Source organism: Vicia villosa, linkage group LG4 (genome assembly GCF_029867415.1).
Source record: "Vicia villosa cultivar HV-30 ecotype Madison, WI linkage group LG4, Vvil1.0, whole genome shotgun sequence".
Classification (NCBI taxonomy): Eukaryota; Viridiplantae; Streptophyta; class Magnoliopsida; order Fabales; family Fabaceae; genus Vicia; species Vicia villosa.
The window spans coordinates 195,696,469-195,762,186 of NC_081183.1; the positions used below are offsets into that span (position 1 = coordinate 195,696,469).

Genomic DNA, 65,718 nt, shown 5'->3' on the forward strand with positions numbered 1-65,718 from the left:
CATACATTACTGTACCAAAAAAAAGAGAGGATACATTGCATTTAAAAACCAAACAGCATTTAATGCATTGAAAAACCAAACATCATTTAAAAACTAAATAGCATGCATTGCAAGTAAATAATCAAACAGCACAGGTGGCTTAGTGGAAAGGAAAGAAAGCAATGAAGTAAAGTGAGTGGGTTCGAAACCCACTATATGCATTTTTGAAAATGTTATCATTTGACACTACAGGGACCTAAATCAAAAACAGAAAAACATAAGCTTATGTGGAATTATTAAATATTAAAAATATAAAAAAAACATAAAAAATGGCTGCCACGTCAGCGACGTTAGCCACATCATCATTTTTTTAACGGAAGTTGGACGTCAGGGACTAAAGTGAACACGAAATGAACATATGGGGACTTGGACCGAAAAAAAAAGATATAGGGACTAAAACCAAAAACACGCTAACTTACAGGGACGAACTAACTATTTAAGCCTATATATATATATATATATATATATATATATATATATATATATATATATATATATATATATATATATATATATATATATATATATCTTTTACAAATAATAAACTCTTTTGGTAAAACAATTTTCTTTTTCTTTTATATATATTTTTTACATTTTGAAAACAAAAGCGTGCATACTAGTATCGTGTGAACGCATAGGTAACTGTCACACCCTAAATCTACTTGCAAATATATAGGAAAATCAGAGTGTAAAAGTCTCAAAACATACATCATATTTGAGGCGTCATAATTACATCGTAAAATAAATCACACATATGCTCACACACACACACACACATATATAGCAAGTAATACGGAGGAAGCTCACATCCATTAAACATCAATACTCAAATAGTCATAATATCGCAGCGGAACAACATCAACAACAATATTCAAGTCATGCATGCCAAACATGGGCAACTGAAAATCCAACATATCTCTATAGGACATAACAACATAATCCAATGAGAGATAACAATATCCAAATATAATAACAAAAACGGCAAGGCAACATGACATAGTCAAAACAAGCTAGACGTCCTCCGAGTGCTACGTATCAGAGCATAGACACACCGACACGAGCTAAAAGGTAAATGGCTACTCCACGTCGTTACCTGCACGTTACCAACCCAGGGTAACAGTAAAACAGAAGGGGTGAGATATCATTCATTATAAAGAAACATATGATAATATTCAAAGCAAGAGAAAATATCATACATTGGTCACCACTTCTCAATATACATCATATACCACAATTCACATCACTTAAACAACTTGCAAATGGTAAATGATGTCAATAATTCATTTATGACAAATATAATCAATTACCACACATATTCAATAACGCAACTATCTCATCAACTCATCTTATCATCCACAACATAATCACAATCACTAAAATACAACTCATCATGCGACTTTACTTTATGCAACTCAAAGTATGAAAATGCATGTGGTACCATTGGAGTAAACTCCCGTCTCAAACAGTTTGCCATTGGGCCATCTCAAACATTTGCCACAAGGGCCGTCTCAAACAATTGCCACAAAGGCTGTCTCAAACAATGCAATGGATGCGACTCAATGATGTACACCCACATTCACACTTAAACAACTTAATCAACTCAAACGACATAATCAACTTGAACGACTTAATCAACTTCAACAACATAATCAATATTGAAATCCAACAACGACAACATCAACGTTATCATTCACGGCAATTCAATACACTTCCAACATATATTCACGACATTCCACACATTAATTGCTCAACTTCTCAAAACATCATCAAAATAGCAACATACAAGTTAAGGAAGACTTATTAAAAGATCCTCAAAGTTTTACAAAGCATATACAATAGATAGACATTGATTAAAGCTTCACGGAGGTTCAAACGACACTTAAAAAGGAGTTACGAATCAAAAGTTATGGTTTTTACAAAATCTGCCAAAAATGGAAATTCTCAGGTCGACGCAAGGAATTCATAGGTCGACGCATGTAAGTTTCTACCCCCCTCAGGTTTGCTCAGGTCGACCCATGAGTCGACTCATGCTGGTCTTTTAGGGATCTATAGGTCGACACATAAAATTCGTAGGTCGACGCATGTTGAAGAAAAATAGATTTTCGACCTTTTTGGTTTGCTCAAGTCGACCCAGGCTTCTGTGTACGTCGACCTACACTGCGTAAAAACCCAGAATCTTCCCTATTCCCCTCATACAACACCCATTAACCAATATATAAATTATACATCAATTGACAGCAATTTAGCACACATATAAGGTTCCTAAACATATTTCTAACCATGGGTTCACATACAAACATCATTAAACATACTTAGAACCACAATTTCATAGAAATCTAGCGTGAACCCTAACAATTTCAATCTCAATTTTCACACAATCAAGGATAACGACATACAATCAAAACCTCACCCTAAACATCATCATACATCCCTTTAGCATGAAAGGATTCCACCCTTACCCTGGGATTTGGATTGAAGCCAACTCTAATCTTCAATCTCTCTTTCTCTCTTTCTCGTCTCTCTTCTCTTCTTTCATAAAATTCCCAAATGAGCTTCTAATTCTATTTTCCTCTAAAACTCTTGTTTGGTTAAATCCTTACTATCTTCTAATTGCTAATGGGCCCTAATTAACACCTCTCTAATGCTAATCCTATCATAGGCCCAGGAACTAGTCTAATCACCAACTTATGTCATTTATTAGTAAAACTCAATAAATAACATAAAGCCACATAAGCACATATAAACACACTTAATCCACATAATTCACAAATAATAAAATAAAATACGAAATAATAAATACGGGTGTTACAGTAACCATATCGAAATCCGTGTGAATGCATCTGTTATTACATTTTTTTGTATAATGAAAGAAAATAAAAGTAAATATATTTAAAACAATGTATGAATTCAAACACAAGAAAATGTGTTGTTTTTAAATTATTTATGCATCTAATATTTTTATTTTAAAATTATTTTTCATTTAAGATATAATATTTTTTAAGATAATATATGAAAAATTAAAATATATATTATGGATGTAAATCAATTTATGCAAAACAATTTTGTTTTCCATTTAAAAATATGTGCGTTTTTAAATAATAAACTTTTTTTGTAAAACAAATTTGTTTTTCAAATTTACATTTTTATTGCATGTTAAAAACAAAAACGTGGGTACCATACTCTTTGATGCGTGTGAATGCACGTGTACTGATATGGTACGCGCATATGATACTCATATTAAGCTATTGATTTATATATTGAATAATAACGAGAACAAATTTAATATAGATTTAATTTTTTTGTAAATATTTCCAAAACAAAAATATCTATATATACTGTTGATTCAAATATTTTTATATACGAAAAAAATTATAGGAACTGATTTATTATCTCTTTTAAAAATAATAAATTATTTTGGTTAGGCAATTTTGTTTTTTTTCATTTCATTTTTGTTATATCTTTGAAAACAAATACGCGTAACACACCAGTACCCGTGCGAACGCACGGATAACACACAAGGGTCAAGTGAACGCACGAGTAACCATACCAAAATCCGTGGGAAAGCATGAGTTATTAATTTTTTTGTACAATTAAAGAAAATAAGAGTAAATATATTTAAAACAATGTATGAATCTAAACATAAGAAAAATGTATTATTTTTTAATTATTTATGTATCTAATATTTTTATTTTGAAATTATTTTTAATTTAAGATACAATATTTTTTAAGATAATATATAGAAAATTAAAATATATATTATTGAAGTAAACCAATTTCGATAAAACAATTATATTTTTATTTTAAGAATATTTCTTTCGTTTTTAAAAAATAAACTATTTTGGTAAAACTATTTTATTTTTGCTATTTACATTTTAAAAAATAAAAGTGTGCGTATCACAGCAGTTCCCGTGCGAACTCACGAGTATTCCACTAGTTATTAATAAATCTTAAATTAAGGGAGTGAGGCGATGTAAAAAAAAAGCTTCTGTGTGGGACATTCATCTCCATCATCGCAAGTGAACCAATGCGTTTTGGGAATCTTTCCTTCTAAGTCATTATAACCGAGGTTTAAAGATGCTAGATGTTGAAGTTCACAAACTGAAGAATCTAACTTGCCTCGCAATCTTCAGAAATACTTGAGATTCAAACTAGTTACATGAGTGTACAAATTATCACATGAACGTCTATTCCATAAGAGAGACATTTGCTCAGGCGTGTGAAAACTTTTCCATAGCATATAACGTTTTTCCATCTCCATCATGGCCAACAATACAACCTCCCTTTTGTCGTCGGGTAGGTACGTTCTCCCGGTGGATATAACGTTCTTCCTATCATGCACATTCCTGTTTGGGACTACTGTCGGAGCTTTTGCATACAAAGTATTGTACCCACGCCTGATGCAACATTGCATCCGACTCCAAAAATGTCGGCTCAAGCGAAGAAGGTAGCTCCAAGGGCATCGAGGGAGGTGCTTATAGGAGTGTCGTCGTCTGTGGAGGCTCAAGCGGAGGAGGTGGCTCCAAGAGTATCGGGGAAGGTGCTTATAGGAGTGTCGGAGGTGGCTCCCACAGAGGTTGCTCTAGGAGCATCGCAGGTGGCGGCGGCTCTAGGAGAGTCAGAGGTGGCTCTAGGAGCATCGGGGAAGGTGCTAAGATAACACACCAGTATCGTGTGAAGACACAGGTAACCATATACAAATTCGTGTTAACACATGTGTTATTACATTTTTTACAATTAAAGAAAAGAAAGGTAAATATATTTAAAACAATGTATGAATTTTTTTTTTTACCAAAAAACAATGTATGAATTAATCACAAGAAAAAATGTTATTTTTTATTTTTTTTTTGTTTCTAATTTTTTATTTTGAAATTATTTTTCATTTAAGATATAATTTTTTTAAAATAATATATGGAAAATTTAAATATATACTATTGATGTAAAACAATTTGGGTTTTCTTCTAAAAATATGTCTTTTTTTAAAATAATAAACTTTTTTGTAAAATAATTTTGTTTTTCAAATTTATATTTTTATTGCATTTTAGAAACAAAAGTGTGCGTACCACACCCTTTGATGCATTCGAATGAACGCATACTGATATTGTACGCGCATATAGTATTCATAATAAACTACTGATATATATATATATATATATATATATATATATATATATATATATATATATATATATATATATATATATATATTGAATAATACGGGGACAAATTTACTATAGATTTAATTTTTTTATAAATATTTCCAAAACAAAAATATTTATACAAAGGAATAGTTATACTGTTGATTCAAATCATTTTATATACGAAAGAAATTATAGAAACCGATTTATTATCTCTTTAAAAACAATAAACTATTTTGGTTAGGCAATTTTATTTTTCATTTTATTTTTGTTATATCTTTGAAAACAAATACGTGTAAAACACCAGTACCCGTGCGAACGCACAGGTAACACACAAGTGTCGTGTGAACGCACGAGTAACCATACCAAAATCCGTGCGAGCACACGAGTTATTACATTTTTTGTACAATTAAAAAAAATAAAAGTAAATATATTGAAAACAATGTATGAATCCAAACACAATAAAAATGTGTTGTTTTTTTAATTATTTATGTATCTACTATTTTTATTTTGATTTTTTTTAATTTAAGAGAAAATATTTTTTAAAGATAATATATGGAAAATTGAAATATATATTATTGAAGTAAAAAAAATTTATTTTTATTTTAAAAATGTGTCTTTCTTTTAAAAATCATAAACTATTTTGGTAAAACTATTTTGTTTTTGTTATTTAGATTTTGAAAACAAAAGTGTGCATATCGAATAATTACTTGTGCGAATGCACATGCATCCCACTTGTTATTACTAAATCCGAAATTAAGAGAGCGGGGCAGTTTAAAAGTAAAGCTTTTGTGTGAGACATTTATCTCCATCATCGCAAGTGAACCAATGCATTTGGAATCTTTCCTTCTAAGTCATTATAACCAATGTTTAAAGATGCTAGATGTTGAAGTTCACAAACTGAAGAATCTAACTTGCCTCGCAATCTTCAAAAAGATATGAGATTCAAACTAGTTACACGAGTGTACAAATTATCACATGAACGTCTATTCCATAAGAGAGATGTTCGCTAAGGCGTGTGAAAAATTTTCCATAGCATATAACACTTTTCCATCTCCATCATGGCCAACAATACAACCTCCCTTTTGTCGTCGGGTAGGTACGTTCTCCAGGTGGATCTTGACATTTAACCTTAGCGGAAACTAGTTCCGTTAGGGGTTATTCTTCCTATCACATTCCTGTTTGGGACTATTGTCGGAGCTTTTGCATACAAAGTATTGTACCCACGCTTGATGCAACGGTTGCATCCGACTCCAAGAATGTCGGCTCAAGCGAAGAAGGTAGCTCCAAGGGCATCGAAGGAGGTGCTTATAGGAGTGTCGTCGGCGACGGAAGCTCAAGCGGAAGAGGTGGCTCTAAGAGCATCAGGGAAGGTGCTTATAGGAGTGTCGGAGGTGGCTCCCGCAGAGGTTGCTCTAGGAGAGTCAGAGGTGGCTCTAGGAGCGTCGGTGGAGGTAGCTCCAAGAGCGTCGGCGGAGCTAGCTCTAGAAGCTTCTGAGGTGTTTATCTTGCTAGTTCAATACTGTGAATTTGTCGTGGCTTAACATTTGTTTGATTATGAATTTGAAAAACACACACACACACACACACACACACACACACACACACACACACACACACACACACACACACATATATATATATATATATATATATATATATATATATATATATATATATATATATATATATATATATATATATCTTTCTGTTAAAAATAATAAACTCTTTTGGTAAAACAATTTTATTTTTCTTTTATAAATTTTTTTAATATATTTTGAAAACAAAAGCGTGCATACCACATTAGTACTCGTGCGAACGCTAAGATAACACACCAGTATCGTGTGAAGACACAGGTAACCATATACAAATCCGTGTGAATGCATGTGTTATTACATTTTTTTTTACAATTAAAGAAAATAAAAGTAAATATATTTAAAACAATGTTTGAATTTTTTTTGACCAAAAAACAATGTATGAATTAATCACAAGAAAACATGTTGTTTTTTAATTTTTTATGTATCTAATGATTTAATTTTGAAATTATTTTTCATTTAAGATATAATTTTTTTAAAATAATATATGGAAAATTTAAATATATATTATGGATGTAAAACAATTTGGTTTTTCTTCTAAAAATATGAATTTTTTTAAAATAATAAACTTTTTTTGTAAAACAATTTTGTTTTTCAAATTTATATTTTTATTGCATTTTAGAAACAAAAGCGTGCGTACCACACCCTTTGATGCATGCGAATGAACGGATACTGATATTGTACGCGCATATAGTATTCATAATAAGCTACTGATTTATATATTGAATTATACGGGAACAAATTTACTATAGATTTAATTTTTTTATAAATATTTCCAAAACAAAAAAATTTATACAAAGGAATAGTTATACTGTTGATTCAAATAATTTTATATACGAAAGAAATTATAGAAACCGATTTATTATCTCTTTAAAAACAATGAAGTATTTTGGTTAGGCAATTTTTTTTTCATTTCATTTTTGTTATATCTTTGAAAACAAATACGCGTAACACACCAGTACCCGTGCGAACACACAGGTAACACACAAGTGTCGTGTGAAAGCACGAGTAACCATACCAAAATTCATGCGAGCGCACGAGTTATTACAGTTTTTGTACAATTAAAAAAATAAAAGTAAATATATTGAAAACAATGTATATATGAATCCAAACACAAGAAAAATGTGTTGTTTTTTAATTATTTATGTATCTACTATTTTTGTTTTGATTTTTTTTTTTAATTTAAGAGAAAATATTTTTTTAAGATAATATATGGAAAATTGAAATATATATTATTGAAGTAAAACAATTATATTTTTATTTTAAAAATGTGTCTATCTTTTTAAAATCATAAACTATTTTGGTAAAACTATTTTGTTTTTGTTATTTAGATTTTGAAAACAAAAGTGTGCATATCGAATCAGTATTCGTGCGAATGCACATGTATCCCACTTGTTATTACTAAATCTGAAATTAAGAGAGCGGGGCAATTTAAAAGTAAAGCTTTTGTGTGAGACATTTATGTCCATCATCGCAAGTGAACCAATGCATTTTTGGAATCTTTCCTTCTAAGTCGTTATAACCGAGGTTTAAAGATGTTAGATGATGGAGTTCACAAATTTAAGAATCTAACGTGTCATGCAATCTTTAGAAAGCTTTGAGATTCAAATTGGTTACATGAAGGTACAAATTATCACATAAACGTCCATTCCATATGTGAGAGAGCTCTCCTCTCAGTCGTGTGAAAACTTTTTTATAGCATATAACACTTTTCCATCTCCGCCATGGCCAACAATATGACCTCCCTTATGCCTCTGGTTAGCTACGTTCTCCCGGTGGATCCTGACATTCAACCTCAGCGGAAACTAGTTCTGTTTGGGGTTGTTCTTCCCATCACATTCCTCTTTAGGACTATTGTCGGAGCTTTTGCATACAAAGTATTGTCGGAGGTGGCTCTAGGAGCACCGATGGAGGTAGCTCTATAGGCTTCTGAGATGTTTATCTTACTACTTCAGTGCTACACACACACACACAAATATATGTGTATATATATATATATATATATATATATATATATATATATATATATATTTATATATATATATATATTAAAAATAATGAACTCTTTTGATTAAACAATTTTGTTTTTTCTTTTAATATAATTTTATTATATTTTGAAAACAAAAGCGTGCATACCACACGAGTACTCGTGCGAACGCACGAGTACTCGTGCGAACGCACGAGTAACACACCAGTATTGTATGAATGCATAGGTAACCAGTATTGTATGAATGCATAGGTAACCATATCAAAATCCGTGTGAACACATGTGTTATTTATTTATGTATCTAATATTTTTATTTTAAAATTATTTTTTCGTTTAAGATATAATATAATTTAAGATAATATATGGAAAATTAAAACATATATTATGGATGTAAAACAATTTATTTTTTCTTTTAAAAATATGTTTTTTTAAATAAAAAATTTTTTTGTAAGACAATTTTGTTTTTCAAATTTACATTTTTATTACATTTTAAAAACAAAAGTGTGCGTACCACACCCTTCGATGCGTGTGAATGCACAAATACTGATATGGTACGCACATAAGTACATATATTAAGCTATTGATTTATATATTCTATAATAATGGGAACAAATTTACTAAAGATTTAAGTTTTTTTTATAAATATTTCCAAAACAAAAATATTTATATATAAGAATAATTATACTGTTGATTCAAATATTCTTATACATGAAAGAAATTATAGAAACTAATTTATTATCTCTTTAAAAACAATAAACTTTTTTGGATACGAAATTTTGTATATTATTTTTTCATTTCATTTTTGTTATATCTTTGAAAACAAATAACAGTAACCGTGCGAACGCACGAGTAACACACAGGTGTCGTGTGAACGTGTATGGGTAATTAACCATAATCCGTGCGAACACACGGGTTATTACATTTTTTGTACAATTAAAAAAACAAAAGTAAATATATTTAAAACATGTATGAATCCAAACGCAAGAAAAATGTGTTGTTTTTTTAATTTAAGATACGATATTTCTTAAGATAATATATGGAAAATTGAAATATATATTATTGAAGTAAAACAATTTTGATAAAACAGTTATATTTTTATTTTAAAAATATGTCTTTCTTTTTAAAATAATAAACTATTTTGGTAAAATTATTTTGTTTTTGTAATTTACATTTTGAAAACAAAAGCGTGTGTATCACACCAGTACCCGTGCGAACCCACATGTATACAATTGATTATTACTAAATCCTAAATTAAGGGAGTGGGGCAATGTAAAAGTAAAGCATTTGTGTGGGACATTTATCTCCATCATGGCAAGTGAACCAATGCATTTTTGGAATCTTTCCTTCTAAGTCATTATAACCGAGGTTTAAAGAAGTTGCATGTTGAAGTTCACAAATTGAAGAATCTAACTTACTTCACAATCTTTCAAAAGCTTTGAGATTTAAATTGGTTACATGACTATATAAATTATCACATAAACGTCCATTCCATAAGTGGGAGAGCTCTCCTTTCAGTCGTGTGAAAACTTTTCCATGGCATAGAATGTTTTTCCATATCCACCATGGCCAACAATACGACCTCCCTTTTGCCGTCAAGTAGCTACTGTAACACCCCATTTCTACCCGACAAATATATATAAATCAGAGTTTTCAAAAATTTCTCAATAAACAAATGAGGCGTCACATAATAAAAACAAAACAAATCAACTCGTCGCATAAAGCAGATACATAGCACCTTTGAAACAGAATAACTTATTTTATTAAAACACAGTGGAATCACTTAAGAATGTATTCAATAAAATATCCTCAGTTAACTTATCATTTTGTTCAACCAAGATAACACAATTAAACAACGACATCATAAATGACATAAATCGTTCCCCCCAGAGTGCTACGTATCAGAGCGACAACCGATTCGAGTAACGACAACTAAATCTTCATACTTGAATACCTGCACGTTACCAATATAAAGGCAACGGCGAAACAAGAGAAAAGGGTGAGATATCAAATCATATAAGTGGGCATATGATAAATTGCATGCTAGGATTCAGACATATAAAATCATCACATCACAAGTATCAATAGCTACTATACACATCATACTTCTACAGTTCATTAATCTCACATACTTTTCATCACACAACAAGTCATGATCATGTAAATAGTATCATCTAATAAATTTCACATATTCAAGTAAGCACAAAATTCAATAGTATAATACTCAAAAGATTCAATACTATTATCCCAAATATATACACAATCCATCATTATCACATATTCACACGTTTAACCAATTATATATCAAAACATCACCAATTTCAATTATCACATCTCATGTACACATGACAATCACATAAATGCATATATTCAAACATCACTTAACCTCAATGTGACTCAATGCAAGACATGTGACTCTATGCATGTGGTACCCAATGTGGACCCAAAGTTCCACCGCTTCCGATTCATATAGAATCTAGCCACGCTTCAGATCCGGACAAGATCAAAGCCACCAAATGTAAACATATAGTTTACCGCTTCCGATTCACTTTAGAATCTAAGCCTCGCTTATGTTTCAAAGCAAACCACCTTTGTTTCAAGGCATCCATGATATGAATGTATGTACAATGTTAATCAAACATATGCAATTAAGATCATCTCTACCATCTTAATATTTAGCATATCACAATAATTCAACTCGATGAATTATCCACCAATTGTACACAACATTCACAACACATACATATCATTCACATATAAAAGGTCAATTAATCAATTACGATTCACAAAATCCAATTAACACTGGTAACCATACTATCTCATGTTAATTCTCATTTTGCCAAATATATATGAACATACACATTTAAAATCAAGCAATTAATCATTAAAATTAATGCTATCCAACTACCCACAGAGAATCAATATCAAAACAACATCATTGACATAATAATATATATTTCTCAACATACATATTCAAGTCAAAACACAATTACGGATGAATTCTCAAAATATCGTAATTTACCGACAAACCAAATAGTTAATTTAATTCCAATTTATATTCTAATCAATTAAACACATTGAAATTAATTCAACTATTAATTTAATCAACCAATTAATAATCACACTATATTAATTTAATTCACTTCTATTTCTACTCCATTTCCAATTTTTTAGCATTCTATTGCTCAAGACCATTTTTATTAAAAAGAATATCGCGTTAGCTTTCTAACGCTTCGAACGGGGACTCGAACGGAGTTACGGTTTAAAAGATATGAATTGTTAAAGTTCCAATGAAAAAGAAAACACTGACACTATACACTAACAACTCTAAACATGTCAAAATTACTCAAAACAAACAAAAGTATGACTCTTAGTAATTCAAAACAACTCTAACAACTTTATTGTCAACTCTAACAACTCTATTGACAACTCTTATTGTCAACTCTAACAACTCTATTGACAATTCTACTAAATTATTATAATTTATTTATAAAGAATATTTAAACCAAACACAATTTTAGTCCATTCGTAAAATATCACAATTTCAACAAAATAACACCACCATGTTAATCTACTAATTAAACTTATCTACCACGTAAATTTTCATCAAATTCCGGGCAACTAATTATACCGCTTAATTCGGCTATTTCGATCAAACGGGACTATTTTTCATTTCACTAGTCGTATAACTCACTGTTATCAATTCAATTATATTATATTAATTTTCATTACTAATTCATTATATAGTTATTGCTGTTTTCAAATGGTCTCATTACAAAATCTGTTTCATTCTTCTAATACTACATCATTATATATCTACTTAATTAATAGTGTGAAACAAACAAATAGAACTAGTAATATGTAAATCATACCTAGAACCAATCATACACAGTGAACTAGCGCCAGAAGAGAAACAAAATTATAACATATGGGTGCCGATTGGAAACCCTGCCATGGTTTCTTTTCTTTATTTTTTTTTTAATCATTTCCAATACGCATGTAAATTCAATTTCCAGACTCACAGTTAGTAACACAAATCTAGCATTTCCAGTGTACACGAATAGTAACAAACAGAAACAATAGCAATAAGTAGAATTTCTAAATTTTAGTATCAAATTAACACCACAAAACAATAACCTAAATCCCTAATCCCCAACATACAAGGTTTCATAGGCCCCATTATAGGAAGAGAACCCCACCCTTACCTTAAAAATAGAAGAAACTCAATGGGTCTTTAATTGCATCTTTACTTGACACCATGAATGAAAAATCTTCAAGCTTCTTCTTCTTCTTCTTCTTCTTCTCCATAGTCTTGCCTCTTTCTCCTCTATTCTTGTTTCTTTCATTATGACAACTCTCCTCTTTCTAAATCTCTAAAACCCTAATATAAAACCAATTGGGCTTAGTGTTTAAATCTTATCTTTATTTATATCCTCCAAAATCAATTTAGGCCCAATAAGAGATATAACTCAAATAATCAATTATATCACTTATAATAATAATTCCTTCAATGTAATAATTCCGACTTATAAATAATATTATTCTTAATATTATTTTCTGACTATCCGACTTCGATTTATATAATTCCAAATACGCCCTTAAATAACACCGACAATCCAATTTCGACTAAATCAAATATTTAAATCCTTCAATAATTTAATTAACCAATTTAATTAAATTCGGGGTGTTACAACTCTCCCCCACTTAGAATATTTTCGTCCTCGAAAATTGGCTCAACACCATCCAAACACAAACCTCGTATCCAAATATCAATCTCCAAATCGCGCTTGGTAACACTTCGATCACTACCTCTTCGTCACAACAATGATTCTCATGAACATAAACACATTACAGTTCTTACCAGTTTTGCAATAATCAACGACTCAATGCAGTATTTTGGCGCATCACACTTATTCCAACAGTCCATCAATCCAAATATCAAGATAACTCATCTTTACCGACTTCTGGCATATAGTTTCTTACTCCCTCAAGCCTTACAACAACAGTGTCACCTAAGGCTTCCGCTGATCAACTCTGATAATTCTCTTTTAAGTCACCATTCTTGATAAAATTCCGTCCACTTATATGGTTCACAAATTCTCGATCCAATACAAACTTTCTTCAATACTCATCCTCACATCGTTGTTTACTTGATAATTCCAATCTTTCACTTTGTGACACTCGCTTGCATAAAACGTACTACACCGATTGTTAATCTCATCTAATTCTAACTCAACCATCCCTCTTACCAAGCTACACAAGCTAATGGGCGACTATCTTCACGATAAAATATAGATATTCTTTCTACACTATTAAGACAACAAGACAAATCTATAACATCCAACACGAGTTTCGTCTACCATTAACAATAGATTGAGGGTGATCAGTTCCCCAATTTGCCAATTAGTATCCGACAACCTTAGTGGAGTATAAATCGTTGTTACATCAAAATAACGTCCTTTCCGAATTTCCACTTAAATCCATTAACACGACGTAATCCAATGATTCACTTTATGTTTTTACAATTCCTACAACATCTTACCTTATCAATCGATCTTTTCAATGAGACACCGACGTCCAAACATAATAAAAAAGTCTAATTCACAATCACTTAGCATCACACAATTTTTTTTCTGAACCGAAGTCATCCTCACGATAAACTGACGATAGAAATTCCATACAGTCCTTTTATACACACCGCCACTTTTGGCATCCCAAATACGACTTCTATCATCCCTAAGTCTGAATTTTTCTTCACTACTACTTCACTCTTCCTTAAAAGTCATCAGTACTCAAATCATCTTTAACACTTAACATCTCGTTCTCTCATCTTAATCATCAACAACAAGTTCTGCTTAACTTCGCTTCAGACATTTGCGGTTATAACCATTCTTATTCAACAGGATTACACATTTCCATAAGGTAGAATACAACTTCACCTCTTCGTAGGTTCAAAGGGTATGTTCAACTGATACTTGAAATCCAAGATACAAATCTATGACGTTATTCGAATTGTAAACATCAACGTCAAGCATCGACAATTTTTATGTTATCTCCCAAACTCCTCAAATAACTTCGACGACAAACTACACCCCATCCCAACATCATCACGTCAAAATCAACTCTATTACGGTTGCGGAAATCATTCTTATAATACACTTCATCTCGTTATCTTTCTGATGCTTCAAACGGAGTTCAAATCAGATATCCGAAACTCAAGCTATGCGCATTCTCGAGTTCCAACTCGGATTTGCGATTCACAACACTTCACACATCGACTACGTCCATTAATCACTTATGCGAGTCTAACATAAAGTCTACCGCAACTTTATCACTTAAACACTTGTCAAACACCGGCATCAGACGCAAAGGTTAAACACACCGACAAGTTCTCAGTCCTCAACCGTGCTGAACATCGCCACTCAACATACTTGACCATCCCTTACAACAGAAACATCTTCAAGAAGTAAAACTTCTCCCCCACTTGTAATCAAACCAATCCCTACAACAAAGCAAACAAGTACTGACAGTGTTTCACACACATGTCGCGTACTAAGGAATAAAACACTGACATCATTCAACTGTCACACAACTCAACTGACTCGACAACTTGGCCGGACGGACCGACCTGCTATGATACCACTATTGTAACACCCCATTTCTACCCGACAAATATATATAAATCAGAGTTTTCAAAAATTTCTCAATAAACAAATGAGGCGTCACATAATAAAAACAAAACAAATCAACTCGTCGCATAAAGCAGATACATAGCACCTTTGAAACAGAATAACTTATTTTATTAAAACACAGTGGAATCACTTAAGAATGTATTCAATAAAATATCCTCAGTTAACTTATCATTTTGTTCAACCAAGATAACACAATTAAACAACGACATCATAAATGACATAAATCGTTCCCCCCAGAGTGCTACGTATCAGAGCGACAACCGATTCGAGTAACGACAACTAAATCTTCATACTTGAATACCTGCACGTTACCAATATAAAGGCAACGGCGAAACAAGAGAAAAGGGTGAGATATCAAATCATATAAGTGGGCATATGATAAATTGCATGCTAGGATTCAGACATATAAAATCATCACATCACAAGTATCAATAGCTACTATACACATCATACTTCTACAGTTCATTAATCTCACATACTTTTCATCACACAACAAGTCATGATCATGTAAATAGTATCATCTAATAAATTTCACATATTCAAGTAAGCACAAAATTCAATAGTATAATACTCAAAAGATTCAATACTATTATCCCAAATATATACACAATCCATCATTATCACATATTCACACGTTTAACCAATTATATATCAAAACATCACCAATTTCAATTATCACATCTCATGTACACATGACAATCACATAAATGCATATATTCAAACATCACTTAACCTCAATGTGACTCAATGCAAGACATGTGACTCTATGCATGTGGTACCCAATGTGGACCCAAAGTTCCACCGCTTCCGATTCATATAGAATCTAGCCACGCTTCAGATCCGGACAAGATCAAAGCCACCAAATGTAAACATATAGTTTACCGCTTCCGATTCACTTTAGAATCTAAGCCTCGCTTATGTTTCAAAGCAAACCACCTTTGTTTCAAGGCATCCATGATATGAATGTATGTACAATGTTAATCAAACATATGCAATTAAGATCATCTCTACCATCTTAATATTTAGCATATCACAATAATTCAACTCGATGAATTATCCACCAATTGTACACAACATTCACAACACATACATATCATTCACATATAAAAGGTCAATTAATCAATTACGATTCACAAAATCCAATTAACACTGGTAACCATACTATCTCATGTTAATTCTCATTTTGCCAAATATATATGAACATACACATTTAAAATCAAGCAATTAATCATTAAAATTAATGCTATCCAACTACCCACAGAGAATCAATATCAAAACAACATCATTGACATAATAATATATATTTCTCAACATACATATTCAAGTCAAAACACAATTACGGATGAATTCTCAAAATATCGTAATTTACCGACAAACCAAATAGTTAATTTAATTCCAATTTATATTCTAATCAATTAAACACATTGAAATTAATTCAACTATTAATTTAATCAACCAATTAATAATCACACTATATTAATTTAATTCACTTCTATTTCTACTCCATTTCCAATTTTTTAGCATTCTATTGCTCAAGACCATTTTTATTAAAAAGAATATCGCGTTAGCTTTCTAACGCTTCGAACGGGGACTCGAACGGAGTTACGGTTTAAAAGATATGAATTGTTAAAGTTCCAATGAAAAAGAAAACACTGACACTATACACTAACAACTCTAAACATGTCAAAATTACTCAAAACAAACAAAAGTATGACTCTTAGTAATTCAAAACAACTCTAACAACTTTATTGTCAACTCTAACAACTCTATTGACAACTCTTATTGTCAACTCTAACAACTCTATTGACAATTCTACTAAATTATTATAATTTATTTATAAAGAATATTTAAACCAAACACAATTTTAGTCCATTCGTAAAATATCACAATTTCAACAAAATAACACCACCATGTTAATCTACTAATTAAACTTATCTACCACGTAAATTTTCATCAAATTCCGGGCAACTAATTATACCGCTTAATTCGGCTATTTCGATCAAACGGGACTATTTTTCATTTCACTAGTCGTATAACTCACTGTTATCAATTCAATTATATTATATTAATTTTCATTACTAATTCATTATATAGTTATTGCTGTTTTCAAATGGTCTCATTACAAAATCTGTTTCATTCTTCTAATACTACATCATTATATATCTACTTAATTAATAGTGTGAAACAAACAAATAGAACTAGTAATATGTAAATCATACCTAGAACCAATCATACACAGTGAACTAGCGCCAGAAGAGAAACAAAATTATAACATATGGGTGCCGATTGGAAACCCTGCCATGGTTTCTTTTCTTTATTTTTTTTTTAATCATTTCCAATACGCATGTAAATTCAATTTCCAGACTCACAGTTAGTAACACAAATCTAGCATTTCCAGTGTACACGAATAGTAACAAACAGAAACAATAGCAATAAGTAGAATTTCTAAATTTTAGTATCAAATTAACACCACAAAACAATAACCTAAATCCCTAATCCCCAACATACAAGGTTTCATAGGCCCCATTATAGGAAGAGAACCCCACCCTTACCTTAAAAATAGAAGAAACTCAATGGGTCTTTAATTGCATCTTTACTTGACACCATGAATGAAAAATCTTCAAGCTTCTTCTTCTTCTTCTTCTTCTTCTCCATAGTCTTGCCTCTTTCTCCTCTATTCTTGTTTCTTTCATTATGACAACTCTCCTCTTTCTAAATCTCTAAAACCCTAATATAAAACCAATTGGGCTTAGTGTTTAAATCTTATCTTTATTTATATCCTCCAAAATCAATTTAGGCCCAATAAGAGATATAACTCAAATAATCAATTATATCACTTATAATAATAATTCCTTCAATGTAATAATTCCGACTTATAAATAATATTATTCTTAATATTATTTTCTGACTATCCGACTTCGATTTATATAATTCCAAATACGCCCTTAAATAACACCGACAATCCAATTTCGACTAAATCAAATATTTAAATCCTTCAATAATTTAATTAACCAATTTAATTAAATTCGGGGTGTTACAACTCTCCCCCACTTAGAATATTTTCGTCCTCGAAAATTGGCTCAACACCATCCAAACACAAACCTCGTATCCAAATATCAATCTCCAAATCGCGCTTGGTAACACTTCGATCACTACCTCTTCGTCACAACAATGATTCTCATGAACATAAACACATTACAGTTCTTACCAGTTTTGCAATAATCAACGACTCAATGCAGTATTTTGGCGCATCACACTTATTCCAACAGTCCATCAATCCAAATATCAAGATAACTCATCTTTACCGACTTCTGGCATATAGTTTCTTACTCCCTCAAGCCTTACAACAACAGTGTCACCTAAGGCTTCCGCTGATCAACTCTGATAATTCTCTTTTAAGTCACCATTCTTGATAAAACTCCGTCCACTTATATGGTTCACAAATTCTCGATCCAATACAAACTTTCTTCAATACTCATCCTCACATCGTTGTTTACTTGATAATTCCAATCTTTCACTTTGTGACACTCGCTTGCATAAAACGTACTACACCGATTGTTAATCTCATCTAATTCTAACTCAACCATCCCTCTTACCAAGCTACACAAGCTAATGGGCGACTATCTTCACGATAAAATATAGATATTCTTTCTACACTATTAAGACAACAAGACAAATCTATAACATCCAACACGAGTTTCGTCTACCATTAACAATAGATTGAGGGTGATCAGTTCCCCAATTTGCCAATTAGTATCCGACAACCTTAGTGGAGTATAAATCGTTGTTACATCAAAATAACGTCCTTTCCGAATTTCCACTTAAATCCATTAACACGACGTAATCCAATGATTCACTTTATGTTTTTACAATTCCTACAACATCTTACCTTATCAATCGATCTTTTCAATGAGACACCGACGTCCAAACATAATAAAAAAGTCTAATTCACAATCACTTAGCATCACACAATTTTTTTTCTGAACCGAAGTCATCCTCACGATAAACTGACGATAGAAATTCCATACAGTCCTTTTATACACACCGCCACTTTTGGCATCCCAAATACGACTTCTATCATCCCTAAGTCTGAATTTTTCTTCACTACTACTTCACTCTTCCTTAAAAGTCATCAGTACTCAAATCATCTTTAACACTTAACATCTCGTTCTCTCATCTTAATCATCAACAACAAGTTCTGCTTAACTTCGCTTCAGACATTTGCGGTTATAACCATTCTTATTCAACAGGATTACACATTTCCATAAGGTAGAATACAACTTCACCTCTTCGTAGGTTCAAAGGGTATGTTCAACTGATACTTGAAATCCAAGATACAAATCTATGACGTTATTCGAATTGTAAACATCAACGTCAAGCATCGACAATTTTTATGTTATCTCCCAAACTCCTCAAATAACTTCGACGACAAACTACACCCCATCCCAACATCATCACGTCAAAATCAACTCTATTACGGTTGCGGAAATCATTCTTATAATACACTTCATCTCGTTATCTTTCTGATGCTTCAAACGGAGTTCAAATCAGATATCCGAAACTCAAGCTATGCGCATTCTCGAGTTCCAACTCGGATTTGCGATTCACAACACTTCACACATCGACTACGTCCATTAATCACTTATGCGAGTCTAACATAAAGTCTACCGCAACTTTATCACTTAAACACTTGTCAAACACCGGCATCAGACGCAAAGGTTAAACACACCGACAAGTTCTCAGTCCTCAACCGTGCTGAACATCGCCACTCAACATACTTGACCATCCCTTACAACAGAAACATCTTCAAGAAGTAAAACTTCTCCCCCACTTGTAATCAAACCAATCCCTACAACAAAGCAAACAAGTACTGACAGTGTTTCACACACATGTCGCGTACTAAGGAATAAAACACTGACATCATTCAACTGTCACACAACTCAACTGACTCGACAACTTGGCCGGACGGACCGACCTGCTCTGATACCACTATTGTAACACCCCATTTCTACCCGACAAATATATATAAATCAGAGTTTTCAAAAATTTCTCAATAAACAAATGAGGCGTCACATAATAAAAACAAAACAAATCAACTCGTCGCATAAAGCAGATACATAGCACCTTTGAAACAGAATAACTTATTTTATTAAAACACAGTGGAATCACTTAAGAATGTATTCAATAAAATATCCTCAGTTAACTTATCATTTTGTTCAACCAAGATAACACAATTAAACAACGACATCATAAATGACATAAATCGTTCCCCCCAGAGTGCTACGTATCAGAGCGACAACCGATTCGAGTAACGACAACTAAATCTTCATACTTGAATACCTGCACGTTACCAATATAAAGGCAACGGCGAAACAAGAGAAAAGGGTGAGATATCAAATCATATAAGTGGGCATATGATAAATTGCATGCTAGGATTCAGACATATAAAATCATCACATCACAAGTATCAATAGCTACTATACACATCATACTTCTACAGTTCATTAATCTCACATACTTTTCATCACACAACAAGTCATGATCATGTAAATAGTATCATCTAATAAATTTCACATATTCAAGTAAGCACAAAATTCAATAGTATAATACTCAAAAGATTCAATACTATTATCCCAAATATATACACAATCCATCATTATCACATATTCACACGTTTAACCAATTATATATCAAAACATCACCAATTTCAATTATCACATCTCATGTACACATGACAATCACATAAATGCATATATTCAAACATCACTTAACCTCAATGTGACTCAATGCAAGACATGTGACTCTATGCATGTGGTACCCAATGTGGACCCAAAGTTCCACCGCTTCCGATTCATATAGAATCTAGCCACGCTTCAGATCCGGACAAGATCAAAGCCACCAAATGTAAACATATAGTTTACCGCTTCCGATTCACTTTAGAATCTAAGCCTCGCTTATGTTTCAAAGCAAACCACCTTTGTTTCAAGGCATCCATGATATGAATGTATGTACAATGTTAATCAAACATATGCAATTAAGATCATCTCTACCATCTTAATATTTAGCATATCACAATAATTCAACTCGATGAATTATCCACCAATTGTACACAACATTCACAACACATACATATCATTCACATATAAAAGGTCAATTAATCAATTACGATTCACAAAATCCAATTAACACTGGTAACCATACTATCTCATGTTAATTCTCATTTTGCCAAATATATATGAACATACACATTTAAAATCAAGCAATTAATCATTAAAATTAATGCTATCCAACTACCCACAGAGAATCAATATCAAAACAACATCATTGACATAATAATATATATTTCTCAACATACATATTCAAGTCAAAACACAATTACGGATGAATTCTCAAAATATCGTAATTTACCGACAAACCAAATAGTTAATTTAATTCCAATTTATATTCTAATCAATTAAACACATTGAAATTAATTCAACTATTAATTTAATCAACCAATTAATAATCACACTATATTAATTTAATTCACTTCTATTTCTACTCCATTTCCAATTTTTTAGCATTCTATTGCTCAAGACCATTTTTATTAAAAAGAATATCGCGTTAGCTTTCTAACGCTTCGAACGGGGACTCGAACGGAGTTACGGTTTAAAAGATATGAATTGTTAAAGTTCCAATGAAAAAGAAAACACTGACACTATACACTAACAACTCTAAACATGTCAAAATTACTCAAAACAAACAAAAGTATGACTCTTAGTAATTCAAAACAACTCTAACAACTTTATTGTCAACTCTAACAACTCTATTGACAACTCTTATTGTCAACTCTAACAACTCTATTGACAATTCTACTAAATTATTATAATTTATTTATAAAGAATATTTAAACCAAACACAATTTTAGTCCATTCGTAAAATATCACAATTTCAACAAAATAACACCACCATGTTAATCTACTAATTAAACTTATCTACCACGTAAATTTTCATCAAATTCCGGGCAACTAATTATACCGCTTAATTCGGCTATTTCGATCAAACGGGACTATTTTTCATTTCACTAGTCGTATAACTCACTGTTATCAATTCAATTATATTATATTAATTTTCATTACTAATTCATTATATAGTTATTGCTGTTTTCAAATGGTCTCATTACAAAATCTGTTTCATTCTTCTAATACTACATCATTATATATCTACTTAATTAATAGTGTGAAACAAACAAATAGAACTAGTAATATGTAAATCATACCTAGAACCAATCATACACAGTGAACTAGCGCCAGAAGAGAAACAAAATTATAACATATGGGTGCCGATTGGAAACCCTGCCATGGTTTCTTTTCTTTATTTATTTTTAATCATTTCCAATACGCATGTAAATTCAATTTCCAGACTCACAGTTAGTAACACAAATCTAGCATTTCCAGTGTACACGAATAGTAACAAACAGAAACAATAGCAATAAGTAGAATTTCTAAATTTTAGTATCAAATTAACACCACAAAACAATAACCTAAATCCCTAATCCCCAACATACAAGGTTTCATAGGCCCCATTATAGGAAGAGAACCCCACCCTTACCTTAAAAATAGAAGAAACTCAATGGGTCTTTAATTGCATCTTTACTTGACACCATGAATGAAAAATCTTCAAGCTTCTTCTTCTTCTTCTTCTTCTTCTTCTCCATAGTCTTGCCTCTTTCTCCTCTATTCTTGTTTCTTTCATTATGACAACTCTCCTCTTTCTAAATCTCTAAAACCTTAATATAAAACCAATTGGGCTTAGTGTTTAAATCTTATCTTTATTTATATCCTCCAAAATCAATTTAGGCCCAATAAGAGATATAACTCAAATAATCAATTATATCACTTATAATAATAATTCCTTCAATGTAATAATTCCGACTTATAAATAATATTATTCTTAATATTATTTTCTGACTATCCGACTTCGATTTATATAATTCCAAATACGCCCTTAAATAACACCGACAATCCAATTTCGACTAAATCAAATATTTAAATCCTTCAATAATTTAATTAACCAATTTAATTAAATTCGGGGTGTTACAGCTACGTTCTCCCGGTGGATCCTAACATTCAAACTCAGTAGAAACTAGTTTCGTAAGGGGTTGTTCTTCCTGTCACATTCCTGTTTGGGACTATTGTCGGAGCTCTTGCATATAGAGTTTTGTACCATGCCTGATGCAATGGTTGCATCCGACTCCAAGAAGGTCGGATCAAGTGAAGAAGGTTCGGTGGCAGCGGCTCAAACGAAGAAGGTAGCTCCAAGGGCGTCGAGGGAGGTGCTTATAGGACTGCCGGCGGCGGCGACTCAAAGGGGGGGAGGTGGCTCCAAGAGTTTCGAGGGAGGTGCTTACAGGAGTGTTGGAGGCAGCTCCCACGGAGGTTGCTCTAGGGGCATCGCGGGAGGTGGCGTCTCTAGGAGCTTCGGAGGTGGCTCCAGGAGCGTCGGTGGAGGTGGCTCCAGGAGCATCGACTGAGGTAGATCTAGAAGCTTCTGAGGTGTTAATCTTCCTATTTAAGTACTGTGAATTTATCGTGGCTTAACATTTGTTTGATTATGAATTTAAACCTATGAAAATATGAATCTGTTTGATTATGAAATTGTTGTGGTTATATTTTAACAGTTGTTTGATTATTATTTTGAATCTATGAAAATCTGAATTTTTTTGATTATGAATTTGTTGTGGTTATATTTTAACAGTTGTTTGATTATGACTTTCAATCTATGAAAATTTGAACCTGTTTGATCATGAATTTGTTATGGTTATATTTTAAAATTTGTTTGATTATGAATTTGTGTGGTTATATTTTAACATTTATTAGATTATGAATTTGAATCTATGGAAATCTGAACCTGTTGTTCAAAACTTAGCTCTCTTCATGTTTTGCACGCTTATGCATATGAATGTGACCTTATGTTTATTTGTATGGATTTGGAATGTTTGACAACTTGTGTGTCTTGTTTCTCAAATTTGTTTTTTGTTTGAATGTGCATATGATGTTGAAACATGAATGGTGAGAGGTTGTTATGTATTGGTATTTGAATTAGAATTGTACGTCGGCTTGTTTTTTAAATGCTTGAGTTGAATTGAACATGAACATGTTATGTAGGTTTGGGATGAATGGTATGATTGTTGGATTAATTAGGTATTGAGGTTGCTTTTGGAAATGATTTGAACGTTTGCATGGTTTGGATAGGTTCATTTGATGATATGTGAATTGAATTTGAATACGGATTAGACTGTATGGTGTATATATGCATTTGATTTTGCATTGACGTGTGGTAGAATGAACAAGTGTAAGGAACCTATTAAAAGAGATGATAAATGCAATTCATATAGAGGAAAATGAGACAGATATCTTAGCTAAAACACTCACAAGGCAGGTCTCCTTTGTCAAGTGAATTTCTATAGCCTCAAAGTAATAGAAATATGACCATCATCACCTGCCAATAGAAATGATTTTCTTCATTTAGTGCTCTAAGTTGAATTTACAACTGTACTATTATCCATAATATTTTGTAAGAGTGAAGTCATTTTTAAAAGCAATTTAGATTCACTCTCTCTTTAGATATGCTGAAAAGAATACTCTGATATTGTTAACAACTTATGTTTTCCACTTCTTTAGAGTGAAAAAGAATATGAAATGAGAGGTTGGACCAAAAATCAAGGTAAACAAGCACAAGATCTTAAGTAGGATCGGACGACCTGTGAAAGATCATAAAACTAGGATCATAGCATAACACTTAAGATCTTACTGAAGGGCAAAATGGTAATTTCGCATGGAGTAGGATCAGAATCACCATTTTCAACCGCTGATGAAGCATTTTGTGACCCTTTATTTGAAGCCATTACAGAGGGGGGAACAGTGGTAAGAAGAAGATGAACATGAAATGGGAATGACAACAGAGAGAGAAGAACAAAGATGATAGCTGAGGGAGAAGAATGGCGATGATGATGGTGGAAAGTTGCAGATTTTCGTTCTAACAAGGAGGAGAGTGTCGAGTAAGGAATGGGTGCAACCGTTTTGTGTTTTAGGGTTATGATTTAAGAGAGAACTTAAGTAAAACAAAAAAACTTAGTTCACTTAAAAAATGATCCGGTTAGAAAGCCCGACAAAACAGGCCCAACACAATTTTTTTTTTAGGATCTTACCTTGAAAAGCTCAATTGTGCTATTAAATACAAGAAAAAGTTTTTTCTAAGATCTTAGCACTAAAAGTCAATTTCAAATCGTAAGATCTTAGGATCTCAAGACCCAAATCTCAATCTTGACTACATTGCCAAAAAGTGCTTTCTAAGTGTGACTTTTGACTATTATAAATGGACGAATAAATAAGCATGTTTCAAAAGTGTGTCAATAAAAAACAACTGTTTTGGATATCCATAGTATAACCCTTGTGTATATCTTGTGTATATGCCATCAATTTTACAAGGCCATAAATAACCAAAGAAACGATAGGGCACCTCTCTCTTCTCTTTGAAACTAAAAAGTGTACATATCTTACTATTTTAGTTACTTTGAGGTCACATTAGCTGAATCTCCCTAGAATCTAACAGAATATAAATTTTGTATTCTAATAACTTTGGAATAAAAGTAATACAAGGAAAAACTAGAGCAAGGATGCACGTTATCACCCCAACAAAAGAACATAAAAGGAAATATAATAATTTTTTGTAATAAAAAAAAGTGAAGACTCATTTAATCTCTCTAAAAAATTACACAATTTCAATTAGTCCTTTACAATAAATTGGATTCGATTTAATCACTTACAAAATTTAATCAGATCATATTAATCCTTCTGTTAATATTTTTTTCAAACAATTTTTTGCTGGCTTTAAACTGTGACAGACTATCACGTTGGATTTTATTTATTTTTAATTTTTAAATACTAAACCGATATCATTAAATTGTTTTTAGTTTTCGCATTTCCACTTTTGTCATTTTCTAGACAATATCGGGTGGTGACGTTGAAAATATTGAAAATATGTTAGAGCATTTTCAATAGAGATTGTTTAGTGTTTAGGTGGAGGCCTTAGTTCCATAACCATTGGAAGAGATTTAGGTGGAGTTCTTGTTGCTTAGAGCATCTCCAATGGTGTAACCCATTTTTGGGTTTTTTATGGGTCCCACTAGCCACATCATCTTAAAATAATTTTTATAATTCTTATTTTAATTGTATAATTCTAAAAAGTTATTATTGGGCCCACAACTTTACCTCATAAACTAATTTGATTGGGTACCACAATTTTTTCATAGTTGCATTGCAATGCAATGGTACTATGATGTGGCATGTCTAGGTGGAGAATTCAAAAGAAAATACCACCATTGAAGATGCTCTTATATATTAGTGTCAATTGTCTATTAAAGTAACACAAAAAAACATGTTGCTTATGAATAAAAAATAATAAAACTTAAATGTCATGAGAAGAATTGAAAAAGCAAAAAACAAACTATGTGGAGTCATTTAAGAGATCTAATTTTAGGGATAAGCATTAGAGTAAAACTATTCTAAATTACTAAAAAATAATGTGGCACATGAGATCACTTAAAATATGCTAAGAGACCAATTTTAAAAATGGTGCATTGGATATGCTCTTAAAGTGCAAGTTCGAAGATGTTTGGTCTTGTGTAACTAACTATAGCTTATGGAGTCTCAACTTCGAAATTTGAAATGAAGACATGACAAGGTGATTAGCAAAATCCATAAAGATTTTGTTCTGTAAATCAACCATATGATTTGTATATCAAATCAGAGCCCTTGAAATAGTCTCACACCATTTTAGATGAAGAGAATTTTACTATTTATATAGATTAAACAAACTCATTATGAAAACTCTTGTGGGCTGGACTAGAGAAGCTTTGTAATCAATTGAGCTAAAGGCCCAAAATAATTATTTTAAAATTTGTCTTAAATAATATTATGTTCAAAATATATTTGGTTTAGCTGCAACTTTGGTCTCCCTATTTTGTTTTTTTTCTTCTGATTTTGATCCCTTTATTTTCTAAAACTACAATTTTGGTTCCCTTGTGAGTTTTCTATTGAAAAAGAGAAAAAAAAAGGACTAATTTTACAGAAAATAGCAAAGTAGGAGGACAAAAATTGCACAAAAAACTTAAAAAAAAACTAAAATAATAGTTTTTAAAATAGAGGAATTAAAATCAAGAAAAATAAAAAAAATAGGGGGACTAAAGTTGTAATTAAGCTTATAAAAAAATTAAATTATATCCAAAATATATTGTAAAAAAACTTAATTAAAAAGATTATATTAATTTTGGAATTAAATAATAAAATAATAAATTATCCTACTAATCTATGACACGTCATTAAAAATAAAATTTTATTCTTAATTATCAATGCCACGTATGTGAAATAGGAGGAGGACTAATAAAATCGCAAGTGATGTAATGTTCAAAGATAAAAAATCTGAGTATGGGAGGACTAAATATTTGTAATTAATATAATTCAATTTAAATTGAAAAAAGTTTATCCTGACAACTAGACACATGAATTCAAACCTAAATATTGTATAATCATGCTATTCAATTACTTAAAAGATATATAGTTATTCCATATAATTTTTTAAAATTTTTTTATATTTATTTTCAATTGAGTTGAACCATATATAAAAATTTTAAGTTAATCAAATTATTATAACAATTCGGTGTATTAAATGGATGTCACTTGTTAGTCTAAAGTTTAAATTCTGACGACATCATTTATTTATTTTTATATTTATTTTTATGCATTAATGTAATTAAATTATTAATATTTATAAATCAATCATTATTTTAAGAAAATATTATAAAAATTTATTTATTTTTAATTTAGTTATATTATAACAAACATGTACGGAAACACGGGTATTTACTAATTTCTCCGAAACAGAAACTATTATGATGCAATCGATTTACATTAGCGTTTTTCAAAATAATAATCAATCGTAATATTCAGGTCAATATTTTTTTGATTAAAGACTTAATCATCCACTTAACTACAAGATATTTTATATATATCCTACAAGTAACTAGCTAGGGATATCTCAAGTATTGCTACAATAAACAGTGAATCTTTTTTTTATAAATTTTTTTAACACAGATGTATTCAAATCCAAACAAGCCCAACTCTATGATAATTTGTAACAATGATCTCTATGAGAGTCTCTACAATAACAAGTGTGTAAGTGAAGACCAAATTGAGTTGTTATTCTTAATTATAATAAAATCATTCAACAGTTTTCCTAACCAATAATGAAACACATAGTTACATTATTTGTGTTCATTCCCCCCAATCCAAAAGTTAGTTATGATTTGAGCATATTTGCTACTCTGTGTCTCTGACTAAACCGTAACTTGGATTTGTTATTTTAGTGTGCCATGCAAACATATCTTGATTCATAAATGCAACTCACCCACCCAGGTCTTCAGATTTTCATAAAATCTGATGATCTGTTCCTCAATCATTTTACACAAAGATTTGTGACATCCTCATAGAGATTTGCCTTATAACTTAACCACCATCTCCACCTATCTATCATTGTCTCATTAATCATATATTTTTCACAGACTGATTCATCGAATTAACTAACAAAATTTATAACATTATTGCATTCAGTGATTTATGATAATATGAATATAAGGCGTACTCGTCCCATATACAACAAATTCAACACAACCTTAGTGAGTTCAAATGTCCCTTCAACAATTATAGTAGTTCAATAAAAAATGTGATTAAAATTGCGGTGTTTCGAAAAGGTTTTCAATTTGATCGATACGAATGATCAAGTTTTTTTTTTAATTCTTAAATATATTAGATAAAAATTTAATTGGATTTGATTGTATGAGTGGTTTAGATTTGGTTTTAATGAAGAAAGATTAATGTCAAAATTCTACTAGCTTTTCGGCTAAATCATGATTGTTATTTAAAAAGATGATTTTCTTTGTTTGAAGATTCGCTTCTTAAAACTTTTAGTGTGCCGTATTCTCTTTCCGTTAAGTTTTTGTATCACTACACCGTACAAGGGCTACGACAGCGCTTATTTTGGGCTTTAAGAGCGCTTAAAAGCGCTGTGAAAGCCAGCGCTGGCGTAGGTAACAAAAGCGCTTCAGAAAGCGCTCTGGTAGGCCCCCCCTTTAAGAGCGCTTTTTCAAGAAAAGCGCTCTGATACCCCCCCTATGAGAGCGCTTTTTCTGGAAAAAGCGCTCTGATAGCCACCCCTATAAGAGCGCTTTTCCAAAAGCGCTTTCGTATGTTGCGTTTTTTTTTTTTATGCTTTTTATTATTTCTAAACCTGCACTTTTGGCAGCAATATTTCAGAACCTGTAATTTACTATTTTTTGGCAGTATTTTTTCATGAACCTATAATTTATCATTTCAAATCGATATATACCATTATAATCGATATCGATTATATACAAAAAAAGTATTATATTATATACCATTAATGTAAATCAAAATACATATATACATATTTCTAAACCAAAACAACTAAACCAATTCACATATTTCTAAACCAAAACAACTAAATGGGAAACAACTTCCGAGTTCTTATGCAACCAATGTACGCTTCCTGTATTATCTGGAGCTATGTTGTATTGATGCTTTAGTGGAGAACCAGTAGTCACCTGAGCTATGTTGTATTGTGTCACAGAATATGAATCAAATAACTGTACCCCGAACGATCCTGCCACAGAAGACTTCGGGGTACATTACTTGATTCATATTCTGTGGAACATAATCGGCAGGGGCACATTGTGTTCTATCCTTTACCAGTCCATCCACTGTTTGAAGCTCAACCTACAATAGAAAAACGTGATTATTTACACAACATTCACATTCTCAATATTTTCTCTATCAACCAAAAATTTCCTCATCTCCGAACAAAAGACAAAATAGTTAATAAAAATAGTGCTATACCAGAACAGAAACCAATTTATAAGAAATCAATTAACAACCACATGCACATAAAAATAGTTTTTGATAAAAGAACAAGTCAATTGAGCCAACAACCAAAAACCCTAAAAAAAATCAGCCGTAGAGCCGTAGAGCCAACAACCAAAAACCCTAAAAAAAATTCTGTTCATCATCTTCGAAAAACCTCTCCAGAAACTGTTAATACATTGTTCATATTCATCCAACAACAATCACAATACACAGCCGCAAACACTAACCAAAACCCTAATTGTTCATCTTTCTCATACACGCAAACCATTCATCAGAAACAAAACCATTCACAAATCATCATCAAACATAACCAGACAAACATTCATCAAACCCAAACATTTGTTCATCACTTTCCTAATCAAACAAACCCTTCAGAAATTTGAGAGAGGAAGAGAGAATAAGAAATAAACTCAGAAAGGTCTCACCCGGTTTTGGTTTGTAGATTCAGAATCGAAACCGAACTCAGCAACAACACGAACCTCAACTCACCATAAACTCGTGTGTTTTGGATCTGAAAGGAAGAAGAACGGCGGAGGTTGCTAGGGTTTCGGAGAGAGGACGGCGGAGCAACGAAGGAAGAAGAAAGATCTGAAACAAAACGCGTGTGTTTGTAAAATATATAATTTTTTAAATGGGCTACCAGAGCGCTTTTCAAAAGCGCTTTAATAACACCCCCTACCAGAGCGCTTTTATTCCAAAAGCGCTTTCGTAGCACCCACCCTATAAGAGTGCTTTTAAAAGCGCTTTCATAACCCCCCTACCAGAGCGCTTTTTAAAAGCGCTCTCATACCCCCCCCCTACCAGAGCGCTTTTTAAAAGCGCTCTCATAACTCCCCCTACCAGAGCGCTTTTTTTGCATCATTTTTCCTTGTTTATTAATTTTGTTTTTAGCGAGCCCTACGAGAGCGCTTTTGCTAAAAGCGCTTTAGTAGCTGCGCTGCTACAGCTTAAATTTGGCGTAGTGTATTTTGTTTGTTAATATTCTATTTTAAAGTGTCTTTCTTAGTTTAGAATGATAGAGTATTTAACTTGATCAATACCTCGTGGTCTCAACAGGCTAAGGATGTGACTCTTTTATGTATCTGCAGTGTCTTTTATCATGTGTGGCGTGCTAGAAATCAAAGGCTGTTTGAAGGAAAATTGATTCATTGGAAAACTTGTATTAGCAGTATCATCTCTCGGGCAAAATGGTTGGGAACAACGCTACAAACTGCTCTAGTAATAACATTAACAATTTCTCCATCCTCAAAAGCTTTGATGTTAACATATTGCCTAGAAATCCAATGCTTCTTCTTGAGGATTTATGGAATCCTCCTCCTCTTGGCTGAGTTAAAGTGAACGTTGATGGCTTAGCTAGAGGATCTCCTCCCTTAATCGCGTGTGGGAGCATTTTCCGTAATCATCTTGCTATGCATTTGGGTAGCTTTTGTGACTTCATGGGGGAAGAGGATGCCTTCTTGGCTGAGTTATGGGCAGTAATGGTGGCTCTTCAGAAAGCAAAAGTTTTGGGCTATGGAAAACTTTGGATGGAGACTGACTGCAAGATGGTGGTGCAAGCTTTTTCGGATTTTTATATTGTTCCTTGGAAGATTAGATCCCATTGGCTTTGTTGTATTGAATATACTCGCTCGACCGAGTTTATGATCTCTCATGCTTTTAGAGAAGCCAATTTTTGTGCTGACTTCCTTGCGAATTTAGGATTGTCTTTAGGAAGTTTTTATTGGTTCCCTTTTGTTCATTCCGTCTTTGTTAAGGATTACTTGTTAGACAAGAAAGGTACCCATAAACTTAGAATTTGCTCTTAAGGGGTCTTGGCTTGGTCCCCCATTGTGTATCTTGTTTTCCTTTTTATTTTATAATATTTTCAGCTTAAAAAAAAACTTGTAATTGTGATTTATCACGCCGACCACATATAATAGGTATCTTGCAAACACTTGGAGAGAGTGTTTGAGTGAAAGTGAGATATTTCATATTCAATGGGAACCTCTTTCAAAATTCACAAGTAGCATTAAGAAAAGAAAAAAAAAAACTAAAAATTTAAAGAGTTTAGATGAGATCACCTTATACTATTGACTAATAATTAAGTGAATTTCTTTTCATTAGACAATATCCTCCAAATGTAATTGATGTTACATTTAACTGGATTAACAATTACCTATATTATTTTGTATCACCTCGTCCTTCGCTGGGTATAAATCATATTGTTGATACATCGCTGTGTATAAATCATATTGTCTGATACATTTGTATTAATATTTGTCTTGACATCTTCTAGCTAATTAAATAGTTTTTTAAATAAATAAATTTACAATAATAGTAATCTGAAACATACACACAATTGCAAGTACTATATATGAATTTAAATACAGAATAAGATATCTAATATAATAACTTTATTATTTTTCTGTTCAAGTATATTATAAAATACATTCATATTTATTATATGTTGTTTAATTAAGAGTTAGAAAAGAAAAAGATGGGGTTGGTGAATTATTCTTGTGCGATGTTGTATTGTATCGTATGAAACTCCTCCCATGTGAGACATTGTTGTTTAATACACACAAAACCAATAATGACAAAAGTGTTTTCCGTAGATTCCGGCATTGGAACATGACTTACGTACGTACTCAAATGACCATCAACCACTTTTTTTTTTTTTTTCTCATGTGTTCTTTTACTACTTTCTACCATTTTCCAAAACTTGTAATGCCGTTAGCATTGTCAAACCTATTCTTTTTTCTTTCTCACTTGTCAAATTGTCAATGTTGCCATTTAATTTTGATTGGCTATATTTGGGAGTACAATTTGAATAACATAATTCCAAATTAGTTTTAAGTAGATCCCATCTTCTAGTATTATGGTGGTTGTTGAGTTGATTAATTAGTAGTTTCTACATGCCAATCATTATCAATCATTTGATCATGTAATAAAATATTTAAGATGTTACTTAATGAATATAATTAAGATACTATTAGTTAATTAGGAGCTAATTAAGCCCCACCCACCAAAATTTGTTTTGCGTACTTAATCTGTTTTGTTAATGAAGTCTACTCTTGGAATCATGATTTTTGTTTAGCTGGCAAAGTTAGAATTTGGCTATCAAGAGACAACTAGATTTCTCTTTAGAGCTTCCAAAATGATGAATATGTTGGTATATATATATATATATATATATATATATATATATATATATATATATATATATATATATATATATATATATATATATATATATATATATATATATATATATATATATATATATATATATATATATATATATATATATATATATATATATATATATATATATATATATATATATATATATATATATATATATATTGATTAAATTTTACATCGTTTAATTTTATAAAATAAATTTTAAGGTTATATAAATGATTTAAATTTTTATTATAAAATACAATGATAAAAAATATTTTAAATTTGTATTTAATTTATTTTAGTTTCTTATACTCTTTTGTCTTATAGTATTGTAAGATATAATTAAATATTTTCTTTGAAAGGAGTGAATATACTAGAAACCAACAATTTTTACATAGTATTACTTTTTGTATGTTATTTGACAACAATCATAATTCTTTACCATTTTAAATTTCTACATCATGTGTTTTAATCGTAGTCTTTGATTTTTGTTCTGTTTTGGGTTTTCCCAACCAAATATAAAAAGAAGAAAGTGAAATTAAGAAAGTTGAGATAAAGACTTCACTAATAACCACATCCAAAGCTTTTAAAATGATGAGAATATGGGACGAAGGTAGTGTGGAATTAATAAAGTTCAGATGAAAGACTTTGACTATTAACGACCTCCCAAGCTTTCAAAAGGTTTATTTTAAAAAACTTTGATTAATAACCACACTCTAAGAATATTAATCCTCATAAATATAAATATAAATATAGGTATCTTTAATTTTAATCTCTATTTTTTTTTTAAAGAATGACTCTTTTCAAATTTTTCATCCATATATTTTGTTCTTACTAACGTCAATTAATAGAATTCGCGTGACACTAATATGTGACAATGTCAGCGTGACAAATATGCTGATATGAATGATACGTGGCATTTTATCCCCATTATATAATATTTATATAAATTTAATTTATAGTAACAGAACCATAGCTAATATGTAGCTAATCCCTAGTTAATCCCTATCTAATTCAAACACATAAGTTTTTGACATAGACTTCGTTTTTTGTCAAGATTTTTTACAATAAAGTTTATCACATTATAAGGTCTCTCGCAAAAATTTAAATTTTGTTTAACTTGAGATGAATTAAATATAAAATTTTTACGAGCCAATTTTCAACAAAACGGAAACAAAACACTAGCATATGATTGATTTTTAAGCTATTATTTTGCAAGACATTATCTCATAACATATTTAAAGTATCTGCAAACTTTTATTACGTTTTGAATAAGTCTCGATTTATTTTAATGTTTTGATCAAAACACATGTTTCGATCAGAAAATTAAAATAAATAGATAGCTATTCGAAATGTCATTAAACTTTGTAAACATTTTTATGTGTTATTATCTAATTCCTTGCAAAATATTAGTTCAAAATTCAATCGAATTTCAATGTTGCGTTGTTTCTGTTTCATGAAAAATCGACGCTTAAAAATTCTTATTTAATTCACCGCAAGATTTTTTTTTTGCGAGAGATCCTTATGATTTAATACATTAATTTTAAAAAAGTTAAAGTATGTCATCCTTTTTACAATCAATAGGGTTAATTTCTCATTTCGTCACTTGAAAAAATACATTTATATATGATTCGATCAAAAAAATCAAAATAAATCGGAACTTATTTGAAATGTCATGAAAATTTACAAATACTTTATATATGTTATGAGATAAGTCCCTGCTAAATAATAGGTTAAAACTCAATCACATGCTAACGCTTTTCCTGTTTTTGTTTTATAAAAAATCGGCTCGTAAAAATTTTTATATTTAATTCATCTAAGTAAAAAAAAATTAAATTTTTGCGAGAGGGGTCCTTGTAATGCGATAAAATTTATTGCAAAAAATCATGAAAAAAAAGAAATTTAGGTCATAAGAATGATGTGTTTGAATTACCTATGGGTTAGCTATATATTAACTACAGATTAGCTACCGTTTCTGGGTTTTTGTATGATTTTCATGTTAGCGACATATTTAGCGACGAAATATTTGTTCCTATAAAATAAATTTATATATATATAGTATAAAATGGGGATAAAAAGTCATGTGACATCCATGTCACCATCTTTGTTACGTCGACATTGCAACGTCAAGTTTGTTAACGAATGTTAGACGAAAGACCAAAAGTGTAGATGAAAAATTTTAAAGGGACCGTTCTTTGAAGAAAAATGTTAAAGAAACTAAAATTGAAAATAATTATATTTATGAGGACCAATAACATATTTAACACTTAAAAATATTATTTACATACAAATGGATATTAAGAAGGCTACAAATTGCATCATAATGTTTTAATTGATAAAATCAATTTTTTAGAATGATACATCCATAAACTTAAAGAGACACATATTGATAGAAAGATAAAATTATCAAGCACATATGATATAAATCATATTAATTGTCAAAATATACTTTCTCAAGATTGATCATTTTACCTTAATCGAATCTGAGGATTGTTTGTCCGATAGTAAAACTCTAAGTCTTCAATCTCACAACTTGACACTTAGACCATCAAACATGTGTAGGGGAAACATGCATATGTAAACTTGAGTGTGATTTCTTCACGTGTGACTCACAAGTGAAGAAATCACACCCAAGTTTGCATATGCATGTTTGCCTACTACACATGAACATTTGAACATTTGATGGCCCTAAGTGTCAATCTTTCTTCTCACGAGCCGGTCAAGAAGTTTACAAAATCCTATTTCTTCACAAATATTTTAAAAAGGACATATATCCCTAACATTTATTCATAATTTTTGTGCTAAGAAAGAAAATCACATACAAAAAGTCTAGTATCGTTTCAGGTTCTATTTTTTCACAATTTTTTCATAAACATTGTAACAAATATTGTGTCAAAACAAACATGGGCCCTATTTTTTCACAATTTAACTGTTACAAATATTTTATGAGACCTTTTTTAACCACAATTTACCCTTGCAAAATTTTGGATTTTGTGGGTAGTCGTCTTCCCTAAAAGATGGTTATGAAAAGATGAGAAACGTTATTTTATTTGCAAAACAAATTTATCACACTATTACATACGAGAAATTTTTTAAAGACCAAATATGAAAATACAAATTACAGAAAATATTCTTTTAATGTTGTGATTAATTAATTTGCATTGCAACAATCGTAATCATTAACAATATATATATATATATATATATATATATATATATATATATATATATATATATATATATATATATATATATATATATATATATATATATATATATATCAACTAAAATCGTAAAGGACTATACACAGCAATTCAACCACATCATTTAAAATCTTGCTCACATATGTTTAATTATAGGTGGGAGTCGATACTTCTTAGTCGGATTGAAATACCTTTTCGGGTCATTGTATTGTATAATTCCTTCTTGATTGTTTTTTAATCGCTGTTTTAAAATCGATATTTTATTGTTTTGATGTATTGTGCACCCCTTATACCGTTATTTAATTCATCTTTTGCTTATTAAGAAAAAATTATTACATCAAATTTATGTACTAGTACTTTTTAAAGAACCAACTTCAACTAAGATTAAAAGATACTACGAGAAGTTAATAAAAGAGTTTGATGACGAAAGAGATGACAAAATTGGCTGGCTTTTGCTTAAATTAGGGTTGGAAGGTTATAAGTTAAATAATTTAGTATAGTATATACTACTAGCTGTCAAATAAATACAACAAAATAAGTTAATATAACCAATCAATATGCATTACTTTTGGGTACGGAAATTTTGTTTGAGTTGTTTGGTGGATTGTGGAGTCACCACAAAAAGTTGTGTCTAGATATAGAAAATTAAAGAGAATGTTAGCTACTAATCAAGAATCTTATCAATAAATTATTTGTATAAACTCCCTGCCAGCCAATCAAATTAGTATGCGAGCTTCCTTAGATTCTAATTAACAAATTTAGGCTTGTGATACTTCTTATTGTATCATATTAAATTATTTTAAATTTGTTTGTAAGCTTTTTTAAACAAATAATTTGTCTGTAAATTTTAGTTTAATTTACATAAATATGAATATTGTAAATTTTTGTAAACTACGCATACGTGTTTGTAGTTTCTCTATCTCTCCCATTCCTAAAGGCAAAAGGATAACAAGAATCTTGCATGCTTTTGTAGGTATGTAATGTAATCTATTGCCCTATAATACAATAAAAATTTTAAAGTATTATCTGGTTATAAGAGGTTATCACCGTCCAAATTATGCTTCTGACAAGCTGCTAAAGGTCATCAAACAAAGTGTTGTTTTAGGAGTCATGGTGGAACAGTTAGTTAAATTAAAATAAAGGAAATTATTTACACCATAAATTTTGATTATTAAGGCATGGCATGCATTGGAATAACGTGAAAAGGTAAAACTTTATTTTGTTGGATAGTGTTTATTAGTATGTTTATAAATTGACAAGTGGGTAGCATTTTGTTTTGTTTTTTTTATAAGGTCAAGTGGTAGTATTGTAGTAAAGAACACGACATAATTTGTAGGTAAGAAAAGTATATTTTAAAATTTTAAGTGATAAAGGAAAAAAAAACTTTAAGATTGTAAAAATTAGAAATCAAACTGACGGTAAAGTTGGCTACGGTGGTACGACAGTGGATTTTGATCAGGTGGACAGTTTGGCTCGATAAACCTCTAATTTTTTTTTTTTTTGGTTTGCATGTATTGGAGTTTATTGTTTTAGTTCGTGGATTCATTTGTTTAGAGTTAGGTTTTGTGTTTGTTATATCTCTATTGAATCTAACAATTATAGATATGCATCTCGTCCCTATGTGTTATCACAACCTTTACAATTTTAGAGTTGAAGACAAAAAAAAAAAATTGAAAATTCTAGTGGAAGTTTTATAGAGGCAAGCATAAATTTTAAGAGTGTTGAAAAACCTTTAAAAATATCTAAAAGGGTTGAAAAACATTTGTAAACACTTTAACCTTGTGCAATATATTAGAGAGTTTGAGAGATTTATGAGAAATACTTGATTAAAAAATCGGGTTAGTTCTTGAGAAATTGGATGACTTCTGTAACTTGTTTGTCATCTTTTGTAATAAGTCTTAAAAGTATATTGAATTAGAGAGCTATTTTCTTCTCTAGTGTAGATCGTTTGATCGAACTAAAAGTCTTAATAACCATATCGATCATCAAACCGATGAGGATATTGAATCACTGGTTTATTGGTCGAACCACTAACACTACTACGAAAAACACCTACCATGACGGTTGGAAAATGGATACAACCACATCAGACCAACCGTTGTGAGGTAAGTTGTGATTGTATTAATGATGTTTTCCACCACAGACGTAGGACCGTTGTTATAAACTAGTGCGTCTTATATCACAATGGTCAAAGTAAACAACCGTTGTGATATAAAGTGAAATGTCATGGTTCGATACCCAATGATTACATGGTTATTTATCTTTTCGCTCTTTTTATAACAACGGTTAGTATAATAACCTTGATTAAATAATTTGTTTTTTATTTTAATTTTATTTTTTCATATATTAGAAACCTGTATTTTTTTTCTTCATAATTAACTTGTATACAGATTATCAGATATATTGTAACCTATACACAAAATAAATAACTTGTATATCATATATATATATTAGTTAAATATTCACAAAAATGTTATAAAAAATTAAGCAACAAAAATAAATTTACAACCATCAAAGGCAAAGTCATGATAAAATATCCCCTCTTTTCAATCAACGCGTTGAACACAAATGCCCAACATTTACGAACGTCTTCTAAGTCATCAGGAGAGAAAGGTGTCTTGTCATTGAACATGAACATAAAAAATGGAACAAAATTGAATATCACGTCTATTGATTTATAATAGCAAATTACTTTAACATTAATATGTTATTTGAAAACACATTTCATGACATTATATATGTCCTATCCTACGAATCAACAATGTCAGCAAATACGATGTTATACATGTGTTTATTACATAGTACCACACTCATATCCCTCTAGTTGTTTTCTAGTCTACAAATTTAAACATTTCACGTGAATATATATAACCATACATTTCATGAATATATATATATATATATATATATATATATATATAAAGTTAATGTCACAAGTTATCCAGTTATATTGGGCTCACAAAATTGAAGCTTTTTTCTAGAGTTGTTCATCATATAATGTCTCCCCACTTGTAAATTGAAAATGATTTAAAAATATTATATGCTAAGATAATTACTAATTCAAAAAAAAATTAATAAAAGTCTCATAAACATAAAGTTACCTAGTAATGATATGTTTCATCTTAGGATCAAGTAGTTTGTTTAACGAACACAATCTAGTTATCATATTTGTCCAAAGAGATATGATAATCAATTAAAAATGCTCTCTGAATGAATAATACAGTATACAGGCATAGATAGTTAGTATTTGATAAAACATGAAAACTAACTATAATAGATAAACCATTATTTTAAAATTACTCACTTATGGAGGAATGGTGTTAAGTAACATTCTTTCTCCTCAGTTATCCGTGATGTTAAGAACTCTTCAATGTTTTTTGGAGTATCACCTATAAATTGTACTCTAAATGAATCCAACAATCCATAAGTATATGATTCATTTTACTCTATACAAACACGGTTAATATACCTAAATAGTTAAACAAAATACAAAAAACACGTGAGGAATTACAAAATTACAAAAAACAATGAATGTACCTTAATGAGATATACTTACGTGCACCAAACTTGTGTTAGCCATATGTCCAACCACTTTTGTCCAACAATCAAATCCTGTATATCTTTAGGATCCATTATGAATTCCTCAAAATTAACCCTTAATATTTGGATCATGTTCTAGTGTAAGAGTAAACAACACGTCTTTGTGGCGCATAACGATCCTTGACATCTTGGCATATGATCCTTTAGATGGATTCAACAATCCGTTATTGAACAACTCCCTTTTGAGCTTGCTCTGCGTACAACATTTCTAGCAAGCAATTGATCACCGTTATCATCATCTTCATTCGTACACGGTTGGACGGTACCACTTAATCTCTAAATCATAAAAAACACACACATAATAGAATTACACAATATTCTAACATATATGCACCAAACAAAATTATCACAATATTCTCACATACCGCATATAACTCTTTTATGTGTTCCACTTCTCTCACGCGAGTTTCCCGCTCCGCGTCTAACTTCTCTTGAAATTCTTTTTGCTGATTATCAATTTTCCTCTATAACTCTTCTAATGTTTCATTTTACGTTTGTCTGGTGGTTTTAGTTGAACCGGAATATGCTCTCGGGCCAATGTTATCTCTAACACCACGGAAACACCCATCGTGCTCCTCTGTTCCAAGGCTTCTACTAATATATCACGTCGTGGTTATGGAACAAAGGAACCTTCACTAGTTGAGGCTACCAACGAATCCTACACAATATATGATAAGATATACAATGTTAATTACAAAAGCAATTTAAATATCGCTTAACATATGCACAACAACTCTTACGTACTTACAATTCTCTCAGCGACTAATCTTGAGGCCTCATAAGTGTATTCTCCATTTGGCCTTTGTCTAGCCCTCTTTCGCTTCTCTTTTCGTGATGGTGGAGATGGTTCTGGATCATCCTCATCTCATAATTGTTGCCTTTTTTAGCAATCAATGTTTTCTCAAGTTTTCTGTTACCCCCACGAGACAATCTATTGTGGTAATCGTTTTTAGCCTTCTTCGCCTTTCCCGCTTCACTTTTAACTTGTTTTAAACATAGGAGAATATTAATGGTAATGGTTGTATCTATAAAATTATCATAATACACAACTGGTACTAACCATTAACTTCTCAAAACTACGAGACTTCACAAACTTTTTCCAAACCTTCATGCTTAGATAAGGATATTTCACCCTCGGGCGCTCAATATTAAGTTTCGGCTCTGTAACGTAGTTAATCGTGAGACGTGACTTAAAACTCCTCCAAGTCGCACCAGCATAAATGATCCACTTTTTTAACTTCGAATTATCAGTAAACTCAAGCGTAATCTACACATTTACATCAATATGTATGTATTAGTGTTTATATAAAGTAATATCGAATAGATGAAAATTAAAATTAATACCTGAGTCTTTCCATATTCTATTTTTCACCTCCTCTGTTACATATTTCCAATCATCTATCAATATGCTGACTATGCTACGTCAAAGGAACACAACATAACTTTTAAAAAAGGAAGTATTAGGACCGTTAAGAATCGTATAAAAGCCAATAAACTCGATTGAAAGTTGGCATCTTACTTGTGGACTTTTTAACCTAGCCATCATTGTGGCACCTCTTTCATCATTGTGGCACCTCTTTGATTTTTTTTATTCTCTACCTACAGATTGAGAATCATTTGTATTGGTTTCATTTATAAATGTAGCTTCGCTACTGGATGAAGAAGATGCAGAGGTAGAGGCCATCTATCAAGATAAAATACAATCAATATCATGACACAAACATCACTCACAATAGCATAATCAACAACAAATACATAAACAACAACAATGGCATCATCAACAACAATGACATCAACAACAACGATGACATAATCAACAAAAATACATAAACAACATCAATGACATGACATCATCAACAATAATGGCAATATAAACAAGACCTAATGAAAAGTGACAGTATCGTAGATGCATGGGGAAAACATTTATGCACCGAAAACGTGATGAATAAGTAAATCATGGCATTGGCTCCTTCTTTAAGTTCCTCCTCAACGGCTAAACCAAAGGCTAGTCAATAACGGTGTCGGCTCATCCCCGAAGGTACAAAAGCATTGATGATGGACCGTGGTAAAGGTGGCCTTGTTGTATGTATTATTTATAGTAGTGTAGGTCACTGGTCGGACCATATAAGTAAATCGATTCAATCGGATAACTCGTTTAAATACACCGGTCTCTATAACAAAATTATATTGTTATTAAATCGGTCAAATCATCCATCTCTAAAAAAATCACGACACCTACAAAATTTCAAATTTTAAAATATCATAATTTTACAAGTTCACTCTTTAAATTTAAATTCTAAACATAGTTATCACACAAAACAAAATAGTACAAGATACAAATCCAAATAAATTTTAAACAAAGTCTAATTGCAACTTAAACTAAATAACAAAATAATCACAATGTCTAATAAATTTAATTTTAAGAAAGAACGGTTGTTCCAAATAAGTTTTGAACAAAGTCTTCTTATATTTTAATTTTGTATTTTTTAAAATTTTAAAATTATCAAAACGTCGTCGTTTTGTTTGGGAAAAAAACAAGCAGTTAACCCTTTGATTTTTCAAAATCGACAGTTCGCTAATTTTTACAGGTTTTTGGTTGGTTCTTGTCAGGTCCCACTGGTTTAATAACTTACTCGATCCAACAATCAGACCAGATCAATAACCACTCTGTTTCCCGATTCGATCAGTTCGACCGGTCGATTCGATCTGATTTCTAAAACACTATAAGATGGTGTTCTAGTTGTGAATGAGGTCTTAGTATATGCTAAAAGATACAAGAAAGATTGCTTGGTAGTCAAGGCGGATTTCTTAAAAAACTTATGATTGCATTTCTTTAGATTATCTTAGATTTTTATTTGGAAGAGGATGAACTTTGGGCCTAAAGTGGATGTAATGGACGGAAGTCTTGGTTTTCATTTTTGTTATGAGAAATGCTAGGCTTACATAAAAAGTTACAATTATACGGTATGTGTATATGATTAGACTTGCCTTTCTAATTTTTTAATAATTGTTCTTCTGCATTAGTTTATGTGCCACAATAAAATGGGTTGGAAAAACTTACCGTATATATATGGTGTAAGTGAATTTGGTGACACCTCTTTGTTATTCTTTAAAAATAAATGTGTGCAACATTTCTGCATAGGCATATGTGTTTTACTTAGTTATATATTAAAATAATTAAACAACCCAGTCTAAAATATATTATAGATCGTCCATATAGAACAATTTACATTTCTTGATATAAAATACTCAATAGCAAGATTCAAACCCAACTTTCAAGGCGCCCACCTTAGCAAAGGGTGTGTTTACTACTTGCTGAAATAAAATACTGTTTCTTTTCTTATGAATTAAATTATTTGACTTAACTTGTAGAGCATAAAATGTTGGTACTACCATACACGTTTGCTGGTACTAATACGTTAGTACCATCAATTACGTATACTATTTTATTTCCGTTTCTCACTACAAATTGTGTGGCAACTTGCCAAAATGCTCGGTTTCGATAATGACAGACACAGGGCACGAGATGCAGATCAAGTACTCTTTCATGTTTGGTAATCACGGATCAAATACTAATAATGTACAGCTTTATTTTTGTTGTTGAGGAAACTAACGTACAGCTATATTTATATTAAGTTGCACCATTACTAGAATAGTAAATAAGAAGAAATATAATCTTGTTTGATTAGAATGCAATGTACTTTTGTATTATTTTCAATTTCCATGAATATTACAAAAATAATCTTGGTTAGATAATTTCTGATACTTTTCTGAATTGATGAATCCATTTAGATCGTGAAGAACAACTCTGGCGGATGACATGCAAGCAAGAGTGAGCATAGATCAGACCGACTAACAGGGGCCCACGGCCTAGCCTACACAGGCCCAGGTCAGGTCAGACAAAGCCCAAACACAACCCCTTAATTATTAGAATAAATATCTTATAATATATTTTATATTAATTTAGACTATTTCTAAATTAATATATGTCCAATATTCTAACATTAAATAACGAATTTGCAAACGGAATCGGTCAAATCCGAAATCCACGAACCGCTCAAACCGAATATTTTTGTTGTTTTTCGGCCTCTTGATTTTTAGCAATTTCAAAATATGTTTTCTTTCTTTTCGTCAACAAATATTTTAAAGCATACTTCAACAGTTCCAATCTCATCATGGCTAGAGTATCACCCACAAGCATTAATGTTTGAATTAGGTTTTCATAAAAATTTGATAATGAAAGTAATAAAATGGGTGCTTAATCTTCTTCATCAATCTTAAATTCTATATCCTTCAAGTTTGATATAACACTATAATAACTGTTGATATAATCCCAAATTGAGGTGCCTTCCTTCGTATTTCATTTGTACAATTTGGATTTCAAGTAGATTTGATTTGTTAGAATTTTTGTCGTGAAGTTATTCTCTAACTTTGACCATACTACAATAGTAGTTGCTTCTTCATTAACCAAGAATGCAACATTACTCTCAAGACATTAGATTATGGCTTCTCGTGCTTTAAGATCCAACTCTTCGTAATCATCATCTTTCATATCTCGTGGTTTTTGTTCTTTCCATGCCAAGGTTTTTGTTCTTTACAAGCAGAGTAAACCAAAGAGATTAGGGTTTGCCGAGCTTACCAAAGATGGTCTTTCTCTCTTCCCAATAGTGGGATCTTATCAACAACCATACATTAATAAGGCGCTGCAAGTGTTTTTTTCGACCTCCTCCACGGTAGTACTTCCTCTTATGTTTCCCATATTTCTATAAACTTCATCAACCGATCCTTTTGGTAATGAGCCTCATCAGTGATATCCCTCTTCTTATACATATAAAGAAGATTCCCCATCAGAAAGTGGCTCTCAGTCTAGTATTTAAGGAAAAACTCAGAGCATCCACCCACTACTATGTTGCCGATATCTCAAACCACATCATGAGCCTCAGGGACGATAGGGGTTACCATGAAGAACTAATCCTTGAAAGGCTAAAGCACCGAAAGGGGCCTAAAATCGTGCAGAGTCGGCTCCAAATAGACTAAATCTCTACTACGGGAGTGAGTCACAAAACCATAACAACATTTAAAGAGATGAAAAAATAAGTTCACAAAAGGCTTTCTGTTCAAATGTTCACACAAATATTGATAAAACTTCACGTATTCCCAACTGGAAAGATGAATTTATGAAGAAGCAATCGTTAAATGCTTTATAACTTATATCTCAAAGCATAGGAATGGAGACGAATACCCGTGACTTATAAGATGTACTCATAGAAGGAAATGATGACATTTCCATACTTGTCGCAAATTCTTTCATCCTCGGGGAAACTCAAGATTCCATAATATGAAGGTGGACCAAAAAAGAGTCATCAAGGCCACCCAATTTTGAAAAAGCAAAAACAGTGGAAGAATATACAAAATCTTCCTATGAAGATGGAGTATTCTTCTAAAGCTTCTAAGTTTTTTTTGTGAGTTCTTGCTCATAATATGTTAATGTTTGAGATGCAGGGATACATAACGCCAAAGAATAAGGTAGTTGCTAAACTAAGAAATTAATCAAAGGAAACATTACTCACTCTTCAAGGATTATAATATAGCATGTAAAAAGACTACACCAAATATGTCTATTCCCTCACATATAGCATTCAATAGTTTTAGTTCCAAAGAATCGTAATGATAGTCCTTTCGAAAATAGGTTTCGAGTATGGTGCCTTAAATGTACAAATCCCTAAGAAACTGAAAAGTTTCCCTTTTGTCCGTCTAAAAGCGAGAAGTGGAGTGGTCGACCTTCGAGGCTGGCGCAACAACCCATCGCCCCTTTATGCACGAACAAGGGTTTAAGGAAAAATAGTTCTTTGTTAGTCATACATCAACTTCATCGACCACCACGGAGGGACCCAACTCCTTCCAGAATCATCTCAACACATAAGAAATATCATTTTTTCTATCACAAAGGATTTCAACTGTAAGTACATCCAACGATTCTTCGCGATGCACTCCTAACAAATAGTGAGTTCGTTATTTCTCTCTCTCTCTCTCTCTATATATATATATATACGGTTAGGATCAAATGATACAATGTGTCAAACTTAGTAACATAACATATCTGATAACTCTTTACCGTATATTCATATAACAAAATTCATTGTTTGATTGACAACCATTATCATATAGATTATGTCTATAAAATTAAATATCAATAGAAAACTGTTTAATTATATATATATATCATATGAGAATGTGAGAATGAATCCGAATCATTAGATTTTAAAATAAAGGGTGGAGATTATGTGGGAATTTTTTTTCTCTCTCCTCGATTATTAAAATAAATGATGTAGGAGAGAGAAAAAGGATTCTCACATAATCTCCACCGTTTATTTTAAAATCTAATGGTTCAGATTCATTCTCACATTCTCATATAAAAAAGGCATTCTCATATGATATGCCATATGTGTGTGTGTGTGTGTGTGTGTGTGTGTGTGTGTGTGTGTGTGTGTGTGTGTGTGTGTGTGTGTGTGTGTGTGTGTGTGTGTGTGTGTGTGTGTGTGTGTGTGTGTGTGTGTGTGTGTGTGTGTGTGTGTGTGTGTGTGTGTGTGTGTGTGTGTGTGTGTGGTGTGTGTGTGTGTGTGTGTGTGTGTGTGTGTGTGTGTGTGTGTGTGTGTGTGTGTGTGTGTGTGTGTGTGTGTGTGTGTGTGTGTGTGTGTGTGTGTGTGTGTGTGTGTGTGTGTGTGTGTGTGTGTGTGTGTGTGTGTGTGTGTGTGTGTGTGTGTGTGTGTGTGTGTGTGTGTGTGTGTGTGTGTGTGTGTGTGTGTGTGTGTGTGTGTGTGTGTGTGTGTGTGTGTGTGTGTGTGTGTGTGTGTGTGTGTGTGTGTGTGTGTGTGTGTGTGTGTGTGTGTGTGTGTGTGTGTGTGTGTGTGTGTGTGTGTGTGTGTGTGTGTGTGTGTGTGTGTGTGTGTGTGTGTGTGTGTGTGTGTGTGTGTGTGTGTGCGTGTGCGTGTGCGTGTGCGTGTGCGTGTGCGTGTGCGTGTGCGTGTGCGTGTGCGTGTGCGTGTGCGTGTGCGTGTGCGTGTGCGTGTGCGTGTGCGTGTGCGTGTGCGTGTGCGTGTGCGTGTGCGTGTGTGTGTGTGTGTGTGAACCGTGGCAGGTTGAATCGACCGACTCTCAGTTGGTCCAGTTCGGCCTTGTCTGGAAGGTTTTTTATTTTGTTGCCCTATGGCGTTTGGCCTGTTAAGCCAATGTTCTAGTCGCTGCAGCGATTACGGATACCTCTAAGCCATCTCAACTCTGTGAGTCTCGCAGCTATATATATATATATATATAAAAGATATTTTTATTCCAGGAGTGAGTTATTAATATTTACTGTATATTTGGACCATTGATTCTTTTCAATCTAATGATTACAAATAATAAATAATTAAATATGGAGAAAAAAACTATTACTTATTATTTGTAACTATTAGATTGTGAAGAATCAATGATCCAAATTTAAATATATATTAACATTTATTTTAAATTTGGATCATTGATTCTTCTCAATCTAATAGTTACAAATAATAAGTAATAGTTTTTTCTCTCCATAATTAATTATATATATATGAGGAGGGTTATATTTACTCCAAGAGTAAGTTATTATAACTTACTCCACATCTTGATCATTAATTCTTTTCAATCTAATGGCTAAAAATAATAAGGAATAGTTTTCTCTCTCCATATTTAATTATTTATTATTTTTAATCATTAGATTGAAAATAATAAATGGTAAAGATGTGGAGTAAGTTATAATAACTTACTCTTGGAGTAAATATAACCCTCCTCTCTCTCTCTCTCTCTCTCTCTCTCTCTCTCTCTCTCTCTCTCTCTCTCTCTCTCTCTCTCTCTCTCTCTCTCTCTCTCTCTCTCTCTGTATATATATATATATATATATATATATATATATATATATATATATATATATATATATAAATATATATAAAGTCATGTTGTTTATTTTAAAAAAATGTAAAATAGATTATTTGAAAGATTTAATAAAAATAGAATTTTAAATAGAATTTTAGGCCATATAAGGTCTAGTCTAGGTTAAACTATTTTCATCCTTACTGTTACCGAAGCTAATTGATATATCAGGTTTGAGCAATTTTAAGGGGAAAAATCGATATGAAGGAATTGATGAGTGGGTTTGGATGACTTTTAAATATGATAATTTCGGTGCACTTTTTTTCTTTTTGAAATCTTAATATTCAATTTTACCGTCAATTTAAGAGGACCAATCCACCAGTTACCTAACAAGTGTCTCGTTTAAATCCAGAATAAAGCTTATTATGGAATATTTCAATACAAAGATTGATAGCACTTAACATAATCCAAATATAAATTTTTGAGTAGAGTATCCTCTCAAGTCTCAAGTTTTAATTAGACCAATTCTTGATGTTAACTTCTGTATAATTGAAAATTAAAATTATATAGTTATCTTATTTTAATCATTTACATATCATATAATTACACTAAAATTATCAAAGTCATTTGAAAGTTACCCAAACCCAATAAAAAAAATCAAATATATGCATTGGCAAATGATTGTGCATTGAATCAGTATGAAAAGGAAAATATATTCCATTTTGTCCTTGCCATATACCACATGGCTCCATGTATTTTATCAATTATTTGATTATTATTATTGCTACATAGCTATTTCAACACATGTATATATAAATTATATTTCCATAATAAAATTTAGTTATCATATTCAAAATGAAGTCAAAACATTTGAGCTGAGTATATGAAGAAGAAAAATAATTAAAAGGTCAACATCAAAGAGATACAGGCATGCATATGATGAGGTTGTTAACAGTTGCTGCAGTACTATAAATTTACGATTTGTTCAGATGCGTCGTATGGTACCATACATTTGATAAACAAATATTAATTGATGATTCTTATTATTTATTATAAAGTTGGCTTTATATATATTATAGTTGTTCATATATTATAATAATGTTTATGAAACTGCTACCAAACAAGGCAACCGATTTTCATTTTGTCGTTTTCACACATGATAATAGATCGTAATATTCAGGTCAATATTTTCTTGTTCAAAAACTTAATCATGCACTTAACTGCTAATGTCAATTCCAACTACACAATATTTGCTATATCCTACAAGTAGCTAGCTAGTTAGACTTAGGCCCTTACATTTAGGGTGTGTTTGGTTTAAAAGAAAAATTGTGAAGAGAGAAATAGATGAGAAAAAGTGTAAGAAGAGAAAAAAATGTGAGAAATAAAAAAAAGTATTGATTGGTTTAAGAGAAAGAAAGAAGAAAATATAAAAGAGAGAAATGTAGTATATTTTTAAAAGTACTATAATGTCTCTATGATAAATAAGATTTTCAATATAATTAATTAATTCTTTTAATTTAAATTTAACTAATTAGGTAATCATATCTCTTTATAAAAAATACTAATAATTCTTTAAAAAAGTAGTATACGATGGTTGTTGAAATAAAACCTAAAATTTTGAGTAATTCCTAATCATTTTTGATGAACAAGATTCAATTAATTCAATTGAAATTCTTATTCTTGACTCTTTACTTGAGTGAATCACCACATATACGGGTCCCACAATTGAAATTCTTATTCTTGTTCTTGATTATCGTTGCACAATAACAATGAAAGAAAGAAGAAAGAAAAGATGAAATTGGGAAGAAAGATAATTTAGAGTTTGAACAAAATGATAGAAAAATATTTTTTGCAGAGTTTCTCTCCGCTTTCAATCTGGAATTTTATTCACTTTGCAACTACACATTCCCAACTGTTATAGTAATTGAGGGTTATTCTCTCTATTTGTAGTTTTTATGTTGCTTTCTCCCTAAGTGAAAGTCCAAAACTATAAAGTCCAAAATATCTATTTTAGTCTAAGTCAAAATCGTGCGTCAACCCAGGAAAAGCAATGATGTTTTTTTTTATTGACAATATTGGAAGGTTATTCTAAAATTACAACAACAACAACAACAAAATCAACACCATTATGTGAGATAGATTGCAAGAGCGGAAAAAATGTTTTGTTCAAAATAGAAGAACATTGAAGTTTTTTTCTGTCTTACAATCCATCCCAAACAAAATAATGCATACGAGTGTGGCGCAACTACGTATAAGTAAGGATTAGGGTAAAATCTGTTTTAAAAATATTTTTATAGTAAACTCTCATTATTTTATCCCTCGGTTATTATAGAAACCGAAGGGATAGATTATTTAGTTTACACTTATAAAGAAATAAAAACATAAACTGCAATATATGGGATTAGAAGCATATCCTAAATTGTTTGTCCACTCGGTTATATTAAAAGCCGAGGGAATATTTTTTTTTTTTAAAATAAAAATAAAGCATGGTACGCATTGGGATTATACCTCAATTTATTTTTGGCTGAGGTAAAAGCTTTGCCATAAAATGTATTATTTGTAGTAGTGTGTGCACTATCATTATCTGTATCTTTTACCCCAAACCCTGATGTCTTTCCCTAAATTTTAGTTGCCACTTCAAAGTTCTTCTTTGTCCAAAACCTCCAATTCCCTTGAATCACACCCGAATTAGATGTCGAATCACAACATAGCATTGAAACCCCAGAGAATATGTCCATCGTTGGATCAGATTAGTCTGATGAAGAGGGGTTGACTGAGAAATTTGTTTTGAATGCTTTTTAGGTCTAAAAGACAAAAAATAAGACGACTTAAAAACTTCTAGATCCAAATTTACTTCGTTTTGTTGAAATATTCATTTTCTGTTATTTTGGACCATACTATAACTAAAGATTAGTTTAAATTCGCATTATAGGCTCATATATAGGAGTCTGAAGGACCAAATTAGTTAATTGAGACTTTTATGATCTTGGTTTGACACCATCAGTTACTCCCCTCTATGTTTTTCCAATTTGAATATCAGAGATTTTGCCACGTTACTTGTCCTCTTTATCCTTTGTTTTTCTGCCACAACTTTCTTCTTAGTTGAACTTTCTTCGACTGCACGAGACACATCAGGCGTTGGCTCTACCTCTAGCAAATTTTCTGCCTTATCACCATCACCCTTCTGATTCGATGAGTTCCCTTTTTCTCCATGCATTTCCAAATAGACAACAGGCACCCTTTTTAGTTGTTCATTATTCCTTAGTGTCATACCCCAAAATTTGCCCACACTTTTTAGTGACAAATATTTTCGAAATTATTTTTAAAATTGGATTTTTATTAAATCTTGGATTCATTTACGTTGACATCCAGAGTTTCATAAATATTCGATTTAAAGTCTATTTTAAAAATATAGTAGTTTACTCTTAAATTGCTTATATTTTAATAAATAGAAAATGTTAGCCGATGCTTCATATACTTTCAATTGTCTTTTTATTTCAAATAAATAACATAGCACGATTGGTAAGAATGAAAGGCTTGCAAATAGAAGGCCACGAGTTCAACTCTCGCTTGGTGCATTTCTATGTTTTTTAACTTTTTGTTTTAAATCTTTTTTACACCTAGACGCACCTGGACACAAGTACGTCCAGGTTCTTAATCTTGGGGACCAAGACGGTCCATGGGCCTTTAGGTTGGATCTTTTCCTTTTTAGGATTATTTTGACCTAGTTCTCAGTCTATAAATAGTGGCTCTCCACTCTCTCATTTTCATCAGCAACTATCAACAATTCTCTCATAATCCACCATTCTCACAATTTCATTCATAAACTATTTTTTAAAAAAAAAGCTTTTTTTTACATACGTTCTTCATCAAACTTTCTACGTTTTTTAAAACCCTTGTTTTGGCCAATGATGACAATAACCTGAGGCCTCCCTTTTAAAAAAAAATTGATTTTTATAATGTTCTTGGCCGATGATTAAACATATGAGGCCCCTTTTCATTTTTAAGGTTATTCTTTCAACCAAAGGAGGACCTCTGATGGTTGTCATTTTCTTTGAAATTTATTTTGGTTACAAGTAATAATTACCCTGATTCCACACATTCTAACACCAGAAAGAACCATTCTCTCACGTAGATGTAATATGTATTTTTTTTTGCTACACTAACAAATTTTTTAAACATTTTTGTGCATATTTTCTAACCGATCCATATACTGTAAATATTACTACGTTGACATAAGAATTTATTTTTAACTCATTAACGAACATCCATTACTTTTCTTTTTCTTCTTTCTCAGTAACTTTAATCACCACAGTTTCAATAAAATCTACCATTATAATTATCATAATGCTCAATCCAAATCAAAACAACAACATCATAATACTAATGCTTGTATCAAATCTTCCCAACCTGTAAATAAAAAGAAATATCCAACAGAATCAAAATCATGAACTAACAATATAACCTGACAAATTGTTATAAGTTTTTTTACAGAGAAGACAAATTGTTATAATTTTTTTTATTTTACAGAGAAGAAGTTTCAAAGAAATCGCCAATCGCACCACGCGGAAATCACCACAGCTCCCCCATTTCCATCGTCGAAGCCGCAGATCTGCAATCTCCATCATGCCGAACAACAACCGTCGGAGTCTGCACATCACCGACTCGGTCCATTCGAGACCGCGCCGGCCACGACAGCGCTACCATCACAGTCGCAAAACGTAGCGACCATCACTTCCGATCAGAAACCTTCGCCGTCAGCCGCAAGACCTCTGTCGCTCACCAGATCTAGCCACCGCTGCAACCGCCGGAGTCCTACTTTTCGTATACAGATGCCGCTGGCATCCTTCCTCTGTCTGGTAACATCTTTTAAACCATCAATTGCATTCACACATGAGTTTTTAAGTTTTGTGTTGTCTTTGTTCTTATGATAGGAATTTGTTTCGTTTGAGAAAGAAAAAAAACTTAGTTTGTTTAGAGGAGGATGAAATTCACGAGAGAATGAGATCCTGTTTGAGTTTTTTTCAATTCTGTGTTTTTATTATAGCTATTGTTTTTTCATTTATTTTAAAATATATTTACCACATGTCAGTTATTCAATGGAGGTTTATTAGTTTGAAATGGTCAAGAATCTTAATTTTTATAATTATAAGTATTTAATTCGTTTTAAATGAGAATTCGTTCCCCACGTTAGTTTTTTTCAATTATTTTGTTAATTCTATTTGTTATTAATGCTAAATGTTAGGATCTTTTTTATTTATTTATTATTATTACTTATTATTTATGTGTTTTTAATATTAGTGGTATATCTAATCTTTTATATTTATTAAAATAAAATAAAAACCGAATATCTATATAAAAATTAGCTTAATTTTTGTTTCCCTTCAAATCAATTTAAGTTTTTTTTTATTAAACTAATTTAATTTAATTATTTTATTCTCAACTAGTAAAAAAATACAAAAAAAGAAAGATTTAAGCTTCTCATTAAATATAAAAACACCAAAAATATTGTAGTTAATTTCTTTTTTAGAATTTAACATTTTTTAGATATCTGTTATTATTTTCTTGATTGTTAGTATTTCTTTATCATTTTTCATGCATTATTTTTTTTATGCTCATACTAATATTTTCTGGCTTTTTTTTTTTGCGAGATATTGTTATCAAGGCATTGGGCATAGACACTTGCAATTTTATTCTTATTTTTATTTGGGTTTGTAATTATTTTTATCCCCATTTTTGGTTATGTAACCCCCACCCCGAAGCGATGTAATAGCGTAGGACTATATTTTTTATTTTTATTTTTTTTTGCTTTTAATTTCTGCACTATATTAAACTGCTAGATTAACTGTTAGATGTATGGTTAGGATTGTATGGCAAGATAAATTAATTGACCGTTAGATCACTAATTCAAGATTAAAATAAATGAAAACAACACACTTGCACTCACTCACCTCTAGGGTACGCCCCTCTTGGTTGCCTTATGAATAAAAGTGGTCATGTCCCTCAAAACGTAGGGATACCTTAGCACATGTTGCCTACGATTCAAAATCATCATTGTCCCTTCGGAATAAAGATCATAGTCCCTTCGAGTTGCCTACGATAAACATGATCTAGTCCCTCGAGTTGCCTTCGATAAATGATGATAGTCCCTTCGGATTGCTAAGGTATCTCTACATGTTGCCTTTATGACTATTCACATCGCATAGGACTTCCTACCCTCTTTATGGTATGGATAGTCCCTATGACGACTCGATGACCCTTCGATGACCCGCACATCCAATGTATAGGACTACCTACCCTCAATTGGTATGGATAGTACTATCGCCCAAGGAAAGCCTTAATGAATAGGAAAGACCTTACAAACTTAGGGTAGGAACTCTTAAGTGCTTGCTCACAATCAATTCAAACAAAAACAGATACTTTTCACACCATGTTTTTTAACATTGTCTTTTTAGACATTTTCAAAACAAAAGTGTTTTTCTAAACACACACTACTTTTTCAAAATCAAACATTTCAAACAAAAGTGAGCTAAGCAACTAAGAGCCCGTAGATAACTACGGATGAAAAGGGTGCTTACACCTTCCCTTTTCGTAACCTACCCCCCGAACTCGAAATCTTTTTAAGGTCTTTCCTGTTCTTTTATACCTTTCCTAATTGGATAAAATAAAAGTCGGTGGCGACTCTTGCTCACCGCAACATTGTTGCATATTAAAAATAAAAGTCAGTTCACCGAGTTACACTTAGGTCTGACTCCACCCTTATTATCGAAAAGACTATCATTGTCTTGATCTACTAAATTTGTGATTTGGTTTTCCTCTCCAACCAAGTCATCAGAATAATCATCTGATTCTGATGGGATTAAAATTGACTTTGAGCAAGGAGGAATATTGATCCTCAAGGGGACCATGAGAATACTCAATCACCTTAATTCTGAACACATGACCATTAATATAAACATTAAATACTTCGTTCAATTCCAAAATGCATTTTGTTCTAACTAAAATGCGGCCTATATCTATTTTTGTTTGTTCTCTTGTATCATCATCAGAACACATGTAAACTCCCACTGGCTTAGTAATGAAATCGAAGAAATTTGGGTTTCATGCATGGCAAGAAACTCCATATATTCTTATCCAAGTTACTCTTTCCTTATTCACATATGTCGGCTTCCATCTTCAAATCTCTTTAAGCCAATGCCTTTACCAATCATTTCCATTTTCAACAAGACGTGTGATTTCTTTTGCCTCCCTTTCCCCAAGCAAACACAAGTCTTCTTCCAATGGAGTAACATGAATTACAAAATATTCCTCAATGTTGAAGATATCCTGAATATTATATGTCATGCATCTATTTTCCACCGCCCTTACATATGCTTTATTAAACCTGTTGGAGACATCTTCTACTTCAATGTTGAACTCCAAATGGGCTAAACAAGACTTTGGTGGTCGATAATGGTTATATATAGAGTTCTTGTTAACATTTGATCTTGGTTTAGCATTGTTGTTCATAGGGGTGGCAAAACGGGCCGCCCGCCCCGCCTAAAGTCCGCTAAAAAACGAGCGGGACGGGCATGCCCGCCAAGTGAAATGGACATAAAAATCATGCCCGCTTCGCCAAGATGGCGGGCGGCGGGCTTACCCGTCTATTTTTATTTATATTTTTTATTATTTTAATAGATTAATAAGTTTTTTTTTACCTTTTAATTAAATTTTTCACTTATTTTTTAAAACAATTTTTTATAAAAGCAACTTTTTAACAAGTTTTATTTAAATTTTTTTACATATATCTATAAATAAATATTTAAAATAAACCATCAAGGAATTACTAGAATTAACTAAAAAATAGAGAATTTTAGAGGAGGGGCGAGCTTTGGCGGGCGGCGGATTTTGGCGGGGCGGGCTTTGGCGAGCGGCGGACCTAAAATCTCAACCCAATCCGCCATTTTTAGCGGGTACGCGGGCCGGCGAGCCACAACCTGTTTTACCCCCCCCTAGTTGTTGATATGCATGTGAGCATACAAGTTCTTGATAGCTTTGTTTTAGATTGTATGCTTGTTTAAATCCTCTTCTTATCTGTCATCTTTTATCAAGCTCTTGTTTCTAAACTCACCTCCAATTTGTCTCCTTTTAGAACCTATGTAAACCTATGTAAGTTCACAAAAATCTTTTACTTGGCAATGAAAATATTGTCTAGATTAGTTGATAGCAATCTTTCATTCTTAATATTAAAGAACATTACAAAACCATACTTGAATGTTCCTCTAGTAAGAATAACCACCTCGTCTATGTCTCTAAACCTCTTAAACTCATCATACATTTTCTCAGAAAGTTGTGTTTCTTTAATCTATCAAATTTATATAAATAGATTTGTGAAAATTATAATGAAAATGGAGAAAAATATATAAATTTCTATTAAAAATATAAAGTCCACGTTTGCACATTTTACATGATAATGTTGTAGTCTTATTCTTATAAAGTACCAATTTATTCTTTAAATAAAATTAAAAAAGTACGTAGTACTATAGCAGCGCTAATTATGATTATTTGGGACTCTAATTTAATCGGTTTAGCATGTGCCAGCTACGTCATACTAGCACTACAATTTTGTTTAGCCGTAAGACAGCAACTGCATGGGGGCCAGCTTTCATATTATATTAATCTTTTTCATTATATATGCATATAAGTAAATAAAAATCATTATGCTTATTTCAAATCACTTGTTAGCAAATTTTTATACGAAGAGTGATACAACTACAATGCTGTAATTTGAATAGAACAGTGCACTATTCAATATCGTTTCAACGAATAAAAGTTTAACACAAAATATAAAGTTAGACAAAATATAAAGGTATGATCTTTGAGAACATTAACTTCAATAACACTATAACACACGCTAAAGGAATTGGCTTGGGATTGGTTTGTTAGAACTAATGTAGTTTTCGAAGAATCAAATAGATTGTTTTGGTTAAAAAATTGTCATCATTTCCTCTCTTAACTGGCTCTATTGTTTTGAATTTAATTACATTTGTATATGGATTGAATATCTCTTATACTCCTTTTTTTACTAATCATTTGTTTACAAAAAAAAATCATCCAAATTAAATTTTAAAAACAACTATCTTAGTAATGTGACAATTTTGGTTTGTTCATAAACCTACTCACCATTCCAACTACATAGAAAATGCCATGTCTATTGTTACAAAGATATCTCAATGAGCCAACCAACTGTTTAAAGGTTATAATATCTACATCATCACCCTCAACATCAGAATCCATCTTGTGATTCGTTTCAGCAGGTGTGAATGCAGTCTTACAATTTGTTAGCTCAAATCTCTTCAAAAGTTCAAGTTCATAATTCAACTTATGCAAAATTAAACCCTTCTCAGAGTATATAATATTCATCCTTAGAAAATATATCATATTTCCCATATCAGTCATTTCAAAATCATTCATCAGCACCTTCTTGAACTTGACTATCTCATATGAACAGCTCTCAGTTAGCAATATATCATCAACATAGAGACACACCAGAATCATATTGCTTTTAGAGTTATGCTGAACATAAACCCTATACTTCATCTCACACTTTCTGAGTCATCTTTTGACTATAACTCATCTTCATAAGTGTCTTCAGATTTAGAAGTTCTCCAACTTGCTTCAATCTCATGCTTCTGCTTCCTTCACAATGACATCTCTGTTGACTTCAACATTGTTAGTGACTGGACAATAAAGATTATAAGCACGTGTAATATGGTACCCAATCAACAACATTATTTTGCTTTTATCATTCATCTTCTTTCTAGTAGCACCTGGAACATGTTTGTAACAAACATAATCACACATTGCTTATCTCCAGTCTACTTCTCAAAAAGAACATTTTCCTTCAGCCTCTTCGTTGGACACCTGTTGAGCACATATGCTGCAGTGGCAACACCTTCTCCCCCGCAAGGTGTGATAATTGCTTCTTCTCTTTCAACATGCTCCTTGTCATATTGTAACACGGTGAACTGACTTTTTATAATCGAAAATGTCGCGGTAAGCAAGAGTCGCCACCGACTTTTATTTTATCCAAACTATATTCGGAAAGGCAAAAAGAAACAGAAAAAAACCTTTTAAGAAATCTGAGTTCGGGGGGTAATTTATGCAAAGGGAAGGTGTAAGGCACCCTTTGCATCCATGGTTTTCCATGGGCTCTTAATTGCTTTGCTTGCTCGTTTGTTTAGAAAATGTAGATGAAAAAGATAGGGACTTTAGCTTATGAATAAGCGTTGCCCTTTTGAAAAATTATGAGAAAGAATATAATAAAAAAGGTTTGAGCATTGCAAGGCAATTAGGGGCAATTACCTTAAACTCAGATGATAGGTCTCTTTTTGCCTTTCAGAATGAAAGGGTCTATCCTTGCCATAAGAGGGCAGGAAGCCTTTCGTTTGGAGGTTGAAGGGTCATCGAAGCATCCTTTGCCAAAAGACTGTCCCATGCCATAGGAGGGTAGGTAGTCTAAGGCAAGGATCAGAATAAGCCTTTTCGTTGGGCAACCAGAAGATACCTCAGCCTTTCTTCGTAGGCAACTTCCGAGGGTCGAGGTCATTTGTGTATCGAAGGCAGCATCATTAGGGTCGTGACCTTTTTATCGAGGCAACATGGCTGAGGTATCCTCGAATTCGAGGGACGTGGCTTATTCTGCAAAAACACAAAGGCAACAGGCAACAAGGCAACAGGCAACAGGCAACAGAGAGGGTTACCCAAAAAGCGTGCGTGTGTGCATCAATCACGTGATTATGTTCAGATATTTATCTTTTAATTAGTTATTCTAATTCAGTTTACGAGTTGCACTCCTTAAATTACTAACCACGCAGTTATAAAGCAATAAAGGGAAGGGGGAAATGAAACCAGCGGAGGAGAGGGGATTTGTAACCAGCGGATCCCTTAATAGGGTTTGACATAAGTAATAATAAAATAAAAAAAGAAGAAAAAGATTTAGGGTTACCAATGACGTAGCTTTGGCATTTGACAAACCCTGGATTTGATCTGATATGGTTAATAGGGCGCCTTTAAGGTTAACCCTTTGGGTTTTTGAATCAGGCGCGTAGTCGGGATTGATCATATTGCTAACCCTGAAAAGGCACAGAAGAAGAAGATTTTTAGTGCAGGGTAAACCCTAATTAGGATTCAAATTTACTATAATGACAAATTGATTTAATTAATCATTGGTCTTGCGACCTAATTAATTAAATCGGGTCAAGAAAGTTAAAGTGTAAGAAATAATTTTTAAGAATTTTTGGAATTGAAATAAAATACATATGAATTTTTAAATAATTAAATAGTTAAATATAGTTAAAATCGGAAACATAGATAAACATATGATTAAAATAAATAAATATATATGATAAATATTAAAATATAAATAGATAATAAAATAAATATAATATAATAAATATAATATATAATTTCATGTACTAATAAATAAATACAAGTGAAGAAAAACAAATGTTATTACTATTAAATAAAATAAATAAATTATTGGTATCAATTAAAATTAAAAAAAAAAGTTTGAAAATAAAAACTTATAATAGTTTTAACATTATTAAGAAAAAGAAAGGAATTTAAATGATATTATATATGTATGTAAAATAAAAATAATGAGCCATATAATTAAAACAAAAAAAAATTGGAAAATTCTTAGCTTTTATCAGGTGTGGCACTCGCGTGTGGTTCATGATGGACTCGCAGCTTTGCGCGCGTTGGATCAAAGGAAGATGCGATCTGGGACAGCTGGAAGGTTGAGATGGCGCAGGTGCACGCTAGTGCGTGTTTCATAACGCACTGGATCCAAAGGAATCCAAGGGAAACGCGCGCGCGCCTTATTTTGAACTGGCTAATCAGAGGGCGACACATCGTCGTCTTCTTCCTCTAACTCTCGCTTTTAACACCGCTTCTTTTCAGAAGCGTCGTAGTATGCCATGTTCATACCTGAAAAATAACGAATAGGAGCAAACAACAACAGAAATTTTTCGCGATAGGTCCGTTAGTTTCGTATGGACCTTGCGAATTCAGTCATGGTCTTAATTAGACCTAATTTTACCTGTGAAGAAAAGCCCTAAATCGAGAGCATGAACCCTAACATGGCAACATGATCATAACAGCACAATAACGCACCAAAGTTTCCAGAAACGATAGATACAATGTTCTAAACGCAAATATGCAATTAGTTTTGAAAATGAATGCCTGAATATGTTGAATCGAAGCAATTTAAGAATCGGTTATAAGTGACTTACAGCGCTTGATTCGTGACGTTCTGTGACTCGAAAGCGATTGGGAATCGTTTAGTGATGATCAAGGAACAAGTCTTGATCAATTGTATCCCTTGAATCGGCCTAGAATTGAAAATTGGTTCTTGAGTTTTTTTGATGAATTTTTTGAACTCGGGATTAGGTTTCTAATGCTGCAAACCTCTTTTCTTTAGGATCTGAATAGCTTGTGTATATATACTAGAGTGATTAGGGCAAGAGAAATTAATCAAATCTTCCTTGAATCATTGATTTGCATATTGGAAAATTTGATTGGAAATATGCCATGAAATCTTTCTATTTTTGCCTTAATTGAGTCACTCTTGTTCCAATCATACAATGCACGAAATTTGATTGAATTTTGGAGTAAATGTGGATTGGATTTGATTTTAAACAAATTTTCTTCCAAATCTTTCAAATTTTCCTTAATTTCATTGAATTTTAAGTGGATAAAATTCTTATAAAATTAATTAAAATCACATAAATTCGTGGAAAATGATTTATGGGCCCCTAATAGCATAAGGAACAAGTTTGGATCCTAAAAGTATAGGCCCATTAGCAAAAACTTTCAAGTTCCTTCACATTTTTCCCTCCAAAATTACCTATCTTTGACAAGGTGTATCTCCCTCAATTTTTGAGGTATGGAGGTGTTCTTGGACTTTTTGGAAACCTTAGAGAGTCCTCTAACCAATGTCTTTGGTTCCATGTCAAAATCATTTTTCATTCTCATTTTATGACCTTTTGAAGAAAGTGTCTTTTTGTTGACTTTCGAGAAGGACCTATAATGTATGAGGCCATAATTCTTAAACCATTGACCTGTGAGCTTTGATTCTTGGACCATTGGATAGAGGAGTGAATTCCCTTCAAAATGAGCTTTGGTGGGAATTTTTCTGATGAAGTATGAATTTTTGGTGAATTTTCAAAGTTTGGTTGACTTCTTCAGTTCATGCCCAAAATAGTAACTTTTGACTTTTGACTTTTCTGATCTTTTCTTGTATCATCATGATCAACCCTTGATCAAATGATGATTTTAGGGTTATGAGGATGTTGTTGACCAAGTATCTTGAACTTTGACTGTATTTGAAATGACTATTTTGCCCTTGGGGATCAACTGTTGACCTAATCATGATTTGAGGGACCAACTTGTTCTGTTTGACTTGAAACCTTGCATGGAGATTCTTTGGGATGTTTGTGCCCCTATGGAGCCACCTTGAGCCATTGATTCAATGATTTTCCATCGAATTAATCAAACCCTAATTCCGAGCTTTTGTATAGGAGAGTGTGTTTTGGAGTTTTGTCTTTTGATTTGATTTTGTGCAGGAGAAGAGTGTGGGCAAATTTTGGGGTATGACAGCTGCCCCTGTTCAATTATCTTAAACCTGAAGATGTAGAGTGGTTTGTATGCCAGTCGGTATCTGAAGGTGGAAGGTGATTGAACACTAGAATACCAAGAAATTTGCCCTATTTGAAGTAGGGACTTTTGTCGGAGATGGGCTTGTGGATGCCATCTGGCTGTCGGGACTGAAGTGTTTGAGAAGTAGTTGTTTGAATGTTGATCGTATAGTAGATGAATTAGATTTTTGGAGAGTTGGTCGTGTCTACACCGTTCGTAGTAACTGAATTAGAATTTGGAAGATGATCGTGTCTACACCGTTTGTGATGATAGAATTAGATTCTTTAAAGGTCGATCGTGTCAGCACCGTTCGTAGTAACTGAATTAGATCTTGGAGAGATAATCGTGTCTACATCGTTCGTGATGATAGAATTAGATTCTCTTGTCGTGTCAGCACTGTTCGTAGTAACTGAATTAGACTGGGAAGGTCAGTGATCGTGTCTACACCGTTCATGATGATAGAATTAGACCTCTGAAATTTGATCGTGTCAGTACCGTTCGTAGTATCTGAATTAGATCTTCTGTCGTGTCAGTACCGTTCGTAGTAGCTGAATTAGACTGAGAAGGTCAGTGATCGTGTCTACACCGTTCGTGATGATAGAATTAGATCTCTGAGAGTTAACCGTGTCAGTACCGTTCGTAGTAACTGAATTAGATCTTTTGTCGTGTTAGTACTGTTCGTAGTAGCAGAATTAGACTTTGAAAGTGATCGTGTCATTACCGTTCGTGGTAAATGAATTAGATCTTCGAACGTTGATCGTGTCAGTACCATTCGTAGTAGCTGAATTAGATCTTGGAAAGTTGGAGATTTCGTTCATTTGTCGGTACCTGTATTCTGAAAAAGGTAAGGTTAATCTTTATGCCATGTCATGATGCATGGGTTATGTAATGAATCCCTCAAAATAAATGAGAGCTTTTGCATGTTATGTATGAGTTCATGCAGTGTATGAATATGTTTATGACATATGATATGTGAATATGATTTATGTTGTCTTTGATTAAGAAAGTAGATCTTTATGTCCTTGTAATTGTACTGTCTGATCTTGTCTTGAAGATGCTCAACTGGGAATTTATGATTTCTGCTTGGGGATGATCAGTGACTTGATGTACCCTGATTTTAGAGATAAACCATGTTGGAGAAGAGCAACATATTGGATGACCGGTAACGCGGGAGATGTAAACTCTGTTGGGGAGTCATGTCTTTGTTGAGACGAATATGTTTGAAGATATCTTCTTGAGAATTGCTCTGTGGGGATATGATCTTACGAACGTGGCTTTGTGGGGAGATGTGGGTGTCTGGAAAGTTGCCCCCAGTATCATAGTAACTTACTACTTGATTCAGGACATGCCACTGAGTATTGATCAAGATGTTGAACTTGGACTTGCATAGATTTGCCCCAGTTAGCAGGAACTTTGGAAAGATTCGCCTCGCGAGGATTTTATGAGATATTTACTATGGGCGATATGCCCCCAGTAATCATAGGCTCATGACAATGTCTCACGTTGATCGGGGAGTAGCTTTAGATATGCTTGGATGCATGCCCCTGATTGTTCGAGCATCTATGAGAGATTCTTAGAATCTTGACTTGATTGCCCCAGATTGTTTGGACAAATAGTTTGAAACCCACTTGAGGTGTATGCCTTTGATTGTTTGGCTTTTAAGAGATTCTTATAATCTTGACTGGATTGCCCCAGATTGGTTGAGCAAAGCATGCCATGCCCCTTGTATACGTAGGATACATTGCTTCTCGGCGTAATCTTGTCTGTCGGGATAACTTTCAGTCATTAGTTGTACCCTGTGCAAGTTCTTTCTGATGCTAACATTTGAAATTATGTAGCAGAATATGTTTAATAATGAATTCATGAGATGCAATGCATACGTTTGTCTTGAGTTTTTGAAAAACGTTAAAACAGGAGATGTAAAGGCGTGATATTTGTAAAAACATGATATTTGTAACAATGTGATGTTTGTAAAAACGTGATATCAACTCGGCATTTGTGGTAAACCTTAAGGAGTCAGGATACCTTTGTCGTGACAGTATGCTTTCGAACTAACCATGCTTCAGTTAGGACTTTCAAGGGTTGTAACGTGGCTTGGTTCACGGTTTAAGAAACAAAGGATAAAGGCTCAAAATTTGATTGTACCCACCCTTCTTCGTGATGATCTTCAGTCCCAAGCTCAGTTAATTCAACTTACGCATTCAGGTTCCAAGAGACTTTTGGATTTGCACCTTTGATAATGATGATGGTTCACAAGCAGAGAGAACTTTTGAGATGGCAGTCACTTCTTCCTTTTGGTGGTCACAACTTTGAGTTGTTCAAGAATTTATTGACTTCCTTTTTTCATCTTTTTGATATCCCTAACTTTTGCCTGAACTTTCTATTTTGAGCTTACAGTCAGCGGGATGTCTTGATTTTTGCCTAAGTCATCTTTTGATTTTTTGACTTAGCAGGCTTTTCTTTGTATATATGTTTTTTCATTTTTTTTTCTTTTTGAAAGATATTGACTGTCTTGTTTGATGATTGATGAACCGTCATTGGCTTTTGATTGACATCTCCAACACTTCTTTGATGTGTACGGATGAACGCTTGTGATTGAAACCTTTGTTGAAAGGTGTACAGAGTGATTCTCTTAAAATAGAATGCACAGCCAAAATAACTGAGAACTACCCTGCCCCAGGTTACGATCAAAGGTTTTAATTAGTACAAGAAAGAAACTTCTACTTCTTAGGCTCAAAGGGGTTGACGAGGGATTAACATCCTTATATCTCCACTGTTTAGGAATTGAAACAATGCCTGTACATCGTCAGCATAGTCCGCTCAAAAGCATACTGTATGAGGTTGCGGTATCGTTTTCGTCACCCTCCCTCAAAAGGCTTACAGCTTAGCAGAAGTTGAGTATCACAAAAACATATGCAGAATAAAGACATAATTTAAAATGAGTGGTAGCGAAATAATTAATTCAAGACAAACATATGCAATGCACTAATGATTATTATTAAGACAAATAATGTCTATCATAAGTCGAATGTTTAAACAAACAGATAGAAATTGCAAATGAAAGTAAAGCCAATGATTTAAAGTTCATCCACTTTGACATTAATCCGTCTTGTCGTGATTGTGCATGGGAGCAGTGATCACTATAGGAGTCTTGGGATGAGGGAATTCAATTTCACCAGCATCGATCATATCTTGGATCTTGTTCTTTAATGGCCAACAATCATTCGTATCATGCCCAGGGCTATTGGAGTGATACGCGCACCTCGCATTGGGTTTATAGCTAGGAGCGGAAGTGTTGGGCTTCACAGGAGGATCCCTTAAAGTAATTAGCCCTTTCTTCAGCAATTGTTGCAATGCTTCGGCCAGAGTCATGTTGATCTTTGTGAATTGACGCTTAGGTGCAACTACCTTGCGTCTTTGTTGTGGAACTGGTGTAGTGATCAGAACTGTCCCCACAGATTGGTTGGGTTCATTGCGACCTTTCCGATTGTACCCAGCATTAGCCATGTGAGGTTCCTCAGGTGAGTGGAAGTCAATGGTCTTGTCATCAATGAGGTCTTGGATCTTGTGTTTCAACGGTCCACAATCCTCTGTATCATGACCAGGACTATTTGAATGGTAAGCACATCTCGCATGATACTTATACCCAGGAGCGAGGTTAGTAGGAAGTGAATATGGAGGCAATAGAGCTATCAAGTTCTGATTGAGCAGTTGTTGCAGAGCTTGAGACAGCGGCATGGGTAACGGAGTGAATGACCGC

The 65,718-nt window shown here is 32.2% G+C and overlaps 1 protein-coding gene across 1 annotated transcript; it reads left to right on the forward strand.

Annotated features, from left to right (window-relative positions):
* Nucleotides 1–23,651: 23,651 nt before the first annotated feature.
* On the forward strand, nt 23,652–23,957 carry LOC131598643 (glycine-rich RNA-binding protein 7-like). The gene has a single exon (XM_058871224.1). It carries the CDS (start codon nt 23,652–23,654, stop codon nt 23,955–23,957), a length of 306 nt encoding a protein of 101 aa, XP_058727207.1.
* Nucleotides 23,958–65,718: the final 41,761 nt, after the last annotated feature.

Coding starts and splice junctions, on each gene's coding strand:
- LOC131598643 (XM_058871224.1), top strand. CDS start 23,652: ATGCCTGATGCAATGGTTGCATCCGACTCCAAGAAGGTCGGATCAAGT.